Source organism: Lathyrus oleraceus, chromosome 6 (assembly GCF_024323335.1).
Source record: "Lathyrus oleraceus cultivar Zhongwan6 chromosome 6, CAAS_Psat_ZW6_1.0, whole genome shotgun sequence".
NCBI lineage: Eukaryota > Viridiplantae > Streptophyta > Magnoliopsida > Fabales > Fabaceae > Lathyrus > Lathyrus oleraceus.
In genome coordinates, this window is record NC_066584.1 from 65,212,380 (window position 1) to 65,284,468 (window position 72,089).

At 37.9% G+C, this 72,089-nt stretch overlaps 3 protein-coding genes across 3 annotated transcripts; 2 read left to right on the forward strand and 1 right to left on the reverse strand.

Annotated features, from left to right (window-relative positions):
- The first annotated feature begins 3,198 nt into the window (after window positions 1-3,198).
- Window positions 3,199-11,050, forward strand: LOC127092104 (dolichyl-diphosphooligosaccharide--protein glycosyltransferase subunit 2). The gene is made up of 20 exons (XM_051030913.1): window positions 3,199-3,361; window positions 3,444-3,576; window positions 3,826-4,018; window positions 4,132-4,221; window positions 4,685-4,747; window positions 4,964-5,033; window positions 5,491-5,555; window positions 5,860-5,914; window positions 6,579-6,706; window positions 6,806-6,921; window positions 7,060-7,129; window positions 7,964-8,068; window positions 8,196-8,285; window positions 8,386-8,534; window positions 8,745-8,856; window positions 8,939-9,022; window positions 9,473-9,553; window positions 9,646-9,870; window positions 10,440-10,562; window positions 10,775-11,050. The coding sequence occupies exons 2-20, from the start codon at window positions 3,446-3,448 to the stop codon at window positions 10,889-10,891; spliced, it is 2,067 nt and encodes a 688-aa protein (XP_050886870.1). The 5' UTR covers window positions 3,199-3,361; window positions 3,444-3,445; the 3' UTR covers window positions 10,892-11,050.
- Window positions 11,051-12,496: 1,446 nt separating this feature from the next.
- On the forward strand, window positions 12,497-15,497 carry LOC127094048 (uncharacterized). Its single transcript, XM_051032918.1, has 6 exons — window positions 12,497-12,544; window positions 13,767-14,003; window positions 14,085-14,093; window positions 14,371-14,482; window positions 14,643-14,764; window positions 14,850-15,497. Exons 1-6 carry the CDS (start codon window positions 12,497-12,499, stop codon window positions 15,495-15,497), a joined length of 1,176 nt encoding a protein of 391 aa, XP_050888875.1.
- Window positions 15,498-18,213: 2,716 nt separating this feature from the next.
- LOC127092105 (uncharacterized) lies at window positions 18,214-23,530 on the reverse strand. Its single transcript, XM_051030914.1, has 9 exons — window positions 23,232-23,530; window positions 23,077-23,150; window positions 22,899-22,979; window positions 22,658-22,750; window positions 22,086-22,205; window positions 21,697-21,768; window positions 20,995-21,072; window positions 18,718-18,969; window positions 18,214-18,534 (listed from the first exon to the last, which is right to left on the reverse strand). Exons 1-8 carry the CDS (start codon window positions 23,317-23,319, stop codon window positions 18,778-18,780), a joined length of 798 nt encoding a protein of 265 aa, XP_050886871.1. The 5' UTR covers window positions 23,320-23,530; the 3' UTR covers window positions 18,214-18,534; window positions 18,718-18,777.
- Between the last annotated feature and the right edge of the window lie 48,559 nt (window positions 23,531-72,089).

Below are 72,089 nucleotides of genomic sequence, written 5' to 3' on the forward strand. Positions count from 1 at the left end.
TAAACCAATTTCCACTTATTAAGGAGCTAACTAATAGGCTATTAGCTAGGTTCATTAATTATAGATAAGTTGTTGGTTTCCTAGATTTTAGCTCAGCTGTTGAATTCCTAACGACTAGCCTGAGAACAATACTGAAACAGAAAAACTAATAATCCTACAATTTAGCACATGCTGTCAGGAATGAATGTCACAACATTCAGTTTGACAGCCAGAACATATACCTCATGCTGATTCTGTTATGTTCCTGAAAACTGACTATGCTAAATTTAGTGTACTGTAAAAGACCAACCAGTCTCTACTTCAGTATCAGCCTACAGGAAGAATTGTCAGGACATCCAGTTTGACAGTTTCACAATGGTCCTTTGGCCAGGTCTGTTATCCTCTTGAAGACCAGACTTAATTACTGAATTGAAACCAACCTGCCTAGTATTCAGTATATGCTGTTAATGATGAATGTCACAACATTCTAATTGACATTCAAACAGTAGGCTATATACCAGGTCTGTTATCATCTTGACAAGCAGACTGGAATACCGACTGTGTTATGGCAGAAGGATTATAGCATGCTGAAGGAAAACAAACACAGGAAATTGTTAACCCAGTTCGATGCAACATCACCTACGTTTGGGGGCTACCAAGCCAGGAAGAAGATCCACTATCAGTAGTATTAATTCAGAGTTAAACTCCCCCGTTTACAACTCTTCACTTAATCCCTACCCCAATGCAATCTATACTTAGGAACTCCTATATAGAAACCTCCAGTTTCCATTCCTATCACTACAAATACAATGTAATGTTAAAACAACTTGAACTTGCTTTACAGCTTCATTCAAGACCATAATCACTCTTGCCTACAGGCTTTGAGTTACAAATACTCTCAACTTTGACCACTGAGAAACACATGGTAACCTTCCCACAGATTGGGAGGTTTACCTCACACCCCCCCCTAAATTTTCATTCTATGAGGCTTACAAAAACTAGGTTACAATATGCTATTTATAACCTAATCACCCAACTGGATTTGGGCCTTCAGAAATCACAGCAAACTTGTTCTTTGCTGTTACAAAGTCAGCAGAAACTTTCTGCTACAATCAAGGTCTTCAATCCTAAAATCTCTGCATATATATCTCCTTATTTTGAGCCTATATATATTCTGATTGAGTCTTTAAGACCTCCACATGGGAGTTAGGATATTCACCAAATATCCTCACTAATCCCAGAATATATACTGAATTAATTAATTCAGTTTTCTACACATGTGCGATGTCACAGACATGATGTCGTGACATCGTACATGACATGTTGGTCAAGATGTTGAACTTCTTCAACCCAACATGTTAAAACAACAGAGATGATTACATTATTTGTTTTACAAAATTAATGCCAATCCCAAGGTATTAACAAAAAGGGGGAGTATGTGAATGTAACTTTCCATTAAATGTGTTTTGTATGAGTCAAAACTAGGATACTTTAGTGTTTATGTACATTGAGCGGTATCATCTAATTCTAACTATGCATTTTAGCATTAGGAAGCATGTCAACATGTTTAGAAATGGTTTAGAAAATATTCATGCATCAAGAAAAGATTTTATGCAACAAAAATAATTTTTGTGAAAAAATAAGCTATAGGTCAACACATGCATATTATAGGTCAACACATAAAAGACGTTTTTTTCTCTGGGTCGGCACATCCAGTTAATAGTTTGACTCATTTACTGCATTATTAAAGCCTGCAGGTTCTGCTAGATGTACCGCCTCTACAGGTCGACATATAGGAAGCACATGACCTTCACAGGTCGATGCATGACCTATACAGATCAGCACATGGCTTCCATAGGCCAATCTATGCCACGAATTTTCAAAAATTCACAATTTTTAAAAATCTTTTGCATTCCTTTTGTCTCCAAACATGCATGCATATAAATACTTCATACATGCATCATTTACTAGTAAGGTTTCTAGTGAGTAAAACCTATACAGATCCAGGATTTCAAAGCATTCTCTTCATCTTCAACCATTTTCTATACATACACACAATCAAACTACACATAATCATTTTTTGATTAGGTTCCATCTAGATTAGGGTTGATAATGTCCAATTTAGGTTGATTGTACTGTAAAATTGGTTTGAGAAGTTTGAGGGTTTCAAATCAGAAAACTGAGTTGGGGTTTCCTTCAAGATGATTTAATTTGAAGGTTTTGGACATGATTACACAACCTAGATCCGATCGAGTGAAGTCATTGAAGAACAGGTGGTTCTTGCAAATGAGTAGTGTAGGACGGTGGATCGCATTGGTAAATCTTGGGTTTCAACAACTGCGCATTTGGGATTCGATCGAGTGAAAGCTTTGAAGAACAAGGGGTTTATTGCAAAGAAGTAGTGTGAGACGGTGAATCGAAGCAACATTATTGGTTACTTGATCAAGCTTTGATCAAGAAAAGAAAAGGTTGTAGAATCAACATCAAGCATATGGTTTGTAAGGTTAAATTGCTAGATATCTCTTGTATACATACATTTGCAAAGTAAGATATATTACACCATATCAATTTGCATTAGAATTGAGGGCATACATACCCATAACGAGTTCGATTAGAGAACTGCCTAAACAAATCCTTATGTACTCTCTCTCTCTCTCTCTCTCTCTCTCTCTCTCTCTCTCTCTCTCTCTCTCTCTCTCTCTCTCTCTCTCTCTCTCTCTCTCTCTCTCTCTCTCTCTCTCTCGCTTCTCTCTCTCTCCTCTCTCTCTCTCTCTCTCTCTCTCTCTCTCTCTTCTCTCTCTCTCTCTCTCTCTCTCTCTCTATATATATATATATATATATATATATATATATATATATATATATATATATATAAGGTTGATTTGTCCTCCATCCCCAATAATTATTTGTAAGAATAATTTATCTAAAATTTTAAAATTAAATCACATTTTCAAATTCAATATAAATCATTTTTTCTTCTAATTGTATTAATTAATTAAGACTATGTATAATCATTAATTAAATATTATCCGTTTTATACTCTTAAATTTTGTTCTATTGAAAATATTGTTTTTATTAAATTAGTAATATAGATCAATTGTTGTGACATGAATGAATTAAACTAAATCATGGAAATTCCCTTGTGTGTTTGGACAAGATTAATTATCTTTATTGTATAAAAAATATTAAAGTTAGAAAAAAAAAACTATCTCTAACTCAACAGGATTGTCCTTTTCAAAAAAATAAAAATAAAAATAAAAATGTCGAAAATCGACAATCAACGCCAGTATAATTAAGTATTAACTATATACATTACGCAGCAGTAGAAGTCGTCGCCTGCGAGCTGAAACAAACCACTCTCTCCGATCTCCTCTCACCCAACGTAATCTGTTCTTCTTTTTCTTCGTCTCAATGCATTTCACCTAATTCATCTCTCTCTGATTCATTGCTTTCTTATTCCGCAGGAATGGCCACAACTGCAGTAGGCGCAGCATTTCTCCTGCTGCTACTTCTCCCCTTCTGCATCTCTATCTCCCAACCGATCTCCGATTCTCACCGATCCGCCGCTTCTAACCTCTTCACCGAAATCTCTCCGAGGTCATAACAAAACCCTAATTAAACCTTCATTTTCAACTCAATCGCATTCCGATTTCCGATCCATTGCATTACATTATTTTCTTTAGGTTCCGTCAAATCCTAAATAATATGATAATGAAGCGATTGTTTCTGATCTATGCACATGAATCTGGAAATATATTTAGATTTATATTTATATTATCGCTTTGTTTGTAGTGATTTTATTTAATCGCGTAATTGATTCGTTGTTGCATGTTATTATGTTATCAGTTTAGAAGATGCGTATGAGGCACTGAGAGTTTTTGAGATTCTTTCAATTGAGAAGAAGCCGATTGTTACCAAAGACACTTGTGAGAAAGTGTTGGAAAATCTAGGCTCATCTTCTTCCCCTCTTAAGGATGTGTTCTATGCGTTGAAAGTTAATGGCATATTAAAATGCAAAGTTGATGATGCGGTTTTCAAGGTATTCAATTTTTGTTTTTCAGTGTATTATTGTTATTATATCTATTTCGTTGCAGCTTTGGTGTTGCTTACTATTTGCTGAAAACTGATCTAGTATTATTTATTTCTGTAAAGGATATTGCCTCAAGACTTAAAGCCACTGTCCATGATGCAAGTACTTTGCTTGACATATACTACTCAGTAGGAAGTTTGGCTCTTATAAAGGTAATTATCTGGTTTCTACTTTACTCTTTCAGCCCAGAGAGCTATGTCAAGCACTCACACTGATTTTGAATGTACAAAATATATTGCCATGTCATTTCTAGATATTTGGCACGTTGCTTTTTTTGGGGTTGTTTGGAGGAACTTATTTGGACTTAACTTATGACACAGCACTTGTGTAACTGTTCGTAAGAGCTTATATAAATGGCTTATGATATGCTTATAAGCTATTTTCAAGTTATTTATATAAGCTCCTCTAGATGGTTATTGTTTTATGTTGCTTTTCAGCTCATGCAGAGTGCACCCGAATAATCTCTTCGATAGAAACAATTTGTATACAAGTTCTTACATGGAAAATACTTGTTGAATAAACGCTTTATTAAGTTTCATATCAGAGTGATTTTTGGATTGCTATGCGATATGATGTTCCATTATCGTCCTCATTCCTTACCTTCTTTGTATGCAGGATCAGGCTTCAAATGTTGACGTTCTTCTAACTGATGCTAATGGTGTTTTTCATTCAATTAAGGTTCGTACTTATTGTGTTTTCTATTAAATAAGATTAAACTAAGGTTGCTTTTTGGTGACTGCTCTTGTGGCCACATTAATGTCGATGATAAGAAATTCAGTATGAAATCTGCACCCAACTTTTATTAGTTTTCCACATATTCTACCTCAACCATTCTGCAATTTCAATTGAAACTGTCTTGTGCATATTTGATTCCACGTCCTTCAATTTTGGCAGGCTCTAAGCCAAAGTGATGGAAGATGGCGCTACAGCTCTGACAACCCAGATTCTAGTACCTATGCCGCTGGTAATATTTTGTATGGAAATTCATTGATACTTAGAGCTTGTTTGCTTTTTGTTATTGAAAAAAACCAGTTTCTGAAAAATAATCACTTTTGTAGATATTGAACGGAAAAATGAGAAAACTGATATAATGAACAGCTACTTTGAGTAGTTTCTGAGAAACAACGAGCGTGTGGTAGATTAGAGAGAATTGAAGAGGTTATTTTTTGTAATTTTATAATTATGATTATGAACATAGAGATTAGTGTCTGCATACATGACATAAAAAATCTTGAAAAAATAATCAACTTTTATCAAATGAAAAATTAAATTTTTTGATCTTAAAATAAACAGGCTGGTACTTTTTCTCAATACATGAAACTTTTGTTGGCGAAGCTAGCGTTCTGTGGCTCCTTTGAAAGATTGCAATCCCTATCATTTATCTGTCCTGACATTATAATCATCCATTGTGTATTTCACAGGATTAGCTCTTGAAGCTCTTGGTGGAGTGATTTCACTTGCATCTTCTGAAATCGATCAGAATAAGGTAAAGTTCTGAATCTTTGTAATGGTTGCTTCACTACTTCACTATTATAAAGCTTCTATAGTCGAGTAATAATTTCATACACTAACCAAAAATTCATGCACAAAATTGTGTTATGCGCCGTATGTTATGGGACATATTGCGAAATGTGAATCTAAAGTTAACTCACTGGTGCTGTTGCTGCATCTAGCTGAATATCTATTTTAGCCTCTGCTTCACATACTTATCTTGCTTTTAAATACATCTTACCAACATACCTTTATATTGGCGCTTATATCAATATCTTATATTTGCCCCATATTGGCAGGTCAGTATAGTAAAAATTGGTATAGTGAAGCTATTTGACAGCATCGAGAAATATGGTATGTGAAGCTTTTTTACTTTTAACTCATTCTAAGTGATAGATATTCACGTCTGTTTATAAACTTTGAATTATCTTGCATGGGTTTAGTAGCAATAATGTCATGTTTCTTGCATTTTATTTCATCAATCTTGTTTCTTATTTGGTTTACTTTGGGAGGAGGGGGCTTAAAAGTTAAGTAAGTTGCAATGACCTCCTTAAGATCTAAGGTGATAGTGTGTGACTGCAAGTGTAACAGGACCTTATAGTGTGTGACTGCAAGTGTACTAGAATTGATGGTTTCTCTTGGATTAACTGCCTCTGTCAGTTGCATGTAACATGACCTTATTATTATTGATAAACTTAGGGCCTGCTTTAAGAACTAAGTATCCTGAGGAGACACCACTTCAAATTTCTTAAATCTTAAAGTCCTACAATTAAATTCTACTTGTCTTGTAGGGGTGAGATTTTTGCATGTTTTCAATTATGTAGTGCATTTTGGTCCTGCAGAATGCCAATTGACATCAAGTGACATAATTTTCTCGAAGCTCTTGTGCATTAAGAACACTCTTTGCCCTATTCCACCTAATTAGATTTGTTTCCCTAAAACTTGTGTCTTGCGTAGACTATCCTGCCATTCTTTATACCTTATCTTATTAGACTTATATGAACATGTCATATTTCAGATGATGGAGCATTTTATTTTGATGAGAAATCTGTTAGAGGATCTGAGCATCAAGGTTCTCTTTCCACAACTTCTTCAGTTGTTCGAGGGGTTGCTGCGTTTGCTGCAGTAACTTCTGGGAAAATAAATGTGAGTAACAAACGAGGAATTGCTATTTAATTTATTAATGTTAAAATTTCGTGTTAATGTTTTGCTTTGTTGTTGTTGTTTTGGCTTTGCGTTTCCCAGCTTCCAGGGGATACAATTCTAGGTTTAGCCAAGTTTTTCCTCGGCATTGGAATCCCAGGAGATGCCAAGGACTTCTTCAATCAAGTTGAATCATTATCCTTTTTTGAGAGCAACAGGTAAGTGCTTTCCAAGAAACAATTTGTTATATGAAGTTGCAGCTTCATGGAGATATTTCCCTTTTCTGCTGTTCTGATATATCAGCGCCTCTAGCGTTCAGCAATAATATTTAACTTTGATTTCTTATTTTGGTGTAGAATTTCCATTCCATTGATATTGTCACTTCCTGAAACAGTCCATTCATTGACCAAAAAAAGCCAGCTTAAGGTATGTAACTAAGTTAATGAATATAGAATCCTTAGTTTGCTAGTATTATAATGGTTTTTTCTAAGAGCATGGAATGTGATAAGATGTTGATGGCGTACATTGGGCCTTTTGTCCCAATCATGGTTATTGAATCGAGATTCAAATCGTGAATTGAAAAATCTATTTTCTAAATTGTGAATCTAATCTCTATGAATCGTAAGACGCATGATAAATAAATATGACATTTATAAGTAAAACCAAGTGCCATAAGAAAAAAACAACAACATAACAAATAGTTAGCGAGCGAGCGGGGATCAAAGAGAGAGCATTGTCTTTGAACAAGACAAGGGAACCAAAAACAGAGAAGAATAAAGTAGAAAGGGTGCAAAATGCTATGCAGGCTGGAAGAATTAAAAAACACATTGTTTGTGGGAGGGAGTGGGCACCAAAACAGCAGTGTTCAAGGGTTATTTGAAAAAGAAATAAATGCAAAAGAACTAGCCTAGCAGGCCTTTTTGAAATTGGGCTGTGCAACATGTGTTGTTTCAAGGTTGCACCCATAGTGAAAAGTGAACAGGCAATTCAGGGATAAGTGACAATTCATAAGATACACCACAATGAATTGATATTCCCACTGAGATTCATTTCCAAAATAGATACACATTAATTTGTATAAATTGAATTTAATTGTTTAAAATCCATATACCAGTCAGTGTATTGTGAGATTCCGATAATCATGGTCAAATTTTAATCTTCTGTTGTAGTGTCTCACATTATTAGATGTGCGTTTGTGCAGCATTTCTTTTAGTTTTTGCTATTGAGAATATATCATATAACCGTTAAAAAATCAATCAGGTCAAGGTCAATACAGTTCTTGGTTCAGATGCACCACCTCTGACAGTTAAGCTTGTCCGAGCTTTTAGCACTGGTGCAAAAAATTCAGCTATTATTGAAAGCAAGGTGAGTGGTGATGATTTACTGGCTTTTTTTAGGGTTGTGAGATGAGAATATTTTCTCTATAATACAATTGTTAAGTATACTGGGAATCTTTCTTATTTCTGGTACCTTTAATTTTTGCATGCTATAGGAGCTTCAGTATGACCAAGAAAGTGGACTTCATTTCTTGGATACCCTCCCAGAAAATGTTGATGTGGGAACATATGTTTTTGTTTTGGAGGTATTCCTGCCTGTAATTTAGTTTTATATTTTCCATTTCAGTTGCATCCAAGTATATTTGTTTCAACCTATTGGTTTTAATATTTTACCCTACTTTGTAGATTGTTCTACATGATTCTGAAAGTGACAAAGTTTATGCTACTGGAGGCCAAATTCACGTGCCAATATATGTCACCGGCGTTATTAAAGTTGGCAGTGCAGAAATTGCAGTTCTGGACAGTGATCTTGGAAATATTGAAACCCATAAGACGTATGTCTCTATTTTTGTTTAGTATTCTATTTGTAAATTTTCTGCAGTGATATTTGCTATTTAGGATACTCTTGATTCTAATTAGGATGTTATAATGTCATGATTTTCTTCATTATATTATATGTTTCATTTGAACTTATATCTTAATGCTGTATTCCTGGCTGTAACCGCTTCACATATGTTTCAAATTTGTTCATTTACAACTTTCAGGCTAGATTTGGCTGGAAATGATGTTGCTTCACTCTCGGCTAACCACCTTCAGAAGTTGAGGCTTTCTTTCCAATTGGAAACTCCTTATGGTCGTGTTTTCAAGCCTCATCAGGTTTGCAGTTGTTTCTTAAAACCTTGTGAATGAATGTCATTTCAATACTCTATTTAGAATTTTTGTTGTTGTTGTTGGGCAGGCAATTTTAAAGTTGAAACATGAATCTAAGATTGAACACATTTTTTTAGTTGGAAATACTGGCAAAAAGTTTGAGATCACATTTGTAAGTATCTCTTATCACATATCTCATTATCTGGGTTTAACAATCTCTCCTTTAGTACTTGTTCAAGTAGTTACATTGTGTAATAAATCACTCTGTTTTTGAGTTTGGTTACAATAGCTGCTTATAATATTTTTTTCCCTTACATATCTGGAAAGGGAGAAATACTTGAATGGAAACACACATATATTCATATTCTTAAAAACAACTAATAAAGAGAGAGAAAATTTTAAATTTAATTTCTTTTTTAATTGGAATCATGTGGTAGTTGCGTGATAATGAAGGATAGATCAACTTTTAGTTTTATTTTTTAATTAATAAAAAAGTTGTGATTGGTTGTTTGTAAAACTAGGTGTTATGTTTGTTTCTATCCAAGAATTTACCCTAGGAAGGATGTATATTATTCTGATTCTCATCTTCCTCCAATTTTCCTTTTTTTTTTCCGGCTCTTAGGATTTTCTTGGCTTGGTGGAAAAACTTTTTTATCTCTCTGGCAAGTATGACATTGAGCTGACTGTTGGTGATGCTGTCATGGTATGTGCACAACTTCCTACTTTAAAGTTACCCCCAACCCTCTTCCCCTAGTGTAATGTACAGGCAATCTGAAAAAAGATATTTTATTTCAGGAAAACTCCTTCTCACGACTACTGGGTCATGTAGAATTAGATCTTCCAGAAGCTCCCGAGAAAGCAGCGCGTCCTCCTCCACCACCTGTTGATCCTTACTCAAGATATGGGCCCAAAGCAGAAATTATCCACTTATTCAGGGCTCCTGAAAAGCGACCACCCCAGAAACTTTCGCTCGTATTTCTGGGTTTGATCCTTTTGCCATTCATCGGCTTTTTGGTTGGGGTAAGCCTAACTATAATTCTTTCTCACCAGAGAGAAACACAGATGTGCTGTGCTTATTTAATAAAAGGGGGTGGGAATAAAATTGGGAAAAATAAGAGAAGTGGAGTGGAAAAACATGGTTTGGTTATTTAGACATGATATTTAATTTAATGGGAAAGTTACTTCTATTAATATAATCTTGTGCTAGTTTAGTAAGCAAATTCTCCCCTAAGGATTAGAGCTGTGTTTCATGATATACGAGGAAAATAATTTCAAAATTTGGCCTAGTAGTATTTTGAAGATGCTGCTTAAGTGTTATCTGTATAAAATTAGGCCTCTTTGGGGCCTGGTCTAATAACGCCTCTAGGTTATTTGCACTTAATTTGTTTCTTGCTGGTCCAGGAATGCAGTTGTATGTGTTTATATGTATGTATATTACTTTATATTTATAGAAAGTTAGAAGAGAAAAAGTGGAAGGGAATTTTTGGCTCCTGCATTCAATGATGTTATGCTGATTTATGTTCTTTTTATTTGGTGTACCTTAGTTTTTAGTAGTTAATGATGTATGCTCCTTTTTATATCATTTCCAGTTGTTACGTTTGGGGGTGAGCCTGAAGAATTTCCCTGGTTCAACAATACCCGCCACATTTGCCACCCTTTTCCATCTTGGTCTTGCTGCAATTCTGTTGCTTTATGTACTTTTCTGGTTGAAGGTATGTCCACTTTACATTAATATAAGATTGTTATATGTTCGAATTAAACTTGGTTTAGTCAAGTTCTTCTATTTGGTTGTGTTTGTGTAATATATACTCCATTATCAGAGCTGGTAACATCCCTGGCAGTTTTCATAGAACAGTGTTATGTTGTTAGCTTCAGCCATTTTTTCTCTGAAGTACTTACCCTTGTCATTTTTGTTCATGTGCAGCTGGACCTATTTACAACACTCAAAACACTTGGCCTTTTGGGAGCTTTTACAATGTTTTTCGGACACAGGATTCTTTCTTATCTTGCGTTAACATCGTCCAAGTTGAAATCTGCATGAGCGAATCAGATAATGTCTATTTATAAAGAGATAGGAGTATTTAAGTTTTTCCTTTAGAGAAATGGTACTAATCAAATTTTGTAGGACATTTGTTGTATCATGTGATCTGACAAATTTAGAGATCATTATATTGCACGAGGAGAGCTTTAACTTGATTTATTCTGATGAAGCCATGGACACAAACAACCTATTTAAGCATATGCTATCTCCCTTAGATGTTATGTGGTATAGGCTTCACATATTCGAGAATCCATTTATTCTTTCACGGTAGGATCATGCATCTTCATTGTACACTATCCGGTATCATCAGAGTTATTAATCCTCGATAACGGAGCGGTTTTATATATATATATATATATATATATATATATATATATATATATATATTATATATATATATATATATATATTATATATATATATATATATATATATATATATATATATATATATATATATATGAAATCAAATATCAAAGAATAAAGATAAACATTTTATTCCGATCTGATTTATAAGTCAAATTTTATATTTATTAAGAAATATAGTTAAGTACATTTAATTTTTTATAAGAATATTTTTGGAATAAAAACATTAAATGCACTTAGATTTATTGATATCTACTTATATTTAAGGCAAAAATAATTTAAAAATTATTGCTTATAAATAAAAGACTTTTAAGAGGATTAGTTATTATTATAATTTTTATCATTTTATTATTTATTCTATTTCAAAGATGTCATATTTATAAGTAAAAAAGATAAATTTTAAGTTTATTAAGAAATATAATGAAGTGTATTTAATTTTCTTGATTTTATATGAGAGATAATACAATTACTAATATATCCTCAATTAAATTGTTTTCCATTAACAATATTAAGTAATTAATACAGAGATACTTTTGGAATAAAGACATTAAATACATATAAATTTATTGATATTTGCTTATATTTAAAGTAAAAAATATTAGAATAATTTTGCTTTTAAATAAGGCCGGACGGAGCACTAGTATGTATTAGTGCATGATATGTTATGTAGTATACAACTATCGATAACTTGGGGTTTTGAATATTTTAAAAATTTTCAACCCTCTTTTATCTCAATTGTTTAGTAGTAATTATTTATTCATTAAATATTTATCTGCCTCCACTTTTTTATTTCATATTCTTTTTTCTCTCTCTACATCCTTTGTCTTTGTCGGGTTCTCTTTATTATTCATTGTTGTATATGTTTCTCTTCATTTTTTCCACTGTTGTTGCTCAAAACTCTTCATTCTTGACAAAAACTTTTCTCCATTATTGCTGCTCAGAACTCTTAATTCTTGACAAAAACTGCTCCGCCCAGGGAGCGATTCGTGTTTGTGGCGATATTGCTTACATTTTTAAACGGCGCTCCGCCCCCTCTTCTCGTGCGATAGGTGGCCGCTCCGATCAAACCGTCTGAGATCGTGTCGTTCGTAATCACTATCGATAATTCTGGTATCTATTAATCATATCACTTTTTATAGAATGTTTTAAATTTTCAAAGAGGGTTTTTAAATGAGGTTTATATCATAAAGCCTATACCTAAAGAGTAAAAATTCTCCATGTAGTTCAGGATTCCACTATTATGTATAAAGAGACACATATTTTAGAACATGTAATATTAATTAAGCAGGTATATACAAAATTATAGGAGAATTTCTTATCCCATCCTATAGGGGTGAAAAACACATTATGCAAAATCGAAAATGTCATTCAAATTTTGAAGATACATCTCCAGACGTACTATGAACCATCTTATGACGCACAAAATGAGTGTCACCCTAGATTAAACAAAAAATTATTCTGGAGATGATCTCTAGATATTTTTAACAAATATATTGATATTTGAGCAACCCAATGGATATTTCGGAGATGCATCTATGGAGGTTTGGGACAGGATATTGAAATTTTTGTCACCTTTGCATGTCATATATTTTCTGAGATGTATCTCCGAAATAAGTTGATAAAACACTCACCCGCATGATCACATACCCATATTTGTTTTCCACTCCAAACCATTTTAAAAAACTCTTTCATTCTCAATCCACATTTTCACTCCAAATCTTCATTCTTGCGTTTCATCACTTTAAAGGGAGTAAAAGAAGATGAAATACCAGGCAAATATCATTTATTTTAAGCTTCATTATTCACATTAGTCTTGTTTTTTAGCTGAAAAATGTTCGTCTAATCCGAAGATACATCTCTGAATTCTGTACGAACTCTTTCGAAGGTGCATCTCCGTAGATCGTCTGTTCTTATTCTTCGTAGTCTTGTTGTGAAGGAGGTAGATGTTGGCAACCAATTTAAAAACGAGTAAGAGTTTGAATTTCATGATCACATGATTCAATGGATTCGTACAGGGCCCTCAAAACTGGGATTTGGTGTGGTAATCGGAAGGTCCGATAACGGTTCAGATAGAAGATGTGCATTTGTGAGAATGACATGTGAAAGAAGTGGGAAATATATACCTCTTTTACGAAATTTTAAATGAGATAACGCCGGTTCAAGAAAATGTGAGTTTCCCTTTAAGTTGTGTGGTTATATGTTGTCAAATAAGAAATGGAGATTTAATGTCATATGTGGTTTACATAACCATGACTTGTGTGAAAAGTTAGCCGATCATCTAATTGTGTGTCGCCTCATGCAGAAAGAGAAGGAACGCGTTTCATACCTGACATTGAATTTGGTTCAACCGAAAAACATACTTGCAACTTTGAAATGTAAAAGACCCGAAAATATCTCAAATATCAAGCAAGTGTATAATATTCGCTACAAAAATAAAAAGGCACTAAGGGGGGATAGAAGTGGAATGCAATAACTATTGAAATTTTGGATGATAACAATTATGTTTTTAGGCACCGAACGTGCGAGATGAAGTAATCGTTAGAGATATATTTTGGGCTTATTCTCATTCCATCAAGTTGCTCAACACGTTTCCTACTGTACTCATCATTGATTCAACGTACAAGACCAACAAGTACAAACTTCCACTATTAGAGATGGTAGGTGCTACCTCTGTTGAGAAGACCTATTCTATTGAGTTTGCATTTCTAGAGAGCGAAAAAGAGGAGAATGTTACTTACACCTTAGAGGTGTGTCAAGAAATGTTGAAGAATCAATAAGAGATGTCGAAAGTAATTGTTACTAACTGCGATACCACTTTGACGAATTAGGTTGCAAAGGTATTTCCTATTTCTTATGCATTACTTTGTAGGTATCACATAACAAAGAATGTGACAAGTCGGGTTAAACCCGCGGTAGGGACGAAACAGATAAAGGTCGAAGATGGAAAAATGATGAAGGCGGGTGTGATAATGGAAAAAAATAATGGATGCATGGGCGATTATAGTAAATTCTTCTACTAAAGAGTTATTTTCCGATTTCGTTATACATTTCAGAAAGGTGTGCGAGAAATATCCAGATTTGTTAAATTATATTGAAAGCACAATTCTGGACCAGGTGAAGGAGAAAATTGTTTGTGCATGGACCGATCAGGTTAGACACATTGGGAATACAACAACAAACCGAGTTGAGTTTGCCCATGCTAAATTGAAGAATTGGTTGGGAAATAGTAAGGGGGGTTATGTAGAGATTGAGACTCTATGAACCAAATGATCCAAAACCAGTATTATGAGATACAACATCATTTGATCGGAGCATCACAGTTTTGGAACACAAATTTAAAGACAACAATGTTTATTCTCAATTGGTCGGCAACATATCTCGAGCAGGTTTGAATTATATTTTTCATGAAGCTAAACGAGCCGATAATGTAGGCTCCAATAGGGTAAAGTGTGGTTACACAATTTTGAAAACCTATGGTCTCCTATGTGTTCGTTTTATAGCAAAGAAGGTGAAACTTGGTAACCCGTTAAGAATAATTGAAGTTTGTAGTCATTGGAAAAGGCTTAGGTTTGATGATGATGGTGTCATGAAAGACTTCCTTTGATCGGAGCATCACAGTTTTGGAACACAAATTTAAAGACAACAATGTTTATGCTCAATTGGTCGGCAACATATCTCCAGCAGGTTTGAATTATATTTTTCACGAAGCTAAACGAGCCGATAATGTAGGCTCCAATACGGTAAAGCATGGTTACACAATTTTGAAAACCTATGGTCTCCCATATGTTCGTTTTATAGCAAAGAAGGTGAAACTTGGTAACCCGTTAAGAATAATTGAAGTTTGTAGTCATTGGAAAAGGCTTAGGTTTGATGATGGTGGTGTCATGAAAGACGGTAAATCGAAGATAACTATCTTGATCAAATGGGAAGTGATACAAGAGTTACTTTTGAAAGTCAATGACAATATGAAACTCCACATTAAAGAACAATTGAGGAAGATTGCTTATTCGGAAACCACTGACTTGAAACCACCGTCTCAACCGGTAAAAATAAAAGGTGTTCTGAAGAAGGTCAAGCCTACATCGAGTGACAATTCAACGGTGCAGTCTCCTTCGTATTTTGAACATGTTGACAAATTTTTTTCGGACTCACCAACTCCAAAATCTCAAAAAAGTGTTTTTAAAGGAGCTCGCATTAACAAACCACATCTTTCACCCTTATACCAAAATTCCATTCATTGAGGAGATGCTATTTTTTATGCACAAATACGAGATGCTAGTAAAGGAGAAGATGATCACACACTTGTCTGTCATCAACGTATCCATGAATTGAGGACCCATAAAGAATCATACACATGACTTTACAAAAAGAAAGAAAATTTTGATTCATTTTATGAGTCTCTTGTTCCTTGCATTAGTGGACTGACACCAGAGGAAAAATGAATGTGCTTCCCTGAAATGAGTCATATCATAGCAAGTCTGCATGATAGAGTGTGTATTGATCTTGCAAAATACGATTTTTTCAGAAACTTTTTTCCCACTACGCACCGCCCCACTTCAAAATCCAAATGATCATATTATGTGTATTGGATGACTTTCAAAATCACGACACTTTGTTCAAGTTTATTTGAAGTCGGGATGCCTTATACCACTTACATTAGTGGAGTGGACGACTCATTCAACAACAAAAGTCGAGACTTGGATGAACTAATTTGTGGAGAGGATGCAATAGTTCATCATACTGAGCAACATTGAAAGAGAATCAAATGCATAAAAGTCAAAGGGGGTGCCACTCATACTTATAGATGTAGCCGACGACAAATCTTTCGATTCATTTTAGTTTTTCATCATCAATTAAGTGTATGTAACTGTATATTAATATTGATGAATTGTAATATATACACTTTCAAATATTTTAATACATTTTGATATTTGTCAAAAAAGTTGTTCATTTCCCAAACAAAACACACAAGTTCTGTTTTCTCCCTGGTTCAGGAGAGGCGAAGATGTATCTTTAGAATAAGATGATAGGGTGGTACCGAAAATGTATCTCCGAAACCAACACTGATACATGATATAATTTTTGAGGTCCACATTTCTCGACAACTTCTATAAATTTATGTCTTTGTTTTTTATTTTATACAAACAGAAAATGTCGCAAATGTCACAAATAAACATCATCTGATATGTCACAAATGACTCCTTCTCTAACGCGACATTCGACGAAAGTTTAAGATCGATGAGTACACATATTTTGCAGATCTACAATACAAAGTGCATATCTTCTACCTTACGAAGATAATCGAAAAATTGTGAAGCTCGAGTACCATTCATCATCAATTAACAACGAAAACAAGATTGGGTTCAACAACTATGAACTCAAGACGAATGCAGATGTAAGAGCTATATAAAATACATTTTTCCGTTTCGAAACAAAAGTTTCGATCGAGTTGGAAGCGACGATTTTAAGATCGGTCGAAGATATATGAAGATGTTGAAGTATCCACTTGAATATTGAAATGTAATATCTGATTTTATGTTAACATCACCTATGTAATGCTGATTCTATGTTATGAAGCTAATTTTATTTTGTCAAAATACAATTTTCTAGTTTTCTGTTTATGTTTTTGTTTCACTATGCTACGAAGATGCATCTACTGACAGATTCCGAAGATACATCTCCAGATAAAAAAAGACACACTCCAAGAACGTCACTCAAGATTGGCCTAGGTAGTGTGTGTTTGGTGTACGTCCCGAGATGAATCTCTAAAATCTAAAGACATTTTAATATTTTCACGTGTTGCCATTTTATGAAATTATGCCATTTTAATATATGATAGCATTAAAAAATTTAAAACATATTTAAAATTATGAAATTTTCGATATACCAGAAATTTAAAATACATTATCGAAATTTTGTTCATAACAGAAATTTCATTTCATCTATCGAAAATTTCAAATATAAATTTGATTCAAAATATAATCAAAATAAGTTCCGAAAATATGAAATTATAAGGAGTGTCAGGTTTAATTAAGGAGTGTTAAAGTTAAGAGAAAAATGAATATGCACTGACAGTATAAAATAATTTTACACTGTCAATCAATAAGACCCGTGTATATCCCGCCACATCACATTTTTATTTTTAAAATACCCGTGTATCCCGCCACATCACATTTTTATTTTTAAAATATTATTATGATTTGACAATATAAAATACTTTGATGGGATGTCAAGTGTAATATTTCTTTACACTGACGTGCACTATCTTTAACCTCTAAAGTTAAATGCTCACCAACAATCTAATGAAAATATCGCCTAAAAGAAATTAACATACCTAAAATCAAATAATGAGATTTTTACTTGCACCACCATTTTTCTAACACACCCTCACTCTACATTTTTTTCCTTCATAATATTCTTTTTAAAAAATACATTCATACTGCATCAATATTTATTTGAAAATTAGAGTTCTTGAAATACAAATATGTTTAGAATATTAAATTTTGAATCTATTTAAATATTTTGAAAGTATAATCTTGAAAAGAATTTATACGCCTTTTGAAATTTAAGTTCCATAAGACATAGTTTTAAATTTTGAAATTTTTTATAGACATTGAAATTCAATATGAAATTCTTCTCATAGAATATATTTGTCATATTAAAGAAATATGAAATTTAACAACACTTCTCATAAAATTTAGGCTTAAAAAATGTTAGGGGTCCTTGTAAATAGTCCATAATTCCATGTTAGTCATACAAAAAATTCTTTTGAATAATAGTTATTTTTTAAAATTTTCCATCCATAATTTTAATCATTCAGTCTATTTCCTCTGACGAAAGCTAATATACACATATACAGATTACCTGAAAAAAAAATTAGTAACTGAACATACACTTAATAATGACAATGACAGAGTGACAGAGAAGCTGCCATAACAAATTTAATAACACTTCTAGTAAAAGAATGTGAAATTTAATAACACTTGTCACAAAACTTATTTATCTAAAAATAGACAACTTAATGGCTGATAATTACTAAATGCATTTTAAATGCAAATTTACTATTCTTATGACTCTTTAGTATTTAGTACGAAATTATAATTTAAAAGCTACAACTATATTGCTAATCGCAAATAAAAAATACGACTACGAAGAATACTTGAAAAAAAAAATACTATAGGCATAAATAATGCCCAGCACCAATAATAATGTAAGTACATTTGTTGTAGAAGCTATGAAAGCACGGCAGTCAGACGATTGCCTCAATTAAGCTGTAACCTGAAAATTAGATAAATGCAAGCGTTTTAGACTTTTAGTAAACCATGAAGATTTATAGAAACTGAATTATATAACTGCACTTTGAGAAAGGAGACTTTCGATAGCTGTTGAATGTTGAAAGTAGTTGCTGAATCTTAAACTTTTTCCTTAACCATTCAAAAGAAAAAAAATATGATATTTCACCTAAAAAGCAGCAGACAAATCAATTCATGAATCCAAGTAAATCTATGACTTTCTGGACCTCTAATCTTTTGATACTCTGATAATTATACCAGCTGGAGTCTGGTCACTTCTGAGATGACCGGAACCAATCAAATCACGAAGATGAAATCTCATATCGAGTGGAGACATTCGAAGACGCTTCTTTTCCAAAACGGCCAACATCATCTCCTTATATTGACGCCTGCTGAGAAGAGAAATAATTTCCTTCCTTCCCTGAACAACAAAGTTAAAGAAAATTCATTATAATGAATATATAACCTAAAGATCAAAATACACAAATTATAAAATTTACAGGAAAGAACAAAACTGGGCCTCTCTCATTCTGAAGAAGTACAAATAGGAAAGTGTAATGACTGCCCAAATCATACCCCAGCTAGAAAGAAATAACTCAACCCGCACAAACTATCAACCAGACACTCTTTAGAATAAATATTACAGGCAATAGACTTCAAAGATGGACTATTTGCCCGCATGTGTAGTGATGATTAACAATTCAAGCTCAACCTAACAGTGATTCGAATTAGGATGTAATCTATATGATGACTCATTCAGCTGATAACTCGCTAATATTTACTTCCTTGTGAGCTTGAAATTTGTAAGACTTTAATGCTTGTTTCAGCTTTATTTTGGAAAAATAGTCACTCTTTGTTTTCCAAAGCTCTCTCAAGAGAAACTGGCAGAAAGAATAATTGTTCTTCAAAACTAAATTGATCCGAGCAAGTGAGACTGGCATTCAATTTTGAGGTACCCACCTTTCAGATATGTCTGAGGTTTAGTTACACCCCTCACTAGTAACTTTCTCCTTTTCAGCACAATGCCCCTCCAAAAGAAATAGCAACATGTGTTCAAGTACTGAACAAACAATTGAAGTATGTGTACTAAAATCAAACATATTACACGAATGAGTAATAGGAGGGTTATACAATGCACCACCTACAAGTGATGCATAAAAATTTGACATGCGAGGGGTAAAAAATGCTTCCTCCTACCACACTCTAACTCCACCAGCGCGCCGCCACCTCCTCTGGTCTCCCCCATCTCTTTTCTACCACCACCCATCTCCCAGCCACCCTGACCCTCTTCCTGAAACGCCGCAAACTCCCTCTACTGCCACAACCTCTTTCAATCTCTCAAGAGGATTTGAGCAGGATTGCAGAACTTAACCAGGGAAAAAAGTTTCAACAAGACTGCAATTTAACCAAGAACTGGTCAATTAATTACTTAAGCCATCTCTGGAGCCACTTTCTATAAGTAAAAAAGCCTATGATTAAACCACTAAAAGCAGTACATATGGCTTTGATTCAGCTTGACTCGAGTAAGAATCACATTTTACATTCCATAAAAGATGTCACAAAAATTGGTTCAAAATGTGATTTGAAATCAAACTTGTGGTCCAAAAGATTTAAAGAAAACAAGATCTAGTTGTATTTTCTAATTCTGCATTAAAGCAAAAATTAAGAACAGTGATGGCTATAAAACACAATCAGATTTATTGAGAAGGCTCTTCTTATACCCAATGTTGACACACTCGTCCCTCACCGATCCAAGGCCTCGAATGTCATGGGTCAACCTGTCTTTAATGGAAGCATCAACCGAAACAAACCAGAAATATGTGGGATTATTGGTGGCAGAATTCTAACAATGAATCAAGTGGTGCCACACACCGAAGGTTGGAGTTCAGACGGGCATCATGGGGAGTGACGCTCTTGTATTCAATCAAGGAACTGCAAATGTAGTTGTCCACATCGCTTCAGAGGGTGCGGTTTGGAACCAAAAACAAAAAATGATAGAGAGGATTTAACGAAGGGGGCGGAGGCTGGAGGAGAGAGGAGGGAGGGATGGGGGTTTGTGGGAGTGGGAGTGGGTTGGAGACTTGCACTCTCTCTCTCTCTTATATTATCAATTTACTCTATATTAGAAGGTTAGAAAATATCTTATAATATACAAATAATATCATTTGATATAATTATGTTAGTGTATTTTATCTCCTAAAACCAGTTTCTATTCTTAGAGTATTTTAGATTATCTCCTAAGATTAGTTACCATATTACTTAGTTATTGTTATGATTTATTTCTTGCTTTCCCTAATTATTTAGGATAAGAAGTCTTGTATCGCTATAAATATGAGTTAGAGTTTAGTCTTTTGTATCAAGTTATAAGATGACCATGAATAATATACATTGAACTATATAGCAAGCATCCAGACATAAAGACATGGTAGACATCAAATATTCATACCTGGACAAGACCTTTAAGAAGTGAGCCAATATTTGGAATTGCTATCCAATACATGTTTGGATCAATAAGTTGCCTGGTCTGAAAAGTATGCACCAAAATTATTATGTACTCAACGAAAAGAACATATATTCATATACATTGTGGATGAAACTAAAAAGAAGGAGGACATAATCAACATAAAACAAAACTACAGAAGAATCACATCTGTGTTAAAGTAATAGGGAAATTTGTGTTGATAAAGAATCCAAGACGTTGTAAATTAAAGAGGCAAATAATCAACATACGCAGGATACTATAAATATGCTTAATTAAAGGGAACGTTTGTATCGTCTTGTAGGACTTAGAAGCATGAAATAAGATAAAGAGAGGCGCCAAGATTCTCGATGCAGCTGATAACGTTCAATGTTAATGGTTAAAAACCCAAAAAAAAGCACTTGAAGGATTTCCAATGATGTCTAAATAAATCAACGATTTCATGTAGAAAAAAGCCCACGAATGTTGGTATCGTAAAGTAAATGCTATTTATGCTGGTATTGTAAACCAAGTTGGCAAAAAAAAATATGAAGTTTACTTAACAATTTACAGGAAGTGAAGTTGAAAAGGCTTGTATATGATCTAAAAACTCCAAGCAAAGTTGTGACTGTTTCAAAAAAGTGTTTGAATACAACCAAAATGAGTATTGTTGCAATCCATTTCACTTACAATGACGCCTGCATTAATTAGAAGGGAGATGTGACTGTCCTTCACCTTTCCCCCAAGTGACAAAAGTGAGCACTGCATCCAAATGAACAACCATCAGCATCAAAACTCATTTAGTAAATATCCTGTGAAACATATGTTTGACCAGCCTACATGATTTAAAATCAAAGACTTTAACATGGCCAACTGGAAAAAATGTCTTGAAATTGATATAAGTATTTAATATGCATCAATATATATAGGTAGACATGCCATATTTTCTTATTGTGCGTATGCACTCTCCCAAAGTCAGACAGTTGCAAGATTACAAAGATTTTTGATGAGTCGACAGTGTAATGAGCAGAAGCGTAAATGATTAAACAGTATATGCTTAGTTTGCATATCTTACTTACAAGCTCCTGATGCTCAATGCCAGTTTCCAGCTTCGAATCTAGGACATGAATTTTGAACCACTCAAAAACTTCAAATTCTGCTCGTGTCTTTCCTTCCATTCTTTTAAAAACACGATCTATCTATGCATAAGCAGTAAGAAAAAATAAACATGATGGTTCATCAATAATCCTTCAAAATTGAAATCGGTCATACTAATATGACCAAGGAAAGGAAAGGAAATAAAATATCCAATATGAGGCCAGTTGGGTAGCCCTCAAACTCTCAAACTATAATGAAATAAAATATCCAAAATGAGGGCAGTTTAGGTCCCATCGTGAATGCCATAAGATGGCATCAAAATTCATCTAAGATCCGTTGGGCTACCTCTTATCAGGTTTCTGCTATCCGACAACCCGAGTCACACTCTAGATGTCTAGCTTTGTGCAAGAGACATGTGTGTTAAGAGTCTCACATCGGATGAGAAACAGTCCGTCAATATATGTATTAAGTGGGGGCAATTCTCATCTTGTAAGTCGATTTTGTAAGAATGAGTTAGGGCTAATATAGAGTTAGTATATACTATTAAACCAACCTGTTTTAGGTAATCATCCAAAAACATTACAGCATGATCATCTTGTCCAGTATTTAATTTAAAAAGGCGAAGCACTTTATCCCTCCGAAGAGACTGCCAAAAATAAACAAATATATCATAATACAAATCACCACATTAACTAATCAATCAAAATTTAAGAGCTTAAATAAGCACAAAAAACACTAATGTGTAGTAGTTGCAAATGACAAACATTAAAATTACAAAAAATCCCTAAACAGACCTCTAATTCCCTATCCACTTGTGTTCTGTTCTTCACACTGCTATACAATTGAGACTTCAATATAAACGGTTCAACCGAAACCTAGAAATAAGCATCAATAATCAAAACTAAATTATGATTAATTATTAATTCATAAAAATACACAGGGAGAGTAAGAAATGAGATAGTTAATTGTTACATTGAGAATTTGGGGAAATTGAGCTCGCATGATTCGAAGCGCAATAAGCGTATCAGAGAATGTAAGATCGTTCTCTGCGAAATCAATGCAATAGAGATTAATATGAGCTATGAATAAAGAGAAATATAGGTGTATAGTAGGAGAGGATTGTGTACCGAGTGATGATGAGGTGTTTCCGGCATCGGAACTCTCAGTTCGCCGGCGTTTGGTTCCTTTCGATGAAGATTCTGGAACGTTCTCCATGCGTCGTGCTTGAGGCTTTCAACTTCCTAACTATTAAGATAGATAGATAAACAGATTCTGAATAAATTGAATTATCAATAGTATCCAATTCAATTCAATTAACTCGATTATATTTCATCTATGATATGATTGGTTGTGAGCATAGAAAAAGATTCGAGAAATATGAGAAATGTTGTTGTTTTTTACGTGGATGAAATTGAAGTGAAATAAGTGCATTTAACTTGACACTTCCTATTTAGATATGATATCTTTCCACCGCCTATGAAAATAAAACATTGTATAGGACGATACCCAAAATTTAAAACAAATTTCAAAATTTTCAAAAATAATGAGTAACTATACCGAATTTTTTAAAATTTTCAGTATTTTGTACTAGAAATTTTAAATTTTTTGATGTTTTCATGAAATATTTACCCGAAATTTCAATATTTCTGATACAAAATCATATTGAATATACCAAAAATTTCGTAATTTTCGATAGTTATAAAAATTTGATTTTGTATCGGAAATTCTAAAATTTCCGGTATATATTTATACCTTAGATTTTAAAATTTCCGGTACGTACCAAAACTTTGTATTTTTCGGTAGTTGCTAATAATTTTTTTAAATTTTTCTTTCTTTTGCAGTGAAATACAGAGGCAGAGACGACATTATTGCATGGAGAGTTGTTGATCGAGCGGTAGACTAGGCTAGGGATGTCAGGAGTGTTGAGGTTGAGTATTCCCAAACACCTTTGGACGAGTGGCCCCAACCGGTTCACACCAGAAGCAGTTGGCTGAGCATGGTCAGTTCTGGGCACCTCGTAGCACTCGACGTTGACCAATATGGTCAGTAAAGCAGTCCAGAAATGAGGTGGTGCCAAATATTGTTATTGTTATTGATGGAGTGGTTGATTCAGTGGTTGAGGAGGTTGCAGATCCGATTGTTGTTGTTGTTGAGGAGGCTGGGTTAGAGGAGGTTACTCAGATGGTTCGGCCAAATGCTGACGTGTTAGACTATGGCACGGATCTAGAAGGGGGGTTGAATAGATCCCAATTAAAATTTGAGTCGGCGCTACCAATTAAAAATTGGTTTTGAAAATTTGTTTTAAGTGCGGAAGCGGCCGAGGAAAATATAGTCTAAAACGAACTGTTATTGGAAAACCGGATATGCGTCTAGCCTATGGATTAGTGATAATGTAGAATAAGAATCACTACACTAGTCACACTATCAATGATTTATTTCACTTGCTAGGATTCCTAGTTCCAATGATTCAAAGAGCAAACCAAACTAGATACACAACTAAGATAATTTTGGTTTAGGCAAATTATCAAACACTTGGTGTGCAAAAACACTCCAAGTGATATTTATGTTGAGTAAGTGATTCCAGTTAGTCTAGTACAATATATTATTGTACTTTGGATTCAGAAACAGAGTTTTAACTTCTTACTCAATTAATATCAAGGTTTGATAAAAGTGCTTATACAAAAATCACTTATTTTTAAGCCAAAAACAAATATGCTGAAAAATAGAGAAGACAAAGATTTGATGAGGCAGTTCCCCCGTCGTCCTCGCTTCGGGGTACGTCTGCCCTCAATTCTAAAACTAGAATTGAGATTGCTTTAATAGATATCACCTGTTGAGTATAACAATTTATACAAGGATTGCAAAGCAAATATACAACAGAATTCTCAAGACGTTAAATGTTGCTTCCACTCCTTGTTCCTTGATTCAAGGTGAATCAAGTCCTTCGATTGTTGTTGATAGACCTCCGATTCCAGCCCCTTTGTTGAATAACCCTCAGTTCTTCAAACCCTCGGCCCGACTGATCTCAACTACAACAAATCGAACCCGAAATCTTCCCTTCAATATCACTGAATCCGCTACTAGATTGATGAAGACTTCCTCTTCTCAATCACCTTCGCTCAGCTGAAAATTGATGAAGAATTCGTCCAAAACCCCCCAAAATCAAACCAGTCTTGGAGGACAAAACCCTAAAGGTTTTATTCAAGAAAAAACCTGTCGCAAGCTTCAACCCGAACCGGATTCCCCAATCTCGGCTTCGAACGTTATCATCTTTAACCAATCACAAAGCACTTCAAAAATGGTTGTGTGTAATTGATGTGTTGTGAGATGTTGAAGATGAAGATGATGAATCTTGGACACCTATTTCACTTTTTCTTGTTCTTTGTACACTTGAATCAATTTGTCAAATGTTAGTTGATACAAATAACTAAAATTCTATTTATAGTAACAAACTAACCAATCCACTTAACAGCTTTTCAAACATAGAGGGAATTGCTTAAAAACTGAATTTGCGCACGAACGGTCGACCATAGCAGGTCTATGCGTCGACGCATAGCCTGCAGTTTGGACAATTTGAAAAACACAACAGTATGCGTCGACCATAGGTCGGCGTGCACTGACCCTTGGTTCATGCGCTGACCCCTGCGGTCGACTCAAGCATTTTGTGCGCTGACCCGTGGTTCATGCGCTGACCCCTGCGGTCGACCCAAGCATTTTGTGCGTTGACCCGTGAAGAAATGCACTGAGTTATGCGCCGACCCTACGGTCGACTCAAACCCTGCAAATCTGCAAAAATTCAGATTTTTGTGGTTTTCATGCATTTTGTTATGACCATATTTTATCCATATATGTTGTATGAAATATAACAGTTTAGATGAGCATAGAAAAGGATATGATAGGTGATATGTTGCATTTGTTTTGTAGAGGTGGAATCGACAATGCCGATTCATCCATGGTGGTCATTTGTCATCATCGAAACCTATGATCGTATGTTGTATGACAGTTTGCCCTTACATACTCCCCCTTTTTGATGATGACAACCTGTGTGAAACCAAAGAGAAGCAACATGCAATATTTACACACACTCCCCCTTTCTTTTGTAATCTAAGGCTGACTGCAAAACAAACTGTTAATTGTTGTGAATATCTTGGCTTGACTTTGGTACATGCTCTTCTCCCCCTTTGACAACATCAAAAAGAGAAAGAGAACTATTATTCAACATAACATTGTATTCAACAGGAGATAGCGAATCATATAACAATACCACACCAAATATTATTACTGAACAGATTGAAAAGGAGATAACATTAAACTAGATTAACAAACACGTATAACAGATAATAAGTTCAGTCAAACAACAAAAGTACAGATGCACATGCAGTTTTATGCCCTAATGGTCTCGTCCTCGATGGTAACAGATATCCGGGTTTCTGTAAGGATCTTCCAGAGAAGATATTTGGTCAGCAACACCACCTAGATACTTGAGACCCACATCGACGGACCGCTCCTGTCGTTCAAATGTTTCGGTGAATGCTGCATATCGTTCATTCATGTTGGTAGAGAGGTTATCGAGCCTCTCATTTTGTGCTTGAAGTTGGCTGCTTATATGAGCATAGCGCTCATCCTGAGTTTGTATGAATGATTGTTGAGCCAACTGCATATCTCGCATCATAGCTAAAAGTTCAGAATAATTATCTTGCTGCGGAGGAGACTGTGGAGATTCTTCAGCACCATATTGATACGGCTGATAGAATTGGCGTTGTGTTGACCAGCCCATATGTTGCCATTCACCCCAGCCACCACGGTTGGGGGCATCTTCTTCATTCGAATGGGTATTTTGAACCCAAGCGGTGTTTGTGTAGTCGTGTGTGTCTGCTTGTGGAGGACTATCATGCTGCTCAAATGCCTGTCCTGCTCCTTCTTCTTCGTTTTCCTCTTGGTCTTCTTCTTCACTTTCATCATTTTCATCACTTTCTTCAACAGTCGTAGGAACATACCCTCTGCGAACAAATTTGTATGTTCTCCGCTCATCACACCAAAAGTATCCCATCATAGACAAAGTTTTTAGGCTGAATTCTTTATCTGAGGAAATGGAGGTATACGGAAAGGACGGATAATCAACGTCGGCTGCAGTAAGAACCTCTTGAATAAAAGATCCATAAGCAAGAGCCGTTCCTCGTCCAGAGTCTCGTAAACTGAACATCCTACTAGCAATGTAGTAGGGCCAGTTTATTTTGCGCTGATTTTTCAGGATATATATGAGATGAACCTCAGCCTGTTCAACTCGGGAAAGGCCACCCTTCTTAGGCCGCAGGATGCATGATACAATCCACTGGAGAATGCGCTCACCTGTTTTCAGCTTACCGGCAATGACAGTTCGTGGGAGCGCATCACTGTTCACAATGTGGTCTGGGTAGGGTCGTTTCAGCATAGCGTTCAAAGCGCTCTTAAACTCATATCCTTCTATTGTGTGAGAATCAGTTACCTCAGCAAGAGGATTTTCATCAGCAGCCAATGACAGATCAAAATACTTATTCCAAACAACAGACTTAAAAGATACCTTTCTTGTGCCGATACTGGAGTGAAACTTTTGACCACGAAATTTGTCATGAAGGCAAGTGTAGAACACACGGACCAGGTTTTCACTATATTTGGCATTGCATTCCAGGAATTTAACAATACCTTGATACTGTAGCAGATTCAGGATTTCTACGAGATGCATGCGTTCTGCTGTGAATTTGTAGAATGCATGTTGCCTCACAACTCCTCTTTTACCAATGTCTTTGTTGAAGGTGTCGACGAGAGCCGGTGGAACTAATGATACAACGGTAATGGGTAAGGAGGCAGAGGATGATTCCCTTGATCTCTTACCGGTAGGTCTGCGGGATGAGGAAGCCATGGGTAATGATTCTGAAGCTTTTTGTGAAAGTAGAGAGTGAAGGTTAGTGTAAGATTTTGAGAGTGATTTGCAAGAGGGAGGTTTGCCCTTTTTATAGATGAAGATTTAGGGTTTTGGGAAGAGGAGAGACCAAGAGACAATAGGCACTAGGTAGATGCAACTCACAATGTAGTGGGTTAAATGCACACTTAATGAGAATTTGAAATGCAAATGCATGGGAAGTTTGAACGTTTTCTGCAGAGAAAAACTGATTTTTCGTGCGATGTGTCGACCATACCCTCTGCATGCGTCGACGCATACTGTTTGAATTTTGTGAAAAAAGAAAATTTTTAAGGTGTGCGTCGACCATTGCCCTGTTATGGTCGACTCATACAGGCAAATTTTGCAGTTTTTCACTGTTATGCACATATGCTCACATGTTTGATGCATAAATAGAAACCCACACAACAATAAACAACCAAACAGATATGGTATGCGAAACAAGTCATATATATACAATATTATCATGTAATATAACTATTTAGCCATGAAGGTTGTGAGAGAGAGAGAAGGGTAAAGGAATAATATCACCTCAATGCCAGAATAACTTGATGAACAATATACTTGTGCTTGCAACAACATTAACTTGTCAGAAGTACAAGATTATTGTAGGTGTTTAATTGGCTGCATTAGATGGTAAAACACTAGCTGGATTCTAATGTCTTGACTGATGTCATGACATGGTGTGTATGTGTGACTGCACTGTAGGTTAGAATATCTAACTGCACTCTGATGTCTTGACTGATGTCATGACACACTTGAGTAGGTACTGCAGGATTAGCTAATACAGGATTTATTGAATGTCAAACTGGACGTTGTGACATTCATCCCTGTCAGCAGATACTAAGGAATAGAACAGCTGGTGTTCTGTTAGAACTTAGTATTTATTTCCAGTCTGGTTATCAAGGAAATACCAGACATGGCATAAGGCCTACTGTCTGAATGTCAAACTGGATGTTATGACATTCATCATTGACAGCATATACTGAACAATAGACAGAGTGGTGTTCTGCTATACTTCAGCATGTTTCTTAGTCTGTTCTTCAAGAGGATAACAGAACTGACTTAAGGCCAAATGTGTAAATGTCAAATTGGATACTTTGACATTTATTAATGTAAGTTGTTACTGTAGTATGGTCATTTTGGTCATATACAGGTCAACAAAATTGTACAGTCTGTTTTCTGGAAAAACAGACTTAGCATATGATCCTTGATGTCAAGCTGAATGTCGTGACATTCATTCCTGACAGCATATGCTATATTGTAGGTTGTTCAGTTTTCTGTTTCAGCTTGTTCTCAGGCTATTCTTCAGGGATTCCACTGCTGAGAGAAAATCCAGGAAATCAACAAGCAAGCTACATTTAATGAACCTAACAAATAACCTATTTGTTAGTAACCTAGATATGGAATTTAGGGGAACTCGCGTGACCTTAAATTCAAGAGAATACAAGTGCAAAGGCCCAAGTACTGCAATATAAAAGGAAGTAGTTCCTTCATTCAGAACTGGGGATTTTGAGGCGTGAAGATTTAGTGTGTCCATCATACTTCACTGTTGTATTTTTGTGAGTCTTGTATTAGACATATCTTGTAAGCCAAGCCATTATCACGTAGATGATTGCTTTGGCATAGGGTGTTCATTGAGTTGTAAGTGTTGTGTCGCTCAAAGCTTTTAAGCGTGAGTGTTGTGTATCTTGATTAAAGCTGTTAAGCACAATCAAGAGTTGTTTGAAGTGTGACTTCAAAAGTGTCTTTAATATTGATTAAAGGTAGTAATCACTGAGGTGATTGAGGGGGAGTGAGTAGGAACTCTGATCTTAGAGTAAGATTGAAATTGCATTGGGTAGGGATTAAGTGAAGAGTTGTAAACGGGTGAGTTTAGCTTTGAATTAATACTACTGATAGTGGATTTCCTCCCTGGCTTGGTAGCCCCCAGATGTAGGTCATGTTGGACTGAACTGGGTAAACAATTACTTGTGTTATTTACTGCACTTACTTTTAAGTTCTGCATAATTCTTGTCTGCGCAGGATTGGATGTCATAACAACCCGTGTGACATCTGAAGTCTGATAACTAGAATTTCAATTGGTATCAGAGCAGGCACCCTGCCTGTTAATTTCTGGGTGAAATCTAGGGAAGTTACTTTCTAGTACCATGGACAAGGATATAGGACACTCAAATAGACCACCCATGTTGGATGGCTCTAACTATGATGACTGGAAGCCTCGTATGATAGCCTTCTTAAGGTCTCTAGATAGTAAAGTCTGGAGAGCTGTCAATAAAGGATGGGAACATCCAACAAAGACAGATGAAGATGGAGTCAGTGTGCAGATTCCTGAAGAAGAGTGGGACAAGGAGCAAGAGGCATTAGCTCTTGGAAATTCCAAGGCCTTGAATGCATTGTTCAATGGAATCAGTAAGAACATCTTCAGGCTGGTGCACCACTGTGAACTAGCTAAGGAAGTTTGGGATACCCTCAAGGTAACCCATGAAGGTACTTCCAAGGTGAAGATGTCCAAACTTCAGATGCTGACCACCAAGTTTGAAAATCTGAGGATGAAAGAAGATGAGACTATTCATGACTTTCACATGAATATTCTTGAGATTGCAAACACCTCTGGTGGACTAGGTGAGAAAATGGCTGAAGAGAAACTTGTAAGAAAGATTCTCAGGTCCTTGCCTAAGAGATTTGCTATGAAGGTCACAGCCATAGAGGAGGCGCAGGACATCTGCAATATGAAGGTGGATGAGCTAATTGGTTCTCTCCAAACCTTTGAAATGGGCTTGTGTGAGAATGCTGAAAAGAAGAACAAAAGTGTAGCTTTTGTATCTAATGCTGAAGAGGAGTCAGAAGCAGGATACACTGGAGGTGATGAAAGCATATCAGAAGCCTTAGCCATGCTTGGGAGACAGTTCAACAAGTTCGTGAAGAAGATTGATCAAAGAGGTAGACCTAATGTCAAGAACATCCCGTATGACATTAAGAAAAGACCAACCTCTGAAGAGAAGTTCAACCACGGCAAGGGAATCCAGTGTCATGGTTGTGAAGGGTATGGACACGTCAGAGCTGAATGCCCTACTTACCTCAAAATGCAAAATAAGGGGCTAGCTATCACATGGTCTGAAGGAGATTCTGAAAGTGAATCTGAAGGAGAATCTGCTAAACACGTCACTGCACTAACCAGTGTTTGTGCCACTGATGATGACTCAAGTGTAGATGAACTAACCTTTGATGAACTTGCTGCAGCTTATAAGAAGCTGTGTGTCACCAGTACAGAAGTACGTGTACAAGGAGAAAAGCAGAAGAAACTCATAAAGGAGCTGGAAGATGAGAGACTGAAGCATCTGACGACCATAGAGGATCTAAATGGTGAGATAACCCTGCTGACCTCCAAGCTGAATCAGATGACTAAATCCATCAGAATGATGAATAAAGGAACTGACACCTTGGAAGAGATCCTAAAGGTAGGACAGAAGTCTGGAACCACATCTGGTTTAGGCTTTGGGAAAAGATCCTCAACTGAACGCAAACGCCCAAAGGCTAAAGTTCAGAAATCCAAAGGGAAGTCACATCCAATGTCTCAACATCGGGGAACCAGGATGACTAATCATCAGAAGAGGAAATTCCAGAAATGGAAATGTCACCACTGTGGTAGGCTTGGGCATATAAAAGCCTTCTGCTACAGGCTTCATGGTTACCCGAACCAAGTCCCTCATGTCAGACCTAAGCATAAGACATTTAGGCACCATGTATCCAGCAAGAAGCGACAATGGTATGCTAGGTTAGCCCACACAGCTCTAAGAGCTTCTACCAAAGAAGACTGGTACTTTGACAGTGGATGCTCAAGACATATGACTGGTATGGAAAATTTATTGGCAGATATCCAACCTCACACTACCAGCTATGTGACCTTTGGTGATGGTGCTAAAGGAAAAATAAAAGGTGTGGGTAAGTTGGACTGCTCTCGAGTTCCAAAACTGGATAATGTGTTGTTAGTAAAAGGACTAACTGCAAACCTCATCAGCATAAACCAGCTGTGTGATCAAGGGTTCTATGTTCAGTTTACTAAGGAGCTATGTATTGTGACGAATGGTGACAATCAGGAAGTTATGAGAGGATCTAGGTCCAAAGATAACTGCTATCTGTGGGAACCTAAAGTCTCAAACTTCTCCATAATATGCTCTTCAATCAAGGAAGAACAGGAGGTGAAGTTGTGGCATAGACGCCTTGGACATCTCCACTTACGGGGAATGAAGAAGATCATATCCAAGGAAGCAGTCAGAGGAATTCCAAAGCTGCTTATTGATGAAGGAAGAGTCTGTGGAGAATGCCAGGTGGGCAAGCAAACCAAGATGTCACATCCGAAGCTGGGATATCCTACTACTTCCAGAGTTCTGGAACTGCTGCACATGGACTTAATGGGACCTATGCAGGTTGAAAGTCTGGGGGGGAAGAGATATGCATACGTGGTGGTTGATGACCATTCCAGATACACGTGGATAAGTTTCATCAGAGAGAAGTCAGATACATTTGATGTCTTCAAAGACCTGTGCATCAGACTCCAAAGGGAAAAGGGCAGCTGTGTTGTCCGAATTAGGAGTGATCATGGTACGGAATTCAAGAATTCTAAGTTTGATGAGTTTTGCTCGTCTGAAGGAATTAGTCATGAATTCTCTTCCCCTATAACTCCCCAGCAGAATGGGATAGTTGAAAGGAAAAATAGAACTATCCAAGAATCTGCCAGAGCTATGATTCATGCAAAGAAGCTCCCTATGCACTTTTGGGCTGAAGCTATGAATACCGCATGCTATGTTCACAACAGAGTCACCTTGAGAAAAGGAACCTCCTCCACTCTGTATGAAATATGGAAAGGCAGAAAACCCACTGTGAAGTACTTTCATATCTTTGGAAGTAAATGCTACATTCTCACAGATCGTGAACAGAGAAGGAAACTGGATCCCAAAAGTGATGAAGGTATATTTCTAGGATATTCCACTAACAGCAGGGCGTACAGAGTGTTCAACTACAGGACCAATGTTCTGATGGAATCCATAAATGTCATTGTGGATGATAAAGAGGAAGGAATCGATGTCATAGAGGATGTTGCAACATTCCCTGACAGTTCAATAGACATTCCAGTCAAGTCTGATGAAGTACAGGAACCTGCTCCTGAATGTGAAGTAGATGCAACCACCAAAATGCCATCTATCAGAATTCAGAAAGACCACCCGAAGGATCTTATCATAGGGGATCCCAATAGTGGTGTGACTACCAGGTCAAGGGGAATAAGCTCAAATTCCTGTTTTGTTTCCAAGGTTGAACCCAAGAATGTGAAAGAAGCCCTGACTGACGAATACTGGATCAATGTCATGCAAGAGGAACTTGAGCAGTTCAAAAGGAATGAAGTATGGGAGCTAGTTCCAAGACCTGAAGGGACCAACATCATTGGTACCAAGTGGATCTACAAAAACAAGTCTGATGAGAAAGGAGTAATTACTAGGAATAAAGCAAGACTAGTAGCTCAAGGTTACACTCAAGTTGAAGGGGTTGATTTTGATGAGACGTTTGCTCCTGTGGCTAGGCTTGAGTCCATCAGATTGCTGTTAGGTATAACATGCATTCTGAAGTTTAAACTGTTCCAAATGGATGTGAAGAATGCATTCTTGAATGGCTACTTGAATGAAGAAGTCTATGTGGAACAACCTAAAGGGTTTTGTGATCCTAACCAACCTAAGCATGTATACAAGTTGAGGAAAGCCTTGTATGGGTTGAAGCAAGCACCTAGAGCATGGTATGAAAGGTTGACTGAATTTCTGACCTCAAATGGATACAGAAAAGGTGGAATAGATAAAACCTTGTTTGTGAAGGATGAAGACGGCAAAATCATGATTGCTCAAATCTATGTGGATGATATAGTCTTTGGTGGTATGTCAGAACAAATGGTAACACATTTTGTTCAACAAATGCAATCTGAGTTTGAAATGAGTCTGGTTGGGGAACTAACCTACTTTCTTGGAATGCAAGTCAACCAAATGGAGGACTCTATGTTTCTCTCCCAAAGCAAGTATGCCAAAAACATAGTTAAGAAGTTTGGTATGGATAATGCTAGGCACAAGAGGACTCCTGCTCCTACTCATCTGAAGTTAACCAAAGATGATGGAGGGCCTAGTGTTGATCAATGCTTGTATAGAAGCATGATAGGCAGTCTACTATACCTAACTGCAAGTAGACCTGACATTTCTTATGCAGTTGGAGTGTGTGCTAGATACCAAGCAGAGCCTAAAGTGAGCCACTTGAATCAAGTCAAAAGGATTCTCAAGTACATCAATGGGACTTGTGACTATGGGATGCTGTACTCACATGGGTCTGAGCCTGTCCTATCTGGGTACTGTGATGCTGACTGGGCTGGGAGTGCTGATGACAGAAAAAGCACATCAGGAGGATGTTTCTTCTTGGGAGACAATCTCATATCTTGGTTCAGCAAGAAGCAGAATTGTGTATCTCTGTCCACTGTAGAGGCTGAATACATAGCTGCTGGAAGCAGTTGTTCCCAACTGGCTTGGATGAAACAGATGCTCACTGAGTACAATGTCACTCAAAATGTCATGACATTGTTCTGTGATAATCTCAGTGCCATCAATATTTCCAAGAATCCCATCCAACACAGCAGGACCAAGCATATTGACATTAGACATCACTTCATCAGAGATCTGGTGGAAGACAAGGTGATCACCTTGAAACATGTAGCCACGGAACTTCAATTGGCTGACATATTTACAAAGGCTCTGGATGCTACTCAGTTTGAAAACTTAAGGGGCAAACTGGGAATATGTCTCTCTGAGAACTTATAGCAACCACTGATGTTTGGGATGTATAGTTTAATATCTCTGCCTATTAAACAATTGGATCTATGCTCTGATTGGTCAACAGATCATAGCTATGCCACTTGCAACAAGTGTGGCAACAAGAGGGTAAGGAGACATCCTAACGTGAGAAGGCCTATGCACCTGCAGGAATTCAAGGATGCTGTTCATGCAGGAGTGGTTCTGGATGTCAGAAACAAAGTCATGGCATCTGATATGGTTGTACCTACAGTAAAGCAAAAGTGGGTGATTACTTGATCAAAGCTGTGAAGCAAGATCAAGTGGGTGCTAACTTGGTTGAAACTGTGAAGTAAAACCAAGTCTGTAATTCTGTCATTTTTTTCTGTTTATGTTGTTAGCTTTGGCAACATTTTTGACAAAAAGGGGGAGTAACAGGGTGATACCCCAGACAACAGATTGGTCTGTTACAACAGACTTTCATGACAGATTCGAAACTTCACTCCCCTACAGCTGATGTGTGTTGAAGTTTTTATTTAACTTCTGTACCTCTGTATGTGTGCTGCAATTAGAAGTTGTGCTGCAATTAGAAGTTTTTATTTAACTTCTGTATGTGTGCTGTTATGTGAAGTTTTATTTAACTTCCATGTGTGTGAGTGTGCTGCCACTATGAGTGTATTAGCTAGGTCTATTTCCTGCTAGATGAGTGATTCCGCTGCTATGAACTCTGTTATGGGGATCAAAGTGTTTTAGCCAAAAATTTGCCAAAGGGGGAGTTTGTAGGTGTTTAATTGGCTGCATTAGATGGTAAAACACTAGCTGGATTCTAATGTCTTGACTGATGTCATGACATGGTGTGTATGTGTGACTGCACTGTAGGTTAGAATATCTAACTGCACTCTGATGTCTTGACTGATGTCATGACACACTTGAGTAGGTACTACAGGATTAGCTAATACAGGATTTATTAAATGTCAAACTGGACGTTGTGACATTCATCCCTGTCAGCAGATACTAAGGAATAGAACAACTGGTGTTCTGTTAGAACTTAGTATTTATTTCCAGTCTGGTTATCAAGGAAATACCAGACCTGGCATAAGGCCTACTGTCTGAATGTCAAACTGGATGTTATGACATTCATCATTGACAGCATATACTGAATAATAGACAGAGTGGTGTTCTGCTATACTTCAGCATGTTTCTTAGTCTGTTCTTCAAGAGGATAACAGAACTGACTTAAGGCCAAATGTGTAAATGTCAAATTGGATACTCTGACATTTATTAATGTAAGTTGTTACTGTAGTATGGTCATTTTGGTCATATACAAGTCAGCAAAATTGTACAGTCTGTTTTCTGGAAAAACAGACTTAGCATATGATCCTTGATGTCAAGCTGAATGTCGTGACATTCATTCCTGACAGCATATGCTATATTGTAGGTTGTTCAGTTTTCTGTTTCAGCTTGTTCTCAGACTATTCTTCAGGGATTCAACTGCTGAGAGAAAATCCAGGAAATCAACAACCAAGCTACATTTAATGAACCTAACAAATAGCCTATTTGTTATTAACCTAGATGTGGAATTTAGGGGAACTCGCGTGACCTTAAATTCAGGAGAATACAAGTGCAAAGGCCCAAGTACTGCAATATAAAAGGAAGTAGTTCCTTCATTTAGAACTGGGGATTTTGAGGCGTGAAGATTTAGTGTGTCCATCATACTTCACTGTTGTATTTTTGTGAGTCTTGTATTAGACATATCTTGTAAGCCAAGCCATTATCACGTAGATGATTGCTTTGACATAGGGTGTTCATTGAGTTGTAAGTGTTGTGTCGCTTAAAGCTTTTAAGCGTGAGTGCTGTGTATCTTGATTAAAGTTGTTAAGCACAATCAAGAGTTGTTTGAAGTGTGACTTCAAAAGTGTCTTTAATATTGATTAAAGGTAGTAATCACTGAGGTGATTGAGGGGGAGTGAGTAGGAACTCTGATCTTAGAGTAAGATTGAAATTGCATTGGGTAGGGATTAAGTGAAGAGTTGTAAACGGGTGATGTAACACCCCAAAATTTGCCCTCCTCATTCATGCATTCATTTAGCATTTCATATTGCATTTCATCATGTCAATCAGAATTAGATCCGAAAAAAAAAACGAAAAAAAAAAATAATAATAATAATTTTTTACAAAAAAAATAAATAAATAAAAATAATAATAAAAAAATAAATAAAATATAATAAAAAATTTTGGACTTGGGTCTCTCTCATTTGAGCCCACAAAACCATGAAATTCAGTCTATAAATACCAAGGCTTCACTTGAGAAAAAGGAAGAGAAGCAAAATACTCTGAGGTTTCCTTGGAACAAAACCCTGGACAAAACCTGAAGAGAAACCTGACAGAGAACTCAGAGCAGCCTCCAAACCCTGAAGGGCCTCACGGGTGCAACTCAATTTCAATCAAGCTCTCCAATCAGGTTTGCCCTATTCCCATTATTCTACACCTTCAATTTGGATGTTCTAAATGTGTGATGTATTATGAATGGGTGAAACCTATGCCTTGAATGTTTAATCACATGATTTCTGAAGTGTATGCCACAGGGTTTGAGGTTTCTGAAACCATACTGTTATCCATGAAAAAAATGCTTATGGTGTTTCACTAACCCTTTTGTTGAGTTTTTGTGAGGGCTCACATGACTTTTGCAGGGATAACTTGCGTGGTTTCCCACTTTATTTGTGGGATAACCCCTGGAGGTTCATTCCGATTACCTGTACTGACCCACTTTCTTTGATGGCATTAGCTTGGGAGATCCCTGGGTTTCTTACTCCTTTAATTGTTGTTACTTCGGATCTTCATCCGTGTGGTACTTTTACCTCTTTTCCGCATTTTATCGCTTTCTTAGCTGGAAGACCTCGATAGGAGGCATTTGTTTTCTTTTGTTTATTTACTTCTGAGCCCCTTGTTGGCACATTTACTTTATACATGTTTGTTTTGTATGTGTTCGTATCCCTACAGGTAGCGCGGTTCCTCCGTCAAGGACTGCCTTTTTGCCCTTGAGCATCCCAAACCCTAAAACCCAAAGCAACACGTTAACTCCTTCTACTACATGCGAGTAAGTCTCCAAAGGTCGAGCATCCGGTAGATTGCGTAGTGACGTCGTTCGTCCAAAACCCAATCCATAACCCCGTAGTTAGCCGAACTACGTTTTGCTCTGATTCTCAGGCCAGATGAGATACGTAGGCATAAGACGCGATGTCTTGGCGAGCACACATCCCCCCAACCCATAGGTCAGCCGAGCTACGAAGACTCTGATTTTCATATTCAGATGAGATACGTATGCAGTGGATGCGACATCCGCGCGAGTCATTTTCATTTAACCCTTTTTTTTAGTAAATAGTACATTAGATAAACCCACACCCTTTAGACAAGAACTACAAAAGTGGATCCCGTAGAGTACTACGGATGCGTAGGGGTGCTAATACCTTCCCTTCGCATAACCGACTCCCGAACCCAAGATTTGGTTGCGAGACCCCGTCTTGTCCTTTCCTTTTTCAGGTTTACTTCGAGCGTTTCCTTTCCCTCCTTTGGGATGAATAACGCACGGTGGCGACTCTTCTGTCTTTTTCTTTCGCCGGTTGTTTTTTTTGCGCACTGTATTTTTCAGGTTGCGACAGCTGGCGACTCTGCTGGGGACTAAGAAGTTGACCTCTTGCTGGTCCATCTTCCCTAAGCGAGTCCCTCCTAGCTTGTGTGATTTCTTGTTTATTGGGTGTTCATGCTTTTGTACATTTATTTGCTTACCTGTTTGCATGCATCTGTTGTATCTATTAGATCTGTTTGTTTGTTTGTTGGGATGGGATGTTCTATGAGAGATAAGCCCATTACCTAGGCTTGAGTGTACACACAGGTTTTAGAGTGGATGATCATGAGGCTTGCGTGGCATGTTGCTACGTTAAGTCGTTCGTGAAGAACCACACCCAGACGAGGTTTCTTTTGGATATATTATGTCATACGGATGTTCCGTAACGACATGGTGTTCCTTTAGAAATCGTCGACTCTGGTGACCATTTCCCGAGAACTCAGTCGAGGCCTCTCCTTCGAGACGTGATTATGTTAGCTCTGGTGGGCGCATTCTCGCTGATCAATCCGAGGACCCCGAGACTGGGAACTTGCTTTAGGATGTTCTGTTGAGGGGAGTCAGCGGAGGTCTTTTATCCCGTAATAATGCCAAACCTTCAGTGGTAAACGTATTATTCGCGACTGAAGGGCTGAAGCTGACAAACTTCTGTTCTTAGAACCTACCAGTGAGGGGTGGGCTAAATTCAGGAAACCTTAACCTCCAACCAACCCGGTTTTCTGGAGCAGAGTTTTGGTCTTGTATTATATTCCTCAGTGAATTTCTCTCCAGGAAGTGCAACCTGACAGATGTTCAAGCGGATCCATCAATTCTGATTGATATGCCTTTGCATTGCATAACATCATCTGCATATTTGCATCCAACATCTCAGGCTTATTCATTTGCAGGGTATTCCCTTTCAAAACGGGGGTGCCTTAAAACTGAACAAGCAGTGCATCGCATACCATGCATATTAACCCTTGTCTGTTTTGCAGGTGTCACCGCAGTGTCTAATATTTGTTCCCTGTATCAGGCAGTTATTGGTCCCAAGCGAGTTCACAGATACCCGACAAAGGAAAACCGTCCACGACTAGCGATGGACCAAGTACAGAAAGAGCTGGCTGATATGCGTGAAAGGATGGATCAGTTCATGACATTGATGACTGGTATGGCAGCAGGTCAAGAAAAGCTGAGGGAATTGGTTGGGCAACCGAGGCCTGATCCGGAGGTGGAGATACCAAATGCTGAGGGAAACCCTGGTAACCCTGGGAACGCTGATAACCCTGTGAACACTGGTAACGCGGGTAACGCAAATGCTGATGGAAACCCGGGTAATGTTGGCAACACAGGGAATGTTGGAAATGGTATTGGTGGAAGGTACAATGTGAATCAAGGAATTCGGATTAACGGACGCCCCGTTACTGAAGATTATCAGTATGATCAATTTTCTTTGCACGACGAGGCCCTCGAGACCACTCGCCGTATGGATGAGCTTGCTGAGAAGCTCAAATCTTTGGAGTCTCAAAATTCCTTAGGCTTTGATGTCACAAATCTTGGTCTGGTTCAGGGAGTAAGGATTCCTCACAAGTTCAAACCCCCTACTTTTGAGAAATACAACGGGGCTTCTTGCCCACGCACTCATCTCCAATCTTATCTGGGAAGGTTGGGAGCTCACACGGAAGATGAAAAGCTGTGGATGTACTATTTTGAAGACAGTCTAACTGGAGCTTCTCGTGAATGGTATTCTCATTTGTCTCGTACTACCATCAAGAGCTGGAAAGACTTGGTAGAGGCTTTTGTCAAGCAATATCAATACAACTTGGACATGACTCCAAATCGGACCTTGTTGCAAGGTATGTCCCAGACTGCCAAGGAGACCTTTAGAGAATATGCTCAGCGTTGGAGACAGATTGCTGCGTCCGTCCAACCCCCTATGTCTGAAAGGGAGATGGCGGACATGTTCATGAACACTCTTCAAGGCAATTATATTGAGAGATTGGCTGCTTGCCCGTCAATCAGCTTTGCAGAGATAGTAATTGCTGGAGAAAGAATCGAGAGTCTGTTGAAGATCGGCCGAATTCAAGACAATAGTGTTTCCAACCCATCAGGTCCCAAGAGACCGTTTGCTGGTAACGGTCAGCGAAGAAAAGAAGGCGAGGCAAGCGTTGTGTATGCCGGCAGAGGCAGGAGTAAAGGACGCCCTAATTATTATCAAGATCAAGTGGCCGCAGTCACTATTCCAACACCTGTTTCTCAACCGCAATATCATCCGCAACAACAACCCAGGTACAACAATCAACAACAAGGAGGTAATCCGGGTCAGCAGAGACACTATCAACAACGTCCAAGGCAGACGGACCGGGTCATCGAGCCAATCCCAATGCCTTATTCAGTATTACTTCCCAAGATGATTGACATGAATCTAGTTACATTGAGAACTCTGGCCCCACCAATCGATCCCAATAATTTGCCTAGAGGTTATGATGTCAACGCCAGATGCGCTTTTCACTCCAATGCACCTGGCCATACTACAGATAATTGCAAGGCTCTCCAGTTAAAGGTACAAGATTTGAGAGATGCCCAGGCTATCAATTTTGCTCCGGTGCCTAATGTTATCCAGAACCCGATGCCGGCTCACGGCGGGCAGAGGATTAATGCTGTTGATAGTGGGGAAACTTTGAATTTGGTTTCTGATGTGACTAAGGTGAAGACTTCGCTATCGGTGGTTAAAGACCGACTTCTGAAAGGACAGATTTTCCCGGGCTGTGGGGAAGAATGCAGAAATTGTCAAGCTGCCGAAAATGGATGTGACAGTTTGAGAAGGGGTATTCAGCAGCTGATAGATGAAGGTTGTCTTCAGTTCGATCAGGCCCGTCCAGTGAAGAATGATGTATCGACGGTGACGTTTTATTTCACTCCTGAAGAAATATATGTTCCCGAGAGACTCGCTCCGACAACAATATATTTCCCAGAAAGTACAGAACCAACAGCGGTGAACATCAAAAGTTCAGCACCAGTTGCAATTTACTCTGACAGCCCTCAACCGACTTTGGTTGGTCCGATCACCATCACAATACCAGGACCCGTTCCGTATGAGAAAGACAGTGCTATCCCGTGGCACTATGGGGCTGATATCTACTGCCAGGGGCAGAAAGTTAACGAAGAAGACATTGACATTGGTAGCTCCGCTGTAGACAATGTTGGAGGGGTTGGTGGCTTCACTCGCAGTGGACGCCTATTTGCACCATCAACATTACGCACGAATACTGAAGCCGAGGCAGCTGCCAAGGCTAAAGGGAAACAGGTATCCACCGAAGAGGTTACTACTGAGGAAGATCCTCCTAAGACCGCATTCGAGAAGGAAGTGGATGAGTTTATGAGAATTATCAAGAAAAGTGACTACAGGGTAGTCGACCAGCTAAATCAGACACCCTCAAAGATCTCCATTCTCTCACTATTGCTGTGCTCTGAGGCGCACAGAGCAACCTTGTTGAAAGTACTGAATATGGCCTATGTTCCACCGGAGATAACTGTTAACCAGCTGGAGTCGGTAGTTTCCAATGTAAACGCTAGCCGGGGGCTAGGTTTCACCGATAATGACCTGACACCTGAGGGCAGGAATCACAACAAAGCCTTGCATATCACAATGGAGTGCAAAGGGGTGGTGCTTTCCCATGTTTTGGTTGATACAGGCTCTTCTCTGAATGTTCTTCCAAAGAAAGCCTTAATGAAGTTGGATTGCGATAGCATCATCCTGAGGCCAAGTAACTTAGTTGTGAGGGCTTTTGATGGCTCTAAGAGAGCTGTCTTTGGCGAAGTTGAGTTGCCAGTTAAGATTGGACCGCAGGTATTCAAGAGTACCTTTTATGTGATGGATATCCAGCCTGCCTACAGCTGTCTGCTAGGTCGGCCTTGGATTCATGTTGCCGGTGCTGTTACTTCTACTCTCCACCAGAAGCTCAAATATGAACTAGAAGGTCAGATCGTCACTGTATGTGGTGAAGAGGATATTTTTGTTAGCCACCTGTCTACATTTAAGTATGTAGAGATGGATGGCGAGATGCATGAGATGCTGTGTCAGGGCTTCGAAACTACAAACATCAATGAGGTCGCGCCCGAAGCTGTCTTTTCACCTGAGTTTGAGAAGGTCGGGACTTCTATCTCTTCATACAAGCAAGCTGTCGAAGTGGTTAAAGCTGGTAATGCCCAAGGCTGGGGCAAATTTGTGGAGCCAGTCATCAAAGAAGACAAGTTTGGATTGGGGTATGCTCCGGGATCTCAGAAGAATGAAACCGGTACTCTTTCCAGCGGGGGTTTGGTTTCTCCCCACATCGTCAATGTTGTAGATGAAGACAAGGCTGACAGCGACTGTGACTTAAATAGCTGGATTCGCCCGTGTGTCCCGGGAGAAAAGCTCGACAATTGGTCGTCTGAAAAAACCGTCCGGGTTACTCTACTGAAAGAGTGATTTTTATTGTTTTCCTTTATTACATGCATAATAAAGTCTTACACTTTGCCCAAGGTGTAACGGCTCATTTGTAGGGCCATCCATTTAGTTACGTTTCGCAATTATTTTTATCATCAATAAAGGACGACTTTTGCAAACAATTTTGTGTTCTCTTTCTTTCAGTTTTTTTTCTACTTTTACAAAAAAAATGGCAATGTTTCTTTTTTCGTTTTTTCTTTCTTTCCAAAAAAAAAATCTCTCATTCTAAGGTAAAGCATGATCCTCCATCATGCAGAGCCGACCACTTGGATCTCACTGCTAACGACACTGCTATGGCCAAGTATGACTTCGACAATCCTATCTATCAAGCCGAAGAAGGGGCTGAGGAAGATTGTGAATTGCCTGAAGGGTTAGCCAGATTGTTGAAACAGGAGGACCGAGCTATTACACCTTATCAGGAGGTGGTTGAGACCATCAATGTTGGTACCGAAGACGACAAGAAAGAGATCAAGATCGGGGCCAGTCTACAGGCCGAGAGGAAAGACCGTTGATCATGTACTTGACTGTGTTAGAAAGGTCAATGGGTTGTGTGCTCGGTCAGCATGACGAGTCAGGTCGAAAAGAGCATGCAATATACTACCTTAGCAAAAGTTTACCGACTGTGAACAAAGATACTCATTGCTCGAGAAAACTTGCCGCGCTTTGGCATGGGCTGCTCGCCGACTAAGACAGTATATGTTGACTCACACGACTCTATTGATATCAAAAAGGGATCCAGTCAAGTATATTTTTGAAAAGCCAGCACTTACTGGAAAGGTTACTAGGTGACAAATGATACTGACAGAGTATGACATCCAATACACTTCACAAAAAGCCATCAAGGGAAGTGTCTTGTCAGACTATCTTGCAGAGCAACCGATTGATGATTACCAACCTATGAGGTTTGACTTTCCTGATGAGGACATCATGTTTCTCAAATCGAAAGATTGAGAGGAACCACTCCCGGAGGAGGGGCATGACCCTGAATCTAAATGGGTTATGATGTTTGATGGGGCGGTCCACGTCAATGGTCGCGGAGTTGGTGTAGTATTGATCACACCGGAAGGGGGTTCATATGCCATTTGGTGCCAGAATAACTTTTCCCTGTACCAACAATGAAGCCGAATACGAAGCTTGTATCCTAAGACTTGAGGAAGCCGTCAATATACAGATTAAAACCCTGGATGTATACGGGGATTCAGCTTTGGTCATCAATCAAACCAACGGGAAACGGTATACACCTCAGCCTCATCTGGCTCCTTACAGAGACTACACGAGAAGATTGTTGACTTTCTTTTGAAGAAAACCAATTTGCTGATGCTTTGTTTACCTTGTCTTCGATGATTAAGGTGCTATGCTGGAACTACGTACCCAGAATTGACGTATCTCGGTCAGAGACGAATATAGAAAGCATTTGGTCAGAAAGTGCGCCCTCGGGGGTATCAAGTCGGTGAATTGGTACTCAAAAGATTTCTTCCTCCCAACACAGATCACAGGGGCAAATGGACACCGAACTATGAGGGTCCGTACGTGGTTAAAAGGATTTTCTATGGAGGAGCTTTGATGCTAACAACCATGGATGGCGAAGGATTCCCGTCCCCTATTAACTCAGACGCAGTTAAAAAAAAATACTTCGCATAAAATAGACCCGCTGGACGATAAAAAGAATAGTCCAGGCAAAAAAGGGGCATCCCGACGAACCAAAAAAAAGAGAATAAAGAGGTTCGGGCAAAAATTAGGGATATAAAAAAAAGTACACCCGGTGAGTCGAAAACCCAAAAGGGCGGCTCAGGCAAAAATGGGTATCCCGGTGGATTGAAAACCCGAAAAAGGGGGCGATCCAGGCAAAAGTTAGGGAATAAGCGAACGACTGCGATCTGAGTTCATCAGTGTTATATCACCGTTTCATTCAATCCGGCAATCTTCGAAGGTTAAAGATCGACTAATCATCCACTTCAGAAAGCAAGATGAGCAGAGCGTCTTGAGGACATACGAGTCATAGCAGAGTCGAAACTCAGTGGGACCCCGTATCCCCGTTGTCATTAGGATAGTTCTCTTTTTATAGCGATCACCTCTTTTCAGGGATCAGCTTCCTGATACCCTCGCCTATTCCTGGCACAAATTTTCTCCCCATTAAGAGTCGAATAATTCAGTTAAAGAGCCTCTTTATTTTTCATTTATCAGTTTGTTTGCAAAAATGTCCGAATTTTTGATAAAACATATTGCATATGAACATAATGGTGGCTTTTGCAGATGATTCGCACAGGAAAACATTTAAAATTGCTTTGAATGTGCTTAATCCCGAACGGTGAATTCAAACCGAGTAATTCCCCCGAGGCATACATGTATTTTTGGTTGCAGGTCACAGGAACCAGATGCCAAGTCATGAATCCTCATCCCCAAGCGGTTGACAAAGTCTCTCCTCAGCAGAGCATGTTCCCCAACAGAGTTGACAGTATCCAGACTGTCTATCCCCAATAGAGTTGACAGTATCCAGACTATATATCCCCAGCGGAGTTGACAGTGTCAGACTGTATCTTCCTAGCAACAGCGGAGTGGTTGCATACCCAACGGACAAGAGGGTGGTGTTCCTAGTGTTCATCTCATCCCCAGCAGATTATTTCTAACAGATTTGTTCTAATCCCCAACTTGAGGACGATTAGCAAGTTCATATCCCCAGCAAAGGTCGTTTCCTACGGCATTTCCCTAGGAAGTGTTTTCCCCACAGACTCTCCTCACAGAGCCTCGCCGAGAAAAGTTTCCATAGTTGATACTCCCCCCGCAAGGTCAACTTTTCAAGCAGCCAATTTATTTTTGGTGGCTCATTGGTCCCGGTAGACGGATCATTCCCCACAAAGCATTCAAGGATTGATACAACGATCTGTTCCCTACCGGAGTTTGCTTCCCCAAGCAGATTTATTTTTACACGATGCATAACATTTGCATTTGCATGCATATCATATCAAGCATACACATAAGCTGATAAACAGGTTCTTCCAAGCAGACTGAAGAATTACTTTACAACCAAGGTCATGAGATCCAGCCAGAGGATCAAGCGTGAGTGATCCAGCCTGAGGGTCATTTCAAAGATTCAGCCTGAGAATCGTGTTCCAGTGATCCAGCCTGAGGGTCATTTCGAAGATTCAGCCTAAGAATCGTGTTCCAGTAAGCCAGCCTAAGGCTCAATTTGAAGATTCCCCAGTGAAGTCGCCTACAAGCTTTATTTCCCCAGCAAGCCCAAGTCTAATTGAGGAGTCGTTACAACATGTTCTAGCCCGAAGAATATGTACGAAGCCCAAAAGTGGAATATGCTCGAAGTTGCATATCTAATATGAAGGTTGGGTGTAGATTTCAAAAGAGGGTCAACCAGCGCATGCCTCAGATGCGGGATCCTAATGATGGGAATTTATCATCAAAACAATCCAGATCTAGCCAGAAGATCGAAATAGATTCAGCCAGAGAATCGAAACAAAGGAGATCTAGCCAGAAGGTCGAAGAAGATCTAGCCAGAAGATCGAAGTCAGGTCTAGCCCGAAGACCGGAAATAGATTCAGCCAGAGAATCGAAACAATTCAGATCTAGCCAGAAGATCGAAGTAGATTCAGCCAGAGAATCAAAGAAAATAGATTCAGCCAGAGAATCGAAACAAAGGAGATCTAGCCAGAAGATCGAAGAAGATCTAGCCAGAAGATCGAAGTCAGGTCTAGCCCGAAGACCGGAAATAGATTCAGCCAGAGAATCGAAACAATTCAGATCTAACCAGAAGATCGAAGTAGATTCAGCCAGAGAATCAAAGGAAATAGATTCAGCCAGAGAATCGAAACGAAGGAGATCTAGCCAGAAGATCGAAGAAGATCTAGCCAGAAGATCAAAATCGTATCCAGCCCGAGGATCAAAATTAATATCCAACCAGAGGACTAAATTGAGTATAGGTTCAGCCAGAGGATCGAAACTCCAGATTAAGCCAGAGGATCGGAAGAAAATAAACAGCACGGTGTATTTCCGCGTTTTTGTGGTGTTCTCGGAGCGCAAATTTTCGGTATGTCTTTGGTATTCAATCACAGCTCACCCCATTTGTCTGATAAGTTGTTCGCTTTCATCCTACTCGGTTTAGCTGATGATTGAATAGGGGCAGCTGTAACACCCCAAAATTTGCCCTCCTCATTCATGCATTCATTTAGCATTTCATCATGTCAATCAGAATTAGATCCGAAAAAAAAAACGAAAAAAAAAATAATAATAATTTTTTACAAAAAAAATAAATAAATAAAAATAATAATAAAAAAATAAATAAAATATAATAAAAAAATTTGGACTTGGGTCTCTCTCATTTGAGCCCACAAAACCATGAAATTCAGTCTATAAATACCAAGACTTCACTTGAGAAAAAGGAAGAGAAGCAAAATACTCTGAGGTTTCCTTGGAACAAAACCCTGGACAAAACCTGAAGAGAAACCTGACAGAGAACTCAGAGCAGCCTCCAAACCCTGAAGGGCCTCACGGGTGCAACTCAATTTCAATCAAGCTCTCCAATCAGGTTTGCCCTATTCCCATTATTTTACGCCTTCAATTTGAATGTTCTAAATGTGTGATGTATTATGAATGGGTGAAACCTATGCCTTGAATGTTTAATCACATGATTTCTGAAGTGTATGCCACAGGGTTTGAGGTTTCTGAAACCATACTGTTATCCATGAAAAAAATGCTTATGGTGTTTCACTAACCCTTTTGTTGAGTTTTTGTGAGGGCTCACATGACTTTTGCAGGGATAACTTGCGTGGTTTCCCACTTTATTTGTGGGATAACCCCTGGAGTTTCATTCCGATTACCTGTACTGTGTCATACCCCAATTTTGTCCGGAGATTTTAAATTTTCATAAATTCAATTTAATTTTCAGTTTACATCATATGTACAACATAACATGCATTTTATCATTAATAATACCTGAAATATCAGTCAGAATAAATTTATTGAAAATACAGACAAATCGGTTGAATCTTTCCTCAAGTACGGACAAAATCAGCGGATAAAAAAATTTCAAAATTAAATTTGCAGACGTTAGTATTATAAAAATTAAATTTGCAGACGTTAGTATTATTAATCTACGGTTCACGTAGTTTAGGCTGGTGTGCTCGTAATATTTTTCGGCAACTTGTTCAGCTGCATTTTAATCCGTTTGAGTCTTTTAACCGGTGAAATTTTATTTCAGAATTTGAAGAAACGCTGTATTTTTTCAGTAAGTATATTTTATGTTGATCATTTTAGTGTGACCGATTTAATTTTTTGAGCAAATTTTCGCCCGACATTTATCCGTTTCTAGTCATTTTATTTTTATTCTTTCGCCAAAATATTCACAAAAATAAATAGAATTTTCCATGTCTTCATTTTATTTTTATCATATTCATTTTTGAAGTTGTCAATTTTATTGGATTTAATTGATATAAACTATCTAAATCAATTAAATCATCTGAGAGGGGCATTTCGGGCATTTTAAAGGTTGGTTGCAATGTGTGTTTCTTTCAATGGATCTCAACCATTAAATCATAAGTAATCAATGGTCCATGTTAGCTATCCATGTGCATCTCTATTCACCAATAGAAGAATGAATTAATAATAATAGTAATATATAAAAAAACAAAAAGGAGTAAATAAAAAACGACTTTCTCTCACTCTCCCTCACGTTTACCACATACTCACTCACTCTCTCTGTACAAAAAACAAAAAAAGAAAGAAAACAAGAAGAGGATTTTTCCTCTTCATCTCCAACGCACCTCCACACAAACACTCATCACTCACATTTCTCTCTTTTCTCCCTCACAGAAAAACCTTCATTCCCTCATCCTTCACCGTCCATCAACACCGCCTTCCACCATAACCTTCATCCACCTTGTTCAAACCACCTTCAACCACGAAACACCTCCCTCGACGGCTTCCCTCCGTTCATCTACCTCGCCATCAAAACCCCTTTCTTCAACCTCTTAACTAACTCCGACCACTGTGCGAATCGCCCTCCGGCGAGGTTCTACCGCCGTCACAACACCGCATCCAACCGACAACACTCTTCTCTTTCGCATTTCCGTCCAAATTGCGAAGCCACCACACGAGCCCAACCTCTGATCCACTAACTTTCTCTTCCGACAACCTTCACCTTTCCGATAAACTTCACCGGCACGACCCACACCAAATCCTCCAACAACCGTCGATACTCCCTCCGATCTAAAACAATCAACTCAACAGCTATCATCTCCATAATAAACTCACTTCCTCTATGCATAATCTTTGACAGCCACCATCAAAACGTTCAACTCGTATAACCTTCGCCTCCATAGCAATGCAACGAAACCTTGATTCTTCCTATTTTATATATATATATATATATATATATATATATATATATATATATATATATATATATATATATATATATATATATATATATATATATATATATATATATATATATATATATATATATATATATATATATATATATATATATATATATATATATAAGTCAGAAGCAGCATATTCCATCTGCTTTTGGTTCGATATTATCTTGTAAGGAGGGTTGAAGGAGCACCGCTTGGAGTTCATGCGAACCGTTTGTGAAGCTTCGTGTACAAGGGTAACATGGCTGGTGGGATATGTCGGTTTGGTCAATCGGTTGCTGCTGTGTTTGATTTATGACAGTTACACGAGGTTTCGATAGCATTCCGGATCATGTTTTCTCTCTAAAGTAAGCAATCAATGATAACCATTTGAATTTGATACTGATAATTTTGAGATTACTTCTTTTAATTTTGTTGATCTGTAAAAACTATATCATGCTAAAAATCATTTTGAATATGCTAGGTGTCTTGTTTAAAACTGATGTTAATATCTCATTATTTTTGGTTTAAAGAAGGTGTGCTACTTTGAGGGAGTCTTGGCTTTTGTTATGTCTCAAGTATTAATTGGATTTAGTTTTATGTTGTCTGAACATTAAGCTTGTTAGCACCTGGGAATTGTAGAAACATAAATATTTTAGACTTTTTGGTTGGATGCATATTTGTCACACTGAACCGAAATCACCGAAAATGAAATAGGTGCATTGCATTTTCTTTTTCCTGGTTGTTTAGTTACGTGAAACATGTGTTTACAACATAAGGCATTGGAATGAATTATATAATATGTCATTTCTAAATGATTATTACTAGCCATGAGTTTCAATTATGATTGGATTTTGTTGATTGAGATTATTGTAGATTAAATGGTATAAGCATATCATTAATTTTGATTATTGTAGATTATAAATGATATAAACATTGTATTGTAAATATAAGTTTGTTATTTGTTTCTACTTCATTCAATTTTAATCGGATTAAATTTGTGGATTCGACAAGCTCATGTCGCTATGCCACCAACATTTCAATAAATTAAGGGGACATTTCGCCGCGTTTGGATTTTCGCGAATAACATTAAACGTTGTTATCTCGCATAAACCGGTTTGAGCACATTACCACCAATTCAATTCAACTTTTTTAAACCGACATCGTCACCTACTTCTTTCTCTTTTAATTATAATTAATTAATTAATTAAATTTTGTTTAATTAGTTAATTACGATTAATTAATTTTAATTAACTTGATTATTTGATTCAATTAAATAATTTTGATAATTAATCTTAGTTAACTTTAATTAATCATTTTAATCAAGCTTTAATCAATTAATTTTGTTAAATAAAAATTGACTGACTTATTTCATCATCATTTTCCACTATTGTTTCATAATCATTTCCAAAACCATTTCAATTTCATCAATTCCAAACCACTAAAAATCACACAGTTCTTGATTCCAAGTCAAGCCCATTTTCAAACACCTTTGTAAGTCGATCGCTTTTAAAGCATCGCCATTAACCTCACATAGCTTACTCTTGGGCTTTCTTACAATGAGACCTATTCGGTTATTAAATAATCGATTAGATGATTGATTCACTCAATAAAATACAATTTATTCACAAACACCAATTCAAACCTCGATCCAACATCGAGTATTTTTAAAATTAAATTAAAATTCCTAATCACAATTAAATACCACTCGAAAATGAAAAGGGGGATGGTTTTGAGTTTTCAACTCCTCTCCTCGATTATTTGAATACGAGTTCTCTTACTCGGCTAGTCAAATGATTGTCATTTCTATCCACCTAAGCACAAACAAATCAAACTATTTCATAATAACAAAACGAAAGGGGAGATGACTTTGAGTCTTCAATTTTTCTCCTCGATTATTTGAATACAAGTTCTCTTACTTGGTCAGTCAAATAATTGTCGTTCCTCTACAAACTTCCAAATTCCGATTAAATCAAAACATTTTCATAATAAAAAATGAAAAGGGAGATGACTTTGAGTTTTCAACTTCACTCCTCAATTGGACGAATACGAGTTCTCTTACTCGGTCAGTTGAACAATTGTCATTTTTCCACCAACTTATACCGTAAGTCAAATCATTTCATAATAAACTGTACGAAAAGGGAGATGGTCTTGAGTTTTCAATTCCTCTTCTCAAATGCTTGGATATGAGTTGTCTTACTCAGTCATTCAAGTACTTGTCGTTCATTCTAAAATACGTCAACCACACATAAACTTATTTTCATAATTACTCAGATGAAACAGAAAGTGGTCTAGAGTCTTCTATTCCCCTTTCCCGACTATTAGGATACAAGTTGTCTTACTCGGCTATCCGAGTATTCGTCATTCATTCAACAACACATTAACTATTTATAATTAAGGAGGAAAAAGAAAGTGGTCTAGAGTTTTCTATTCCCTTTCCCAATTATCAGGATACGAGTTGTCTTACTCGACTATCCGAGTAATCGTCATCCAACAAAAATATCTCAACACATCAAATTTATCTGTCCTCGCCCCGTGCGATCGAAACCAATCAAACATATTAATCCAACTTGTCACCTCCGTGTGATCAAAACTCTTTTAAAAAAAGAACACTGTTAATCCTTTCTGATGCGCACAACAAACTAATGCTTAAGCCTCCGCCGAGAGTAGACAAGCCAACGTTTAGCCTTTAGGATGCGATCTAAACAGTCGTTCATTAAAAGACACCAACCAACCGTAGTTCCCCGAACTACGAATGCTCTGATTTCCTTATTATACCATAAGGATACGTAGGCAGGAGATTGTTGTATCTTCGCGAGCACACTAATAAAAAACCTCCCCCTTCCCTTTCTGAGGTTCTCATCCATTTCTATTTTTCAATATCTTATAACCCAAAGATAACAAACAAACATAAATTAACACACAAAATGTACATTAGAACTAAAAGGTTCCCGTTGAGTACGATGGACGTAAGGGGTGCTAATACCTTCCCCTTACATAATCCACTCCCGAACCCGAATATGGTTCTGACGGCCATTATTCCATTTCCTTAAGGTTTTATCAATATTTCCCTATTCCTTCATTGGGATAAATAAAGTTCGGTGGCGACTCTGTTCGAACGTAATTTTTTCCGCGACCATCGCGAGGAATCGTATTTTTCGAGATGCGACAGATGGCGACTCTGCTGGGGAATAGCTCTAAGCAAAAGAGTGTGAAGCCTAATTTAGTTTAGTTGATGTATTGTGTGTTAATTTTGTTTACTTGTTTGTTATTTATTCTATTATTATTATGCTGTCATAATTATTGTCTGGTGTTTTATTGGTTATGTATTATTGGGGTTCTCTGATTGGTAATACTTTGTGAGATAGACTCTCTACCCGAGTCTGAGAAAAACCATAAGATTAAGTTGGTGGTTGCGTAGTGGACGCCCACAAGGAGTCTTCCTTGTTGGGAAGATACGAAGACCCCGCCTAGAGGAGATTCTCTTGAGATATTATTGCCCGACGAGTTTTCGTCACGACGATAGTATTCTCAAGATGGATCAATGACTCTAGGGACCTTTTAACCCACTATATCCGGCGGTTATGTAGTATTAACCTACGAAGTTTCATACTTGTTAGGTTAATACGAAAGCCCCAATCAGATGAGATCCCTTAGACGTATTACTATCTTACTGTAATATTTCCAACCTCGATCTATGACTCTGAGAACCTTGTTAGAACCCTGGACTCGAGAGTCGTGTAGTAGAATCCTCATGGAGTTTTCCTTATTGGGATAATACAAAGACCTCACCTAGACGAGATCTTCTTAAGGATACTATTGTCCGACGAGTTTTCGTCACGGCAGTGACGTCCTCAAGAAATATCCATGACTCTGGGAACCTACCAACTATAGAGCCTACCCATGGGGTTCCATTAATCAGAGATACCTGTCATTTACCCGTTATTCTGATCCATCTGAAAACACTTTGAACCTGTGATCCTGAACATGTCACTACAACTCATACAGATATCATTGCATCTGCAATCGTCATGCATTACATATCACCTTTCATACAAAATATATACAAAAAAACTCATCCACCCTTCGTCCATAGCCTGCAGTTGATTTCCCGATACTCATATCAGACTTGAAGCAGCTCTTGAAAGATCATGGATCCGTTGGAGCAAAGTCATATTGCATTGGGAGGAGATGTGGACTCGATGAAAAATCAGCTAGACCAACTTGTGGAAGCTATGATAGTTTCATCAAAAAAGGAAGACATCCTCAACACTGGCAATCATTGGACTGATTTGTTTCTATTTTTGCATTTGTAGTTTCTTTGTTGTTAAAGCTGTTTGTGTTTAAACATTGTTGTTTTTAATGGTAATATTGATGAAGTAATGATGCATGTTTTGAATTAATTATCTCGCATTCGCTCATTTTTTTTCTCTTATATCAAAAACAAAAATACATCAGTGTTTCTCCCATTCACTTTTCTTTATCATAACCTTTGTTTTAGCAAAGATTTGAGGGAGGATGACGAAAACAAGATACTCATAATTGCTAACTGTATGCTTTCGGATAAAATCCTACTGATGATGTACAGGCATTGTTTCAAATCCCCAAACACTGGAGAGATAAGGAGTTAATCCCTAGTCAACCACTTCGAGCCTAGAAGTAGGAGTTTCTTTCGGATCTAAAAAACCTTACATTAAACCTGGGGCAGGGTAGTGTTCAGTTAATCTAACTACACATTCAGATTACAAGAAGAAATATCTTGTTTGAGGATCAACCACATGATATTCTTCGCACACATCCTGAAGTGTCGAAGGAACCTTGCAAAATCCAAAAGTTATGTTGGTTGTTCTCCGAATGACCATTGACTTGGCAGTCACAAATTTTCAAAAAAAATCAAAGAAAGATCTCGTTAAGTTAAACACCCAAAGAGGCGACTTAGGCAAAAATTAGGGCAACCCCGATGGACTAAAGCTTCAAAAAGCGGTCCATGCAAAAGTTAGGGATCAAAACAAAAATCAAAGGAGGTCACAAAAACCCCCAACAAAATAAAAAAAAAAGATTTAGTGACCACCATATCAAGAATCAAAGGGTCACCAATATCCATGAAGAGCAAAATGAAGTGTCTGTCATTTCAAGAGATCTTACACCTGCAAACTCTCTTAAAAGTTGAATGTGTATGGTGAATTAACTGAGCGTAGGACTGGAGTTTATCAAGAAGAAGGGTGGGTACAGAAACAATTTTGAGCCTTATATCCTTTTGTTTCAATAACCATGAACCAAGCCACGTTACAACCCTCAAAAGACCTAATTGAGGTAGGGTTATTTCCGAAAGCATATTACAGCAAAGTTGTGTGAACTGACTCCTAAAGATTTGCTAATATTCAACATCAATGTCATTATTCCCGCCGTGTCTTTCACACTTTAAATTGCTAAATCATCATTACATTTGGACTCATGGTCCACTCGTCACACAATATCATGTCATTCCAATAAATGATTTTTTCAAAACTTGCATGAATATCGCATTAAAATTACCATTTATGAGTGAACAATTTTAATTGCAATTCAGTACTTGACATCAAGGAAATTTCAACAAAGAGCAACCAGTGGAACTTGACCATTCACCCGAATCAAGACTACCTCATAACCCATGAATCAGGGGCATGACACCCAAAAACAGCAGTTGATCGAAGGATGATTACTCCAAGAATTGGTCAGTCTCCAACATCTGTTAATAAATGTTCAAGTCATTTCAAGAACCATTTGATCCAGAGTAAATCATCTTAGAATTCTATTAACTGGGAAAGATCACCTAGAGGTTAGGTTGGCCAGGGGCATACCCCTTCAATGTTCATTTAGGGTGAATTAAGTCGCTTCAACGCTCATACCGGGGCAAGCTACCTCAAGAGCACAGAAAGTCAACCACTCCAAGAGTCGATTAACCAAGGATAAATCCTTTCATGGATCAAAATTCTGGGGCAAGCCATCTCCAAATTATGGTACAATTGCTTTTAAAATCCTTTCGAGGAAAACATTTTGCATAGACCCATCACATTGGGGCAAGATGAGCCATACAAGAGCGAGTCCTCTCCATGTTTTCAAGCAGTTCAAGCAAAAGCTTTTTTCGCAAGTCAGCAAATGCAGAGTTCAAGATGAGTGTCGGGGAATCATGCTACCACCCTATAAAATAACCTTTTGATAGACAAAAGCCTTTCTGGAAAGAACCTTCTCTTCCAATACCCACGCAGGGGCATTTTGAAAACCTGCAAATCATTACATAAATCATCATCATGCACTAGTCATGTCACTTTGCTCTAAGATAAAACCATGCATATCATAAAATTCATCGGGTCTAACCCCATAACATGAACCTGGCATCAAAAAGCCTTGAAACACAAAATCTGACACCAAAGCCCAACGTCGCTTGGCCATTTCAAAGTCCAGTTTTCGTCTGGCAATTTATTTCAAAGTCTAGTTCCCGTATGGCAGCTTATTTCAAAAGCCCAGTTCCCGTCTGGAAATTTATTTCAAAGTCCAGTTCCCGTCTGGCAACTTATTTTAAAAGTCCAGTTCCCGTCTGGAAACTTATTTCAAAAGCGCAGTTCCCGTCTGGAAATTTATTTCAAAGTCCAGTTCCCGTCTGGCAACTTATTTCAAAAGTCCAATTCCCGTCTGGCAACTTATTTCAAAAGCCCAGTTCCCGTCTATCAATTTATTACAAAAACAGTTCCCGTCTGGAAATTTACTTCAAAGCCCAGTTCCCGTCTGACAATTTATTTCAAAGTCCAGTTCTCGTCTAGAAATTTATTCCAAAGTCCAGTTCCCGTATGGCGAACTATATCAAAAATCAGTTCTTGCATGACAAATCATTTGCCAAATACCAGTTCTCGTCTGGTAAATTATCTCTTAATACCAGTTCTCGTCTGGTAGGTCACTTATTTCGATACCAGTTCTCGTCTGGTAGTCAATTATTTTCACCAGTTCTCGTCTGGTAGCCTATTTTAAAAAAGTCAGTTCCCGTCTGACAAACAAAAACAAATTCAGTCCCGTCTGACATTTCAATTATTTTCACCAGTTCACGTCTGGTAACATACCCTTCGAGTGTTGTCCTAATTTGGCAGTTCAATCTCCATCACCAGTTCTCATATGGCAGTTCCTATTTAAAGGCCAACCTCATTGGCAATCAATAATTAAACCCTACAAAAACATCCAATTACCCAGTTGCATTCCCACAGGCATCACATGAATCGTTCATAAATGGTTTTCCTACCAAACAGAAAATTCGAAAAAACAGTGATATCAATCATCAGCATACTCATGCATAACACCCCCATAAAATGGGAATTTTAACAAAATAAAAGTCATTCGTATTCCACAGCCAAATATCCCAAGCAATTGCATACTGCATACGTCACATGCATCCTCCCATGCATAGTATCTCCACCCAAAGTGGAACATCATACAAAAATCACACCAAAATATCAGGATCCAAGGTCATTCATGTATATCTTAGACATTCCTCATTTCCAAATGAAGTTATTACCCTGCATATGCTCGTGAGATTATTTCTCAGCAAATCATCTTTCAAAACTTTATGATTAATAATGATATTCCCAGCATTTTTCTTTACAATCATTTCTCCCCAAGCAGAGGTTACCCTAAAAAGTCTCTTATGAGTTTTCCCCCTGCAGAGCATTCCTAGTATATCTCCCTCAAAAGGAGTCATTTCTTAAAAATTCCCCCAACAGACGAATATTCGAGATACTGCTTCATTTATCTAAAGAATCTCATTTCTCTGTTTGAGATACTGCTTCATTCATTTGAAGAATCTCATTTTTGTTTTTAGAGATACTGCTCTAATATCCTCGGAGGGTCTTAGATTCGGTTAAGGTATCTTTCCCTTGTTGGAATATCTTAATTCAATCATATAAGATGCTGCTTCGGCTCGATACAGAGAGTCTCATTTTTGCTGTTTGAGATACTGCTTCATCAATATGGAGAATCTCATTTCAGATTTCTAGAGATACTGCTCTAAGTATCCTCAGAGAGTCTTAGATTCAATTAAGGTATCATTCCCTTGTTAGGAATATCTTAATTCTATCATATAAGATGCTGCTTTGACTCGATATAGAGAATCTCATTTTTACTGTTTGAGATACTGCTTCATCAATATGAAGAGTCTCATTTCGAAATTTTTAGAGATACTGCTCTAAGTATCCTCGGAGAGTCTTAGATTCAATTAAGGTATCATTCCCTTGTTGGAACATCTTAATTCTATCATATAAGATGCTGCTTCGACTCGATACAGAGAGACTCATTTTTGCTGTTTGAGATACTGCTTCATCAATATGGAGAATCTCATTTCAGATTTTTAGAGATACTGCTCTAAGTATCCTCGGAGAGTCTTAGATTCAATTAAGGTATCTTTCCCTTGCTGGAACGTCTTAATTCTATCATATAAGATGTTGCTTCGACTCGATACAGAGAATCTCATGTTTACTGTTTAAGATGTTGCTTCATCAATATGAAGAGTCTCATTTCATATTTTTTTAGAGATACTGCTCTAATATCCTCGGAGAGTCTTAAATTCAATTAAGGTATCATTCCCTTGTTCGGAATATCTTAATTCTATCCTATAAGATGCTGCTTCGACTCGATACAGAGAATATCATCTTTACTGTTTGAGATATTGCTTCATCAATATGAAGAGTCTCATTTCAGATTTTTTAGAGGTACTGCTCTAAGTATCCTCGGAGAGTCTTAGATTCAATTAAGGTATCATTCCCTTGATTGGAATATCTTAATTCTATCATATAAGATGCTGCTTCGACTCGGTACAGAGAATCTCATTTTTACTGTTTGAGATACTGCTTCATCAATACGAAGAGTCTCATTTCAGATTTTTTAGAGGTACTGCTCTAAGTATCCTCAGAGAGTCTTAGATTCAATTAAGGTATTTTTTTTCCTTAGTGGAATATCTTAATTCTATCATATAAGATGTTGTTTCGACCCGATACAGAGAATCTCATTTTTACTGTTTGAGATGCTGCTTCATCAATATGAAGAGTCTCATTTCAGATTTTTTAGAGATATTGCTCTAATATCCTCGGAGAGTCTTAGATTCAATTAAGGTATCTTTCCCTTACTGGAATATCTTAATTCTATCATATAAGATGTTGTTTTGACCCGATACAGAGAATTTCATTTTTACTGTTTGAGATGTTGCTTCATCAATATGAAGAGTCTCATTTCAGATTCTTTTAGAGATACTACTCTAGCATCCTGAAAAGTCTTGAGATTTAGCAAGGGATGTCGCTCCATTACTAACATATCTCGACTGTAATGTCCAAGATACTGTTCTGACGACTCCAGGAAAGTCCCGACTGTTCCGTTTTTTACTTTAAAGTAATTTTTCTTACTGTATTTCTCACTACATTTTCTTTCAGCATTTCAAAGGACAAAATTTGGGTCTTTTTGTATTTAATTACCTTCCACTACGAATGTATGAAGACTGTTGTCATTTTTACCTTATAGTTCAAGATAATGAAATAGGGGCAGCTGTCATACCCCAATTTTGTCCGGGCATTTTAAATTTTCATAAATTCGATTTAATTTTCAGTTTACATCATATGTACAGCATAACATGCATTTTATCATTAATAATACCTGAAATATCAGTCAGAATAAATTTATTGAAAATACAGACAAATTGGTTAAATAATTTCTCAAGAACATGTAAAATCAGCGGGTAAAAAGTTTCAGAATTAAAATTGCAAACGCCAGTATTATTAATCTACAATTCATGTAGTTTAACCTGGTGTGCTCGTTGTATTTTTTTAGCGGCTATTTCGGTTGCATTTTGACCCGCCTGAGCATTTTAACCGATGAAAATTTATTTCAGAATTTGAAGAAACGCTGTATTGTTTCAATAAGTATATTTTGTGCTGATCATTTTAGTGTGTCCGATTTAATTTTTCGAGCAAATTTTCGCCCGACTTTTATTCATTTTTAGTCGTTTTAATTTTATTCTTTTGTCAAAATATTCAAATTAAACAAATAGAAATTTTCATGTCTTTGTTTTATTTTTACCATATTTATTTTAGAGGTTGTGAATTTTAGTTGTTTCAATTGATTTAATCTCATTTAAATTAATTAAAGTTTCTAGAAGGGGCATTTTTATATTTTAAATCAGTTTGTGTTTCTTTAATTCAATCTTGATCATTGATTCAAAGTTAATCAAAGGTTCACATGCATCATCCTCACTTTCCCTTATTAACCAATCATAAATCAACAATATTATTTTACTTAATAAAATCAGAAGATTCTAAAAATGTTTTTCTTCCAATTACATGCTGCCACGCAGCCCCGTCCCACACGTCTCTCATCACCAATAATCTCTCACCCTCTCACCTGTGAAAGAAAACAAAAAGAAAATTGGAATGCATATACATCAGCAAGTGTCCAATAAAGCAAAGGAGCAAAAAAACGAACTGGAAGGAAACGTGTTGCAAAAAGCTGCTACCAAAAGACAAAACGGCGAAGCCGACAACTACGACAGCAGCAAAAAGCGAGCTGCTATGCTACAATAGACCAAGGAGAAAAGTTGCAAATGAAAAGCAGGTTCAAAACACTTCAAAACAACAACACCGGCGCCAAAAGCCACAGTTGCTACTAGCTGCATCAAAACACTTCCAAACGCCAAGCTAGTTGCTTAAAAAACCGCAACAAGCCACAAGCTACAGGGCGAGCAACAACAGCATACCAGTCACAACACGCTTCACATTACTACCACCCACACACGTTTTCTTCACCCCTGGCTCTCTCTCCAATTTCACTCAGTACTCACTATATCTCTCTTCTCACGCCACAACCATCTCCGACGAAACCAGCAAATCATCGACCGCACCATACTCCAGTACAAGATCCGTCGAGCCATAACGACATTGTTACGCATCACTCACATATTTCGGAAACGAAACTAAGGAAACAACTTTCGTTTTCGCAGCAACTTCATCGTCGGGTTTGCAGCCGTAACATAACCTTGTGGTAATCTTTAAAACGATTTCTATGGAAATTTTTGTGTTGTCATTATTGTTTCTTTTGCTTGCGAATGTCCTTGTTTCTTTTGTCCTATGATTGTTGGATTTGATTTTACTGTTTTTTTGTTCGCCGCATATGTGTTGCTTGGTTGCTTTAAATTTTTATTCTTGCTACGCTTGTGTTCGAACTCGAGTATAAGCATGATTCACTTATTGTTGATGTTTGTTGGAGAATTAAATTAAAACCAAGATTGGATTATCATGTCTATTGGTGTTGCTTTTCTGCTAGATACTGTAAGTTCCCTATCATGGATTTTCTTTCAACTTTATCATTACCATTGGTTAGCTTCCTAAGTGGTGGTGTTTGAATCTACTTATTATTATTACACTTAGAAAAAGAAAAGTTGCAGAAGAAGGACAGTTTCGTATTAGTGTTAAAGCATGTCTAGAACTTTCATTTGCCTTTATTTCTTAGATTAATCCATTTTTATTTTGACAAGGTATTTTTAAGACTATTACATATAGGTTTTAATATAGCTAATCTAGATTTGTAGTATTTCCTTATTTGTCATGTAGTCTAGTTAATATCATCATCCTTATAAATTGTGAATATTATAAATAAATTTATGTGTGGAGTTATTTAATTTTTATTGTACCAAAGATGGTTTCTTCTCACCCCATGGCAATATTTTATGATAACTATCATTAAGTTTTTTTCGCTTTCGGTTCAGTAACAATGATCCTAAAGTAATAATTCCATGTTGTTGGTTTTGTTTAAAGTCCATTGCGATAAATCATTTTTTTTATCATGGATTCGACTTCTACATGTCGTTACTCCGCCAAATTTTTAATATATCAACATAATATTTTTCACCGCATTTTGACTTTGCGTATGACATAAACTCTATTGTCATTTTGCACAAACCGGTTCTTGAGCACATGGTGGCCGATTCATATTCGATTATTTTATACCCAATATTATCGTCTATCGAATTAATTAATTAAAGTTCTAATCAAATTAGATAATTTTGTTAATCAATTTTAATTAACTTAATTATTGGATTATATTACTTTTTAATCTAATGATTTGGATAATTACTTTTAATTACCTTAATTAGACAACTTAACTGAACTTTAATCAATTAATTTTGATAATTAAATGTTGGTCGACTTCTTTCATTCCATTTCATCGTCAATACAAAATCATGATTAAACCATCTAAGCCACACAATTCTCGATTCAATCGAGCCCATTTTTCAAATACCTATGTAAGTCGATCGCTTGTAAAAGCATCGCCATCAACCTCACATGGCTTACTCTTGGGCTTTCTTACAATGAGACCTACTCGGTTTTAATTAATCGATTAAATGGACTATTCACTAAATAAATTCAATTCATTCACAAGAATGCAAATTTTAAAACCTCGATCCGACATCGAAAGTTAAATTAAAATACTTAATCACATCTAAACAATACTTCATTTGGAAATGGAAAGGGGGATGGTTTTGAGTTTTCAACTCCTCTCCTCGATTATTTGAATACGAGTTTTCTTACTCGGTTAGTCAAATGGTCGTCATTTCTAAATCATTTAAGTACAAACAAATCAAATCCTTTTATAACAAGGAACCAAAAGGGAGATAACTTTGAGTCTTCAATTTTTTCTCCACGACTATTTGAATACAAGTTCTCTTACTTGGTTAGTCAAATTATTGTCGTTCCTCTACAAACTTCCAAACCCGATTAAATCAAATTATTTTCATAATAAGCTAAATGAAAAGGGAGATGACTTTGAGCCTTCAACTTCTCTCCTTAATTGATTGAATACGAGTTCTCTTACTCGGTTAGTCAAACAATTGTCATTTTCCCACAAACTTGTGACTTAATCAAATCATTTTCACTGTAAACTATATGAAAAGGGAGATGGTCTTGAGTCTTCAATTCCTTCTCAAATGCTTGGATATGAGTTGTTTTACTCAGTCATTCGAGTATTTGTCGTTCATACTAAAATACGTCAATCATATACAACCTTATTTTCATAAATACTCAGATGAAACAGAGAGTGGTTTAGAGTCTTCTGTTCCCTTTCTCGGTTATTAGGATACGAGTTGTCTTACTCGCATATCCGAGTATTCGTCATCCATTCAAAGCACCTTAATTATTATCAAATCCTTTTTATAATTAAGGATGAAAAAGAAAGTGGTCTAGAGTCTTCTATTCCCTTTCCCGACTGTTAGGATACGAGTTGTCTTACTCGACTATCCAAGTAATCGTCATCCAACCAAAACATCTCAACACATCAAATCTATCCTTTTCTCGCCCTCGTGCGATCAAAATCAATCAAACAAAACATTTAACACATTAATTCAACTTGTCACCCCCGTGTGATCAAAACTCTTTTCAGAAAGAACACTGTTAATCCTTTCTAATGCGCACAACAAACCAATGCTTAAGCCTCCACCGAGAGTAGACAAGCCAGCGTTTAGCCTTTAGAACGTGATTTAAAACAGTTGTTCACTAAAAGACACCAACCAATCGTAGTTCCCCGAACTACGAATGCTTTGATTTCCTTATTTAAGGATACGTAGGCAGGAGATTGTTGTATCTTCGCGAGCACACTAATAAAAAAACCTCCCCTTTCCCTTTCTGAGGTTCTCATCCATTTCCATTTTTAATATCTTATAACCCAAGAATAACAAACAACATAAATTAACACTCAAATCACAAAATTGAACTAAAAGGTTCCCGTTGAGTACAACGGACGTAAGGGGTGCTAATACCTTCCCCTTACGTAATCCACTCCTGAACCCGAATATGGTTGCGGTGACTGTCGCATCCTGCGAAAAATCAACCGGCGAGACTCAAAATAAAACACACACAGAGCCGCCACTGCGCGTTATTTATCCCAAAAATAGGGAAAGGAAACGCTCAGAAAAACCTGGAAAGACATGGTCTCGCGACCAGAGAGAATGGGTAAGGGAGTCGGTTACGCGAGGGGAAGGTATTAGCACCCCTCACGTCCTAGGTACTCCTAGGGATCCACGTTCTAAAATAAAGAATAGGTTGCTAAACATCACACACACACACAGGGAACGCAGGTGGGGTTAAGAGGAACGAGCTCGATAAGGTATCGCACCTTATGCCTACATATCTTGTCTGGAACAAGAATCAGAGCCTCTGTAGTTCGGCTTACGCACGCCAAACAACACAAAACAAACAAACAAGCAAGAGTGGCAAACATGGAGCCCGACAACCAATTGATGGAATTACGTCAGCATCCGAACCAAAACGCACTCAAAAGGGCAAACGTGGAGCCCGACTGCCAATCACTGGGCTTACGTCGGCATCCGAACCCAAAACACACTCAAAAGGGCAAACGTGGAGCCCGACTGCCAATCACTGGGCTTACGTCGGCATCCGAACCCAAAACACCAAACAGCACAGTCAGATAACAAGTAAACACACGCAAAAAAGAAAAAGGTTGCCCGGAGTGGTCTCGCACGACCACCTGCCTACATACCTCGTCTGGAACGAGGATCAGGGCGATGTAGTTCCCCTAAACAGGGGAGAAACTCTCTCCTAACCAGAAACAGAGGGAAAAACACGACACTAGGGAGCTGAGACTCGAGCCTAATGTTGTCATGCAAAGTCGCCCTAAGTTCAGGTTTCTAACCTACTTGCATAAGCAAACTATTCCTAACCAGGAAAGAAGCTAACACACAAGCATACAAGCATACCAATCAACATACATCAAATGAGAACAGGCATCTCACACAATCACGTCAATCAGATATCCACATAACACGCACTATAGCCAAACAAGGGGCTCAATCAATCAGGTTTGACTGCCTAAGCAATCGTCTGTACAGGCTATGTTTGCTCTTAACCTTGCCATCACGAGGCTAAGGTGAAGCAGATGATGGGATGAAGTGAGGATCAGACCTCACAGCTCTTATCCCTAACCAGGGAGAGCTGACAAATGAGCATGGGTCCAGAATAGGGGAACCCTTCTATACTCGATGACTCTGACACAACAGATCTTGGGCTTTTGATCTCAATGCTACAACCATGTAATGGGAGCAAGGAGAAGACTCACTGAATAGTGGGGGACAGGTTGCTTGTCCCTACCTTCCACCAATTGCCTTACTTGAAGGACTTTTCCTGCTTGGGCTTGAAAAATAAACATACACAATCATTGCCTCTTAAGGAGGACTTCAGACAATTTGCCCGGCCCGGTAACAGCCGGGTCTCCAGACTACATGAAGTAAGAAGGTATACCTCTATGCAAGTTGCTTAAGCAAAGCAAAGCAAAAGTTCACAAGGAACTAAGCAACTAAAGTACCTGGAAACAATCAAACTCAGTCAGTACTCAATCAGACAAACTATACAGCAAACAATCAAACAGTTTAAACAATACAACACAAAGCAAGCTCAAGGCTTAAGCCCAAGCTCCAACACCTACAAAACAATGTTATGTTAGTGTACAAACATCCACAACATCAATTAAAATCAACTTGTATCATTCTCCATGTACATTATGCTTTTGATCCTGAAAAACCAAGCAAACATTAGCAACTAGACCACTAGGCCAAGCCTAGGGTCCAAAAGCAAGAAAAAAGTTAAAACAGCAAGGTATCCACCATCCAACATCAAATTAACATCAAACAAGATCAAACATCATTGGTCTCATGTTTATATCATCCATCATGCTCAATTCATGCACAAAACAATCCATATGAGGTCAAATGAACCACCAAGCATACAAACAGAAGTATTGCATTCAAATCCCTATCAAAATAAATCCAAAAATTCTCAAATTAAATACACCTAAACAGGGGATAATCAAGGTCTACCATGTCAAATTTGAGCTCAATTGGGCAAATGGAACCATGTCAATGAAAATCATCAAAAACAGACACAATTTCATGCTTCAATTCACACCATCAATGCATACATCCAATTCAAAAATTCATATCTCATTGAAAACAAAAAAGAAATGGATGAGACCAAAACAGGGAGGTCACACAACGTGTCTAGTTCATGCATATCAAATTTCATGGCCATACAATACAATATGAGGATTTCCCAATCAATCTACCAACATGTGTCACATGAGCTTGCAATTTCAATCACCAGAAATGAAAAATCATGATCAATTAGAAAAGACAGTGAAAAATTCTACAAAAATTCATACAACATCCTAACATATCAACAATTCACCATGCCAAATTTCATTCAATTCTAACATGCATAGGTGATCCAATTAAATTCAACAAGTTGACATCAAGAGGTGTGACACAAATTGTCACACCTAAGTTCCAGAATTTGCTGCTCTCTGACCAGGTATCAAAAATTCATGAAATTTACATATAAATAATCCTCAATGAGTCAAGAACCACCACAAAAATTTCCAGCCATTTATTTTATGATATGAGTATTTCATGATCAAATTGCCAAAATGTATCAAAATGTGACATACATTAGAAAAGCCTATGCCAAATAAAATATTTGCCAAGCACAACTTTGACCAATAGGTCAAAAAAATCCTACACAAGTCAACAAAGTCAAGGAAAAAATCTCCATATTTTTAGGAATTTTTTACTATTTTTTATGAATTTTTTAAAGTGTTAAATATTTTTTAATAATTAAATGAAATAATTAAATTAAGCAAATGGCATTTTGGTAAATCTTTTGAGCGGGAGCGGGAAACAGGAATTTTGAAAATTCAAACAGAAATTTGGATTGAACACGCTTTTGCGCAGAGGACTTCGTCTTCTTCATACGTCATTTCCAGAATTTCCAGAAAAACGACGAACATGCAATCTCCACCAAACGAGCAAATGAATACTCGTTGGAACCGTCTAACTACGAGGAATCTAAATATGAACCTAATTCAACCTAATTGTTGCTATATTTTCCAAATCGAACAACTTAGGGTTTACTACCAAAACTTCGAACCTAGATTTCGTAGCCTACAATCAATCATTTGCGATTCTAAATACATCATGATGCTCTACAATCCATGGCCTACAACACGCACACAATCATTTGGCAAGGCATGACATTCGAATTTCAAAGGTACCTGGAGATGGCAGCTGTATGTACGTGTTCTTTGCGCCAACTAGCTTCAAACAGGTGCACTAGAGTGATGAGGAAAGTGATAGGAGTGTTCCGTTTCAATTGATATTGTTTCTGAAGCTCGAAAATCCGATTTCACCATGGATGCTCTTGAAAATGCAGTCACGATTCCATCCCTCTCACGCTCCAAATACCACAAACAGTGCTAGAGGATGATGCAAGGAGTCCAAATCAAAAAGAATCACCAAAAACGGTTGAGAATTGAGGATGAATTTTGAGATTGAAGCTTGGTGTTCTTGGTGGAATTTTGAGAGAATGAAGAAGTTTCAGATCCAATCTTGGTAATTGTGAGGTTCTGTTATGATTATGGAGTGATTATGAATATATATGGTAGCTTAATCACTCACTAATCAAGTTAATTAGTTAAATGGTAATGTTAAGTGAAAGTGGTTATTAACAAGTGAGGGCAAAATGGTCAATTCATTTAGACAGCTCATGCCACCTCAGTGACAGCACATACACCTTCTAAATATCATATGTGGACTGTAGAAACTTGTTTCATGTCCATTGGTTGAGTATTTCTCAAAATCACATGTGTGTGGTAATTGATCCATTTTTAGCATTTCATTTTTCACCCCAAAACTCAAACCATGTGCATTAACCATAAAATGAATATTCAAACACACTTAAAATGCCATTCCTGAGGTGTTGGAAAAAGTCCCATTCAAAAATTCCAATTATTTTGACATTTGGACAATTTTGCCCCTGGTCCAATTCAGCTGTCCAGTTGAAAAGTGACTTTTTGCCTTGGCCATTTTTGGGAAAATCCAATGATGCACCCTCAAAGTACATGTCAAATGGAGTTTGTGCATATAAAGAACTTGCAATTTGGACAAAGTATGTGGTAGTTATGGCCTCCTGATTACGGGTCTTTTCTGAAATTCACTGAGCCATATTTTGCAAACCACACATTGGATTTTCAAGTTCTTGGACTTTTTGGAAAGGTGAGAACAAGATCTACAACTTTCATGTTGAACAATTTTTCATTTGAAGCTTCCTTGGACATCTGTTTTTGAGGTCAAAAACTTTCCATTTTTGGAAACTTCAGTTACAGGTCACTTGCTATTTTTGGCAGTTTTTGTCCTGACTTGATTTTCTTCATTTTTAAGCTTTGAGATGTCATTTAACACTTGTTCCAACATGAATGAAGTGTGTCTAACTTGTTTCCACCTCCAAATCCACCAGATCATGTACAGTTGACCACAGTTGACTTTTCATCTGATAGATGAATTTGGCAATGCATTGATCAATCTGAGCCCCAATTTCCAACTGAAATGGCTCAAGGGTGACACCCTAGCCTCAATAAGCACCATATAATCATAAAATGAACCTCATCTCATCCACAAACCTCATCTCCTGATCCAGCCCTGATTGGCCCAATACAACTGATTAGGGTTGACCAGTGGTCAAAACCCTAATCTCAAGGAATCTTCTTCAATCCTCTGATGACATCCAACCATGATGATGATGATGTATCAATTCAATCAATATGAAGACCAATACCCTTGGAGAATCATAAAACCCTAATTCACAGCCCAATCCTCAGATGGCCATGATCAATCAATAAACCCTAGGCGTGCACTTGACTTCCTCAGCTTCTGATCAAGACTTGGGAGGATGGCTTGCATAATGTAACCACATGATATGCAATATGAAATGCCTAATGACCTAAAATGACATGCAAGTATGTTAATGCTAGTCCCAAGAGAGGAGGGCAAATTTTGAGGTGTTACAGCTGCCCCTATTCAATCCACTGTGAACCTGTCGATACGAAATAGCCTCGGCTTTCGGATGATCAGGATGAAGAGTGATTGAATACCAAGAACAGACGAACAATTTGCACTCTGATGGGATAATAATTAACAACGCCTGTCAGCATCGGCGAAGAAACAAACTCTGAACAACGTCGACCTGGATACCAAAATAAATGGTAACACAGGGATAACCATGGCCTGAACACCACACATCCACGCGGGATTCTCAACTCTTCTTTTTTTTTGCTTTTCTTGAACCCCGAAAATTTCCTCTGCGCAAACGATCCTCAGATCTCTGCATTTGAACCCCGAAAAATGCCTCAGCATTCCTTCTTGCCAAAATAATGAACCCCGATCTCCAATTTGAACCCCAGTCGCCTGACGATAGCTCGCGATCGCCAATATGAACCCCATTCTCCAGAAAATGTCGCAACATCTCCCTTTCTCCGTTTGAACCCCGGAACATGCCTCAGCATTTCCTTTCTCCATTTGAACCCCAGAACATGCCTCAGCATTTCTTTTCTCCATTTGAACCCCAGAAAATACCTCAATATCTCCTAACTCCTGTGATAATTCCGCTGGCAATGTCGGAAATAACACCAAACCACTCTGAGGGCGACATGTCAGAGGGTAAACCTTCACAAAGGAAGGTAGCATGTGTATCTCTTCCTCAGAAGACACCTATAACGACCTCCATTGGCCTCAGCCAGAGTCTAAGGTAACACATGAACAGAAGATAATCCTAAGGACCTCATCCCGGATAAAATCTTCAACTCCATCTCCATTTGAACCCCAGAAAATGCCTCAACATTTCCTTTTCCCCATTTGAACCCCGAAAATTTCGCTGATCGCAAAACGTCCTTCGATTCCATCTCCATCTCTGCTCGACGGAAACATTTCCTCCAATATCGCACTACTGGGGAACATTGCTGCTCTGACGTCATGATGCTGACCTCCTCAGAGTAACACCTTCACCATCTGATGCCACAAAACTTCAAGCGGTAACCACGGCTTGAATCGCACTGATCGCGTCATACTTCCATCTTCGCACGACGGAAACAAACTCCTCCAGTATCGTACTACTGGGGGGAAATAACTCTGATCCAATCATGAGGCTAAACTCCTCGGAGCAACACCTTCACTGTCTGGCAAGAACCACTTCTCAAACGGTAACCACAGCTTGAGACTAGCTTATGCTTGCAATGATGCATGATCGATTTTTTCTGCGTAATGCTCCATAATTATGGAAATGCTACGCGATTATTTATTTTTCTCTATGCAATATGCCATGTTATTTTTTCATGATGAATGCATAAAAACAAAAACATCCCCTTCAAGGGATTCTTCTGGAGAACACGAGACTCTCTGCTGAGGATCTCGTCACTGCTCCGATTTCCACCCGGCTGGGGAATAGCACTGCTGCTGGGAAAATGCCACCCTTGCTGGGGAATACCTCCTTTGCACCCAACCCTCTCGAGGACCTGCTGGGGAAGAAGAACCATCATCGCGCTCTGTGGGGATACCACAATCTCTTTGACTCGCTGGGGATACACGTCCCAACTCCACTTCGGGAAAACCCTCACAGATATCTGTCGACTTCACTGGGGAAATGCTCACAGATACTCTGCCAGGGGAATAGCAACCTCCAGGCTCAATTGGGGAAACATCAATACATCACCTGCTGAAGATAACCACCTGACCCTGCTAGGGAATGCATACTACTCCGCTGGGGACAATCCATGCAATCCATAGGTAGAATCAACTCGGCTGGGGATGCAGAAATCTGTCCGCTACGGGAACTCGTTCAATCCACTGGTAGGATGAACACTGCTGGAGAAATATGTCATTGAAACCCGCTCCACTCGGGGAACTGCAACCTTCTGGCCTGGCTGCTGAGGAAACAACGTTGTAACCTGTCCGGGATAACCATCCCGACTCGGCTGGAGAAGTTCACAGACCTTGAATCTGCTGGGGAGCTAATCCTATAACTCTGCTTGGGGACTTAGCTGGGAAATGAGAAAAGTTGGTATAAAAACACCCGTCAACTCGTCGAACCATGGTGTCTACCTCCAATACTCATATCGGCTTTCCACTTTTGAGAATTCCCAGACTCGTCTGGACCTTTTCTGCTCCATCATCTTGTATTCCCAATCGCTCCGCGCCCGACGGAAAGCATACTCCTGGGATTTATACAGAAATTTCAATTTTCCGACTTTGAAGAGTCTTCTTGGTTAATTTCAAGGGTCGTCGGACGTCCCTCCGTCGTCTCTCCGTTCCTCCTTCGTCCTTGATCGAACTCGGCGGGGAATTACATACTTTCAAGTCTTCCGACTTTGAAGAGTCTTCTTGATTACCATCAAGGATCGTCGTACGCCTCAACGTCTTCGTCATTCCTTCATATATTAGTTCCTGAGCGAACTCTCTGGGGATTTGTTACAAAGCCTCCACATCACAACCTGCAAGTGAGTGAAAATATCTAACAGTTCCTGCAAAACAGATCGTCAGATAAAACCGTGCCCCAGGCGTGTCAAGATTTCAACACTTGGGTCACTCAACCTTCCAAATAAGATTTCAAGCTTTCAATCTTATAAACATGCATTGGAAGGAAACCTGTATGTGTTAAAATGCAAAGTTTTTTATCAAAATAATCTGGATGTTTTTGTAATCACAGCGGTAATGAAAAACAAAAACAAAATTATTTGACTGAACGTGCATTTTATTGATTTGAAAAATGTGTGGCTCAAGTGAGCAATACAAAAGGAAGCAATTCCTGAAAAGAGGTAATTGCGCTCAAAAGGAAAAATCTATCCTAATGGCAATGTGAAACCCGTGATCTCATCGAGTTCCAACTCGATTACACCCCATATGTCCTCAGACTCTCCATGCTTCCTGCCTTCTGAACAAGACAATTCTGACTGATCCCTACCGGGTACTATCCATGAGGCTTTTAACCAAAGTGCAAACGATCATGCTGGACGCAGTTGTTCGTTTCAATCCCTCTTTTGCCTGGACCGCCCTTTCGGGTTTTCAGTCCACCGGGATACCCATTTTTGCCCAAGTCGCCTTTTCAGGTTTTCGACTTGCCGGGTGTACAATTTTTTCATTTTTATCCCTAATTTTTGCCCGAACCTTTCATTCTGTTTTTTGGTTCGCCGGGATGCCCATTTTTGCCTGGACTATTCTATTCTTTTCGTCCAGCGGGTCAATTATACGAAGTATTTTTTCACTGCGTCCGCATTCACAGGGGATGGAAAATCCTCGCCATCCATGGTCGTTAACAACAAGGCTCCGCCAGAGAAAACCTTCTTGACCACGAATGGACCTTCATAATTCGGCGTCCATTTGCCCCTTCGATCGTTTTGAGGAGGAAGGATCCTTTTCAGCACCATATCACCTACGTGATACACCCGAGGTCGCACCTTCTTGTCAAAAGCACGCTTCATCCGTTGTTGGTACAACTGCCCATGACAAATGGCTGCTAGCCTCTTTTCCTCAATCAAGCTCAACTCTTCATACCGGGTCCTTACCCATTCAGCCTCTTGCAACTTCACGTCCATCAGGACTCTCAAAGAGGGAATCTGAACCTCAACAGGTAATACTGCTTCCATCCCATATACCAATGAGAAAGGAGTTGCCCCAGTAGATGTGCGTACCGACGTTCTGTACCCATGCAGTGCAAACGGCAACATCTCATGCCAATCCTTGTAGGTCACCACCATTTTCTGCACAATCTTCTTAATATTCTTATTGGCTGCCTCAACCGCCCCATTCATCTTCGGGCGATAAGGAGAAGAATTGTGATGCTCAATCTTGAATTCCCGGCACAACTCCGCCATCATCTTATTA

Coding starts and splice junctions, on each gene's coding strand:
- LOC127094048 (XM_051032918.1), top strand. CDS start 12,497: ATGTATAAAGAGACACATATTTTAGAACATGTAATATTAATTAAGCAG. Junction 12,545..13,766: donor ATGTAATATTAATTAAGCAG/GTATATACAAAA, acceptor TTATGTTTTTAG/GCACCGAACGTGCGAGATGA. Junction 14,483..14,642: donor GAAGAATTGGTTGGGAAATA/GTAAGGGGGGTT, acceptor TATCTCGAGCAG/GTTTGAATTATATTTTTCAT.
- LOC127092105 (XM_051030914.1), bottom strand. CDS start 23,319: ATGGAGAACGTTCCAGAATCTTCATCGAAAGGAACCAAACGCCGGCGA. Junction 22,751..22,898: donor AAGTGGATAGGGAATTAGAG/GTCTGTTTAGGG, acceptor TATTTTTGGCAG/TCTCTTCGGAGGGATAAAGT. Junction 21,769..22,085: donor GCATTGAGCATCAGGAGCTT/GTAAGTAAGATA, acceptor ATTTGGATGCAG/TGCTCACTTTTGTCACTTGG.
- LOC127092104 (XM_051030913.1), top strand. CDS start 3,446: ATGGCCACAACTGCAGTAGGCGCAGCATTTCTCCTGCTGCTACTTCTC. Junction 5,034..5,490: donor TTCTAGTACCTATGCCGCTG/GTAATATTTTGT, acceptor TGTATTTCACAG/GATTAGCTCTTGAAGCTCTT. Junction 10,563..10,774: donor ATGTACTTTTCTGGTTGAAG/GTATGTCCACTT, acceptor GTTCATGTGCAG/CTGGACCTATTTACAACACT.